The sequence below is a fragment of the Bombus vancouverensis genome, chromosome 17 (genome assembly GCF_051014615.1).
Source record: "Bombus vancouverensis nearcticus chromosome 17, iyBomVanc1_principal, whole genome shotgun sequence".
NCBI classification, from domain to species: domain Eukaryota; kingdom Metazoa; phylum Arthropoda; class Insecta; order Hymenoptera; family Apidae; genus Bombus; species Bombus vancouverensis.
In genome coordinates, this window is record NC_134927.1 from 1,342,584 (window position 1) to 1,414,672 (window position 72,089).

General features: G+C 35.7%; 2 protein-coding genes across 9 annotated transcripts; both read right to left on the reverse strand.

The window, feature by feature from the left end:
- Window positions 1-2,858: 2,858 nt before the first annotated feature.
- On the reverse strand, window positions 2,859-30,492 carry LOC117165526 (GDP-D-glucose phosphorylase 1-like). 7 transcript variants are annotated; one of them, XM_076625936.1, is made up of 5 exons: window positions 29,524-30,492; window positions 28,310-28,463; window positions 27,421-27,518; window positions 9,180-9,495; window positions 2,859-3,571 (listed from the first exon to the last, which is right to left on the reverse strand). In XM_076625936.1, the coding sequence occupies exons 3-5, from the start codon at window positions 27,508-27,510 to the stop codon at window positions 3,453-3,455; spliced, it is 525 nt and encodes a 174-aa protein (XP_076482051.1). In that variant the 5' UTR covers window positions 27,511-27,518; window positions 28,310-28,463; window positions 29,524-30,492; the 3' UTR covers window positions 2,859-3,452. The 7 variants fall into 7 exon arrangements, with proteins under 7 accessions (XP_076482051.1, XP_076482048.1, XP_076482049.1 ...); XM_076625933.1 differs by lacking the exon at window positions 29,524-30,492 and adding an exon at window positions 28,851-29,517; XM_076625934.1 differs by lacking the exon at window positions 28,310-28,463.
- A 946-nt stretch (window positions 30,493-31,438) lies between these two features.
- LOC143303888 (uncharacterized) lies at window positions 31,439-56,086 on the reverse strand. 2 transcript variants are annotated; one of them, XM_076625995.1, is made up of 5 exons: window positions 55,934-56,086; window positions 44,934-45,286; window positions 37,860-37,960; window positions 32,048-32,200; window positions 31,439-31,787 (listed from the first exon to the last, which is right to left on the reverse strand). In XM_076625995.1, exons 1-4 carry the CDS (start codon window positions 55,960-55,962, stop codon window positions 32,057-32,059), a joined length of 627 nt encoding a protein of 208 aa, XP_076482110.1. In that variant the 5' UTR covers window positions 55,963-56,086; the 3' UTR covers window positions 31,439-31,787; window positions 32,048-32,056. The 2 variants fall into 2 exon arrangements, with proteins under 2 accessions (XP_076482110.1, XP_076482109.1); XM_076625994.1 differs by lacking the exon at window positions 31,439-31,787 and having other exon boundaries at window positions 31,831-32,200.
- Between the last annotated feature and the right edge of the window lie 16,003 nt (window positions 56,087-72,089).

The following is a 72,089-nucleotide window of genomic DNA, read 5'->3' on the forward strand; positions in this document are numbered from 1 at the left end:
GCCTTGCACCTAGCTCTTGCTTTGCGGACCGATAAGATGAAATCTTCAACGCCTACGTCATCTTGACCACGTAGTGTCTCGACAGTTCGTATGGCCTTATCTGCCTCGAGCCCTCGATCTTCGTTGTAGTTGTTTATTGGTTTAATCGCGGCGCGGCTAGATGCGGCTCGTGGTCTTTGTGACGTGTTCGGTCCGTCAGTTTCGTCATCCGTTACGTTATCAGCAGCGGTTTCTAAATGGGCGTTTATTTGCGACTGGTCAGTCTCGTTGTCGTATTTTATTTCCATGGTTTTTGCAAGATCGCGTATTTCTTTAGAGCGATTTCTATCGCTAGTTTCCGCAAATTCTTTTATGTTTTTAATGTTTTGATCGGTGCTGTTTCTAAAGCTTCTAAACTCGTGAGTTAGGCTTTCAAATTGTTCAATCAGGGTAGCGATTAGTTCGTTTTGTTTAGCGGTACTCTTGTCAGTTGGGTTCATGCTGAGAAATATGACACTTTCGGCGGAAGAAGAGTCACTATCTTCAGAACGTATTTCAGGCTTACGGTTTCGATAATGTACGAAAGCCAGCTTACCGAGATTCTTTGCAGATCCTTCTTTTGATCAAGGAGGTGACCGTGGTCCTTCGCTGTAGAATCCGTAGAGTTCCCGTTGAAGTTTCCTCTTGATGCGATGAATGGATCCTGGCGGGATCGCCAATTTTGTCACGTCGATTCGGGGTAATTTCACGTTCCGCACGCAAGGTGAGAAATTCGTACTTAAATTTTGATTGTTATTAGAAAATTTATTGAACACTGACAGAGTAACAATACAGAATGGTCAAACAGCACAGAAAAGAATGTTCTTACAACGACTCGAGAGGTACTTTTTTATATCAAGGACCCGGCTCCTGTGGAGGGGCTATCGCTGGATGCCGGTCACATAGGGTTTCTATTACTGCTTAGCCATCATTTTGCTGACCAAGGTATGTGAGGCATAACCATCCTTTCGTTGCGTTCTCATGACCACCGTGACAATGACGATCTTACACTCATAAACCAAAACATGGACAAACTATTCGATGACAACAATAAAATCAAGACTGCAATAGCTAATCAAACAGCACTTATTAGGAAAATTGTAAACTCGGAAAACCTAAACCACCTGGAGAAATCATATAACGATGTATTAAAACAACAACAGCAGGCAAATATCGATAGATTTATGCTTAAAATGATTGTGAAACTCGATGCCGCGATGCAAACTTTAAACTTTCAGTTAGACAAGATACTTAACGTCATAATATTAGGCAACACGGAATAATTAGCCCACAAATACTCGACCCCGATGAATTTATAGAAAACTACACCAAAGCGATAGACAACCAGATGTGCAACACCGCTATCTCTGCCAAAACCGAACAGTTTCAGTTTATACTCGACATCAGTGATATTAAAATCATAGTACCTTTAGTCTCTAACACGGAATGGAATATATTACAGGTATATCCTATTCCGAGTAAGAGAAATGGAGTATTTTTGGCTCCAGTAGTCCAGCATCAAATATATTTAACTTCTGGACTTTCATTTATGAACACTGATATCGAATATATCGACAAACTTTGTAAGAATCGAGCCGGAACCACTATATGCAAACAAACACCACCAATCCATGACAGCGAAATAATAAACTTCAAACCTCCTATCGAACATTGTCAAATAACTGTGTTTAAGATTGAAGACATTAGCTTTATATCGCTCAGAACTGGCAACAGCTACATCGCAATACCGGCAAACCCGATAGAAATGGGCACAATTTGCCAAACGAAACACACCTTGCAAAAACTTGACAAGCCCTCGATCATAAGATCCAACACTTCCTGCGATATATTGTACAAAGATGAACACATGGGTATACTCGAGACAAAAAACGAAGTCAAATGCGAAATCAAAACTAAAACCCTAGCGCTCAAAACAAACGATAGCTTCACTAATCTGTTAGACAAACTCGAGCGAGCATCAAAGGTAATAGATAATTTACAAGACTATAAGACCACGATCTATAAAATAGGCGACGAGATAAAAACTCTTAATTTCGAACATAGAATCAAAAGTATACAGTATTGGGTGCTAACCACGCTCCAGATATTGGGGTACATAGCATCAGGCATGCTAGATATATACGGATTAAACAAGATAGGAGTATTCAAATGTATACCGAATAGTTTATGTATCAATTTATTTTGCTGCAGAAATGAAACCGTAATCAACAGCCATAATGGGACATCCGCACCAGCACCAAGCGCCCCGGTCGCAACATCCGACATCTATATCCCGACCAACTCATACCACCTCGAAGAAGAAGAGGAATCAGCTGTGATTTTCAAGCCACGCCGAGTCCGATTCCACAAAAATCTTCTGAAGAAAACTTGAGGGACCAAGTTCAATCTAAGAAGGGGGGAATGTCACAGATGAAATCCGACTAAACAAAACGATAGGATAGCGAAATTCCAAGCGCCTTAGCATGAGTGACTACCGGGGTAGCATCCGGTCACTCTACCCGTTCTCAGAAATATATGATCGAAGCCTTTTCCCACTCCCACGAATAAAAGAATTTAAATACTCCCCCTAAAATCATCCAAGTCAGTCTTGAACAGTCACGCCTAGAGCTCGGAAGTGTATTGTAAACCAGAAAAAGATAAAGTTCCTTTCTTTCTTAAGTTTCTTTCTATTTTACGTGACAACCACCATGGCATTCAACGTGTTAATATAAACAGACATTTTATTATTGTTTTTTACAGTCTACAGCATATTACTTAATTTGTTATATTATTTGTTATTAAATAGGTTTTGGAGTTTGATATTTATTGATTCACACAGATTCAGCTTTTACGTTCTGTATTTCACCACCATGTACAGCCATATAAACACACCAGATACACTCAGATGATTAACACGTGGCGGACGCCAAAACAAAAGAGCGTCGTTAGAAGTCGTACCAACTTTGCATGTAGGAACTAGTAATCACACCAACCTAATATTTTCTTCAACATTATTATAGTAATAGTTGTTTATACTAATGAAAAAATGTACACAGTAAAGTTGTAATATTACATCAATTTTGTTTTAATTTGCCTATACCAGAACACGAGTGGTCTGAATTGACACCGTGCGAATCGCGGTTGCTACGTTCAATAGGAATGTTATGTTACTATGACAGAGATATGTATATGTATATGTATATGTATATGAATGTGCATCTCTCAAACGGCGAAATTGGATTTGGAAACAATTTCTCTTTGCTAATTTAAAGATAACCGAATATAGTTCGCAAATATAAAATGGTTTAAGCATAATGTTACTGGGGACACTACTTTAGCTCCGCGTTGTTTTCTCCATTTCCAAATTTATATGCTTTTGCTTAGTTATAGATTTCGAAAGTATTACACTGTCTGTTTTTGTATTGCAGCTGCATTTATTGGGACTCTACTAACGCTTTAATTTCAGCAGCGACGGAAGAGAAAGTTTCTTCAGTTGCCTCTCGCAAAGCGCGTGTTACATATTCCTCCGTAACGTTCTCGTATGCCTCCTTGGCTGTAACATACATAAAGAGAAATGATAATTATTTATCCTGGTTTAAAGTTACAAAGAGATATTCCAATTAATAACCAATATTCAATTAATAAACATGTCTAATCATCCACTTGCACATTAATAACAAAAGCGTCAAAAATAAACAAATACGGCGCTTCATTTTTTCATGCGATAATTATGTAATTAATGATATAGACAGTTTGCTTTTTCATCATACTGAATATTAAAAAAGTTAAACAATACTTTTACAGATGATTACAAACCTTCGTATTTCTAATGGGGATAAAATGTATCGATATCATCATACGTTATAACCCAATCATTCTCTCAAAAACTAGTATAAAAGTTCCATCGTAATCTACAGAACGTTTACGTTTCAAAGAAAAATGTAAAGTAAGTGATTATTGTCTGACTGTTTATTAACGCACATTAGAACCATAAATGTGGCGAATCAAATTTTTCAGCAATCAAATAACAGCAAATTATTCTTCCACTTGTGAAATATACCGCTGTGCAGTAATAACTAACTATAACTACTACATTCACTTACTATGTAAGTTAAGAACTAATATTACATCATGTTTCTTGACATTGATCTTGACAGTGATCTGTTGATTTCGTGATTTCCTGTTCTTCCACGTGACAACGGCAGCAAATATCACGATGTTGACTTAAATATCGGAGAGATCTCTACAAAAATTAATAAGTCCACTGCATCTATTTACAATTCCCTGGAAATGCCTAAGAAGTACGGTAAAAACCACAATACTGGTGACAATACTAAATTAACAAGAGAAGATCGTTTACGAATATTCAAAGAAATTGTTATTGGGAATAAAAGAGCCAGCGAAGTGACAAGAATTTTGGACTTTCCGGTGATCGCACAACGTGCCTAAAAAATATTGTGGCAAAATAGAAGATTAAAGTAGACCAAAAAATCATTGAAACCACCTTTTGAGCAGGAGCATAAAAGAGTAAGAATGGAATTCGTTCAAAATCACATGTCATAGCGTGAGAAGTGAAAAGATATTACATTTTCTGATGAAAAAAAATTTAATTTAGTCAGTCCAGGCAGATTTAAACATTATTGACACTCTTTGGTTAAATTTCGGTGAAGGAAGTTTGATGGTGTGTGGATTACATTCAGTTATTTCCAAAAAGCACCAATTTGTATGATCTCTATAAGAATAAATTCAGAACAATACATAGAGTTAGTAGATGATTGTTTGATTACGATCCTTTAAGAAAGTCACGAAGAAAATGTTATCTTTCAACATTCGACAAAAGGATTGGAGACTAAAGTGGTATTCACGCTGCCCGGACTTCCAAAAACTTAGTCGGAATGCTATCAAGAGCCGTATATAAGAGAGGCAAACAATATAATAATGTTACTATACTACAATATTTCAAAAATTAATTTGTAATATGGACTATCGAATATTGGAAATGATTAAGCGTACTAGTGGAAGTACATGTCATTAATATCATAATTTTTATGTTCTTTGTAATAATTTGGTACATTGTACTTTACACATTACGTATTGCATATGCGTTATTTTGTTTTTATTCTTTTTGTCCTGGTTTGCGGTATATAATAGGTAAGAAAATGACAGCGTAGGACAATGATTGTAGCGCTTTTCCGATGATTTCATATGTAGTTCCTTAATATTTTCATTAAAAAACGACACTACAAAAAATGTTTCCTACATTTGGCTCATCTCTCGAAATCACTTGAATTTCGTGAAAGTAATTCTCATATCATCGCAGATCGAGAAAATATTTACGTGGCCTGTTTTAGGTGAAGCACCTTGTATATTGGGAATTACATCAGAAATATTGTTTAATAACCGTTTAGGCCTAGCTCGTTTTCAGAAAGTCTGGTGAGTGGCTAAAATAAAACCGCTTTTGAAGAAGAATAAGGATCAATCGGACCCAGTTAGTTATAGGTCCGTATCACTTTTTCCTAATATTAGCAAAATTTTTGAAAAAATCGTAAACAGAAATGTTATCAATTTTTGTCATAATAATGGTCTTATGTCAAACAAATAGTGAGAATTTCGCAACCACAACTCCTAAGAGGTCACCACCACTTCTAAGAAAACTCTACATTTGGTCTAACATAACTGAAAATAACACCCAGCCTCGAGTTTAGCTCCGATCATACACCCATAATAATTACATACAGAAACAAACCAATACTTTACAACAATCCAGAGACACTACGCAACAAAACCACCAAATGGCAAACTTTTAAAGAAATAATCGAGAGCAAAACCAACTGCAACATCCCATTGAAAACACCCGAACACATCGAACAGGCGGTAACAGCACTCACAGAAACTATCCAAGAAGCAGCATGGACGACTACTATATCTGAACCAACCAACAGACAAACGAAAATAATTCCACCAGACATACTTGAACAATTTAGAGAAAAAAGAAAAGCAAAAGCAAAATGGCAAAAACATAGAACACGAGAAAACAAAATACACCTAGACAGACTTGCAAAGGAAATAAAAAAACAAAATAAAAGTGCACAACAATACCGAATTCACAAAATTCATAGAGTCACTCTCTGCACACGAGAACTCCAACTACTCCCTGTGGGAAGTTACGAAAAAAATAAAGAAACCAACAAAACTAGTCCCACTAATCAGAAAAGCAGACAACACATGGGCAAAAAGCAGCGAAGATCAAGCTGAAGAATTTTCCATCCACCTTTACAACACATTTACACCACATAATATCAACAAAAGCAACCATAATAGTCATACGGACGAGGATGCGCAAACCACTAGTACCTCAACTGACAAACACTACACCATACCCAAAACAATAGCACGAAAAATTAGAAACATAATCGAGAAGACAAAAAATAATAAAGCACCAGGAATCGACCTAATCAATGGCAAAATCTTGAAAAACCGTCCGCCAAAAGCGATAAGACAAATTACAATAATAGTTAACGTAATACTAAGAACACAATGCTTTCCTAAAATTTGCAAACTGGCACAGATCATAGTGTTACCTAAACCAGGCAAAGACCCACATCAAACTACATCATACAGACCAATATCACTACTTCCTGTGTTTTCTAAAATACTAGAGAAAATAATATACGATCGCATAAAACCAATAATAGAGAAGGAAAAATTAATACCGGATCACCAATTCGGATTCAGAAACAAATACTCCACTATAGAGCAAATGCACAGACTGGTCAACGAAATAATACTAGCACTAGAAAACAAGCAATACTGTACAGCCGTCTTTATGGACATAGAGAAAGCATTCGACAAAATAAACCACAATAGCCTTCTACAAACAATCAGGAAACAATTCCCGGAGCAAATATACCAATTAATAAAATCTTACTTAGGTAGCAGAACCTTCGTAATAAAAATCAAGGACTCCGAAGTACTCCGAAGTCAAAGACATCAAGGCAGGGGTTACGCAAGGAAGCGTTTTAGGACCAATACTATACACGCTATACACGGCCAACATATCAACAACTACCAATAGCAAAATACTGACATTTGCGGACGACACAGCCGTACTAGTCAGGCACACTAACCCAGAAACAGCAGTCAAATTACTACAAGAACATATCACAAAAATAGAAAAGTGGCTGCAAGTTAAACAAATTAAAGCAAACCCCGAAAAATGCAACCACGTTACATTCACACTGCGAAAACAGATACCACCAAACATTATACTGAACGGCACGCACATAATACAAACAAGGCAAGTCAAATTGCTAGGACTCCACCTAGAAACACAACTCGCATGAAAACAGCATACTAAATCAATAACAGACAGAATACAGATAACAAGGATACAAATGCATTGGCTAACAAGTCGAAAATCGAAATTAAGCATGGAAAATAAATTAAAAATATACAAAACGATCATAAAACCAATCTGGACGTACGGAATACCACTATGGGGAGACAGCAGCAATGAGCCATATAAACAAAATAGAGACAGTACAAGCTAAAATTCTTAGAACAATAGTAAACACCCCATTGTACCTTAGAAACAAAGATATATAGAAGGACCTGGGAATACCAACGGTCATAGAGGAAATTAGCAGACACGCAGGAAAATATAAAGAAAGAATAGGAACACACCCAAACCGGCTAGCTGTGGAAACAATCAACACCTCAAACATGGATAGAAGACTTAAAAGGAAACACCCAACAGACCTCACAAAGGACACAACCTAACCAACACGAAATGGTATCCCACTGGGGGCAGCCACCCACATGATAATCTAACAGCTAAAAAAACTCTACCAAATATCCAAACTGGACAAATTGTGAATGTAAACAATTAAATAAAAAAAAAAGAAAAGAAAAAAAAATTTGGTCTTTTTAGTTTTCTCAAGCACTGAAGCTGAGATGTAGTTGTTGTCCGTGATACTTTTAGCGCTCGCTGTAGATGTGGCTACTGAGGTACTGCTATTTTTCTTCTAATTTAGATGCGTGGAAGAAAAATAGGACACGGGCGCTGGGATTCGAACCCGGGTCCCGAACTTTCGTAACCTAAGGCGCTAACCACTGCCCTACCGTGGTCCGGTTGTAGTTACTGTCGAGTGACGGTATTTGTTGTCGAGTGCCGCCACAAAGCCATAGACAAAAGACTGCGACGAAGTCAGACCATAAACAGTATACAGGCGACGTTGGCTTCGGGATTTTTAGTTATTGGGTAACACAGCTAGCGTGCGGATCTGGACCAACTCAAATTGTATTCTTACTTATAATTACACTTCTGCATTAAAATATATTTCTACCTTACAATTCATCCACGAGTTTCTCTGTTTATACATCAAATAACCTCAACAATAATAAACATTTTTTACAGCCCATCGATACTAACGCGCAATACGCTGCCATGGACACACAGCTATGGATTGAGTTCATTGTACCGATCATTTTTTGCGAATATCTCGGAAACTAAGCGAGACCGTCGATTACGTATGTAGGAAAAATCGGAGGTGAAGTAGCTTTTTTGCAGTTTGACAATTCAGTCTTTTCTTTGAGGTATATTATAATTTACGACCGACCTATTTCAATATTGCCAAGTGAATGTTTCAAGTGAAATTTCCATAGGAAATGAATTTCTACCACATTTTCGAGATTTTCTACAACTGCGGAACATCAGCGTGTGAGCAGCACGTTTCCTCTGACAGCGGTCTCCTGTAATGGTTGCAGATCCTGCAACTGGATCCGCATACAGGTAGCTGTGGTCACAACGGAATAACTATAGCGCGTTGTTTGAACGTACCTCAACTTTGTGCTTATGAAAACCGCACCTGGTAAGGCTTCGCGCCAGGTACAGATACGTGAAGAAAATAATAACGTATTTGCTATCGTAATCTAAAATCTCCGAAAAGTTTTCTATCTTATTCGGGATACCATTTTGTTAATTTATTTTCATCTCGACACAAGTTATAGATTAACTTAGGTATCATTTTTAAAAAATTATAGATTGTGGCTACTAAGTATAAAATATAATATGAATGAACAATAATTTTTTATGAATATACTAGGAAACTGATAAGAATATGATTAGGAATATATACGTATATATACTAACAATTACTCACATTTCATTGACAAGTGTCCAAAAAGTTCGCAAGCTGCCAGATTAAACGCATGAATATCTTTTGCACCTTGAGTAGATTTTCTGGCCCAAATATAAATTCTTACGTCTCTGTACTCCTCTTTATTTTCTTTAATATTTGATTTACCTCTCGTAATATATATATTGTGTGCTATTTGTTTATTTTGCAAATAGTCTATTATCAAAAATGCCCAATTAACAAAGTCATCCATATTCTGGACATTGGAATACTTTATACAAAATCCTTTTGCTGGGTAGTTTCTTAATATTTGTATAGGCCCTGCATGTTCTTCAAGATCCTGAAAAATAGTACTAGTGTAGATAATAATGTTATACAATAACAAATATCAGTGTTAACGAAATTATATTGAAAAGAAAATTACAAAAGTTGCAATAAATAAGCAAAGAATTTAGCCTTTTATCCATCAGTAACATATGATAATTGTTATTTAAATTTTCCGGCATCTATTTCAAGAAGGTTTAATATCTGATAGACATTACAATTAGTTAGACTAACACGTGACGTTATATATCAATAACGTAACGATATATCAATTGTTAATCATCTTCACCATTAAAATGTAATTAAGAAAAGTGAAAGATAAAATGATTGTTTTATATTGTTCTCGTTAATGATATTAATTAGATTAAGTTGCATTTTTCTGTTAATACTCTCCACATATGTCAAAAAATATACTGGATGAGTAATAAAAATGATTGTAGTAAGAAAGTTTAAAAGAAGATTGTAACGAAACAAATTATGAAATAGTATTGTTAAAATTATTACAATTGAAAATCAGTTTACTCTCTGAGAGACTTTCCTAATTACATGTTAGCATGTTTCTATACATCCAAAATAAATACTTGAGCAGATGTCTATCTTCTTCTACACCATTTACAATAGGAGGTGCAGCTACAAATTTCTTTTACTTGGGATGATAAATTTAGTCCCACAAATAATTTTTATATCATTAATAACCATATATTTATTACATATTTTCTATTTTTCACAGAGAATGCTGCAAATAGCGAGTCAGAAGCTTTTAAACAATTTATATATGTCGGGTTATCATTAGAATTTAAGGCGCGTAACGATTCTTCGTTTGAATTAGCCATTGTTTTACGAAACAGAAATTATATTTACGCGAATATACAAGATTTTACAAAATATTATGAATAATGAGTTTAATGAATGATAAGATTAACAAACGATAAGTTTAACTAATGATTAGATTAAAGAATAATAAGTTAAACGAATAATAAGAGGAACGAATAATATGTCTTACGAATAATGAATTTAACGAATAATGAGATTGATATGTTTTACGAATAATGAATTTAATTTACGCTATTAACAATGTTCCGGAGTTCAAACGAATCCACGGTCAACGGGATAACTCTTTACTATGCGTAGAATAATTTTAAACACAAAAATACGATTGCTGAGACACTCGGTAAATTGCTCGATGTATCACTTTCCAAGGCGATCACACGAATGAATATCTGATGAAAATCTTTTTCGCTATACAACTGCATTTGTTTGTTATATGCTCGCTGGAGGCATCGAGAAGGTTCCAATCGACGTTGCTAGGCAGTTTCTGTCAAAAGTTTGTTGTATACTCTTTGGAAGCATCGAGAAAGATCCAAGCGCCGTTGCTAGGCAGTTTCTGTCTGGAGTTTGATTCGTAACACAACGTGTGTCCCATTATATCGACATCTCCAAAGTACAATTCTATGTGATTTCTAGGGAGAACAATACAACCGATCCACACCTTGATCAGGCAAAACGTTTATCCCGTGACCGTGGCTACGTTCGGCGACCAGTTGTCACCTCGAACCCACTTTCGCTATCACAAATATCAAACAATTACAAATGACAATTGCTTAATTACAGCTATGATAAAATCTAGGCTAAAGCATTAGAAGACTTTCTCAAAATTGCAAAGGGAAGGCTCCGGTTTTCCTTTCATCTCCGACATATATATTCAGGGGCTCAGCTCCCTTATCGCGATAGTTAAACAAACGTAATAAAGCTGTTGTCAAACTTTAACTAAAGTCTTATTTAAACCAAAGTCTTCCATTGCTGAAGAATCATGATATTACTTCAACATCTCTTGTATTTTCTCTCCTGGTATAACCAGCAACCACGAAGAAGTCAGCCGATTTCCGTTTTCAAAATATTGGAACCAAACTTCCAGAATTTCAAGTCTACCAATAATATTTCAGCGACGCGGAAGACTGGCGAAAGCAACAATTTGACTTTAAATTACGCAAAAGCTATTATATTTGCAACAAAATCTTTCATACCACAAACTTACATAGCTACATGACATTATCGAGTGACAGCAATTTCGCTTTATGAGAAGTAATATCCAAGCTATTAACCCCTTAACCTACGATTTACGTTCGAGAATTTTGGACCGAAAACGTAAACAAGCTATTATATATTACATTATATATTATATTTGGCCCGATCATCATACATCATACCACTGCCCGTTTACATTTGACCCGATTATCGTACTACGGGCTATGCCCGCAGTTGTAGGTTAAGGGGTTAATAAAAAGATGGAAATCGAAGAGAATGTTACAATCGTCCTATACCCCGCGGCGTACTTTTTATTTGCTTTGCTGAAATTATACGAATTATTGTATACAAGGCAATAATACTCCTTATTTTCTTCATTATTACGTTATTCATTTGTATTCTTCCTCTTGATGTTTTTGATGCGAAGTCTCAAATAACTGGCGATCAGTCAGGTTGCAACTGATCGCTTGATATCACAAACCGTGAACGATATTAACGCTCAAGGTGGAGGTAAATTAAAGATACCGAGTAGTAGTACGTTTAGTTGATTTATTTGCACTCTGTACATGAAGAGAAGCTAGCAAGTTAAGATGCAGAGTAATGTTGTGTTTAGTTGATTTATTTCCAGTGTTTAGTATACACGGAAAGAGTCACTAGCAAGTTACGATGTTGACCGATTGAAGATTGGAAAACTATCATCCTTCGGTGATGATGGTGCTGTCGCTGAGGAAAATTAGTGATAGTTGTATCTAATTTGTATTAGTGATAGTTGTTTGACAATTTGTTTTTAACCTCATCGATTTTCCTTTAACTTTTCCCCACATATCAATAAGTCATCTACGAATAGAACTAAGTATACATCATTGATCTCATACTTTACATAGAGATAAGAATCACTCTCGCTTCTTTGAAATTCTAATTTTTTCATATAATCGTCGAAACACTCATACCAAGCTCTTGAACTTTCACGCAATCCATATAATGCCTTTGATAACTTAGATACTTCTCCGCTTTTGTCGTCGTAACCCATAGATTGTTTTACAAGTATTTCCGACTTTACAGCTCCGTTTAGGAATGCTGTCTCTACATCCATTTGCATAATTATTGAACCATATTGACAGCAATAAAATAATAGTAATTTCAACGCCTGCATTTTTTTTACTGGAGAGTATAAATCTTCCTGTACTTATTTTTGTTGGAAGCCTCGAACAACTAGTCTCGCTCTCTGACGATTATCAGATTTATTCGTATATGTCCATTTCAAATATAATATTTTCTTGTGTTTTAGTTTCTCTACTAATTGTCAAGTTTTATCTTTAATTAAACAATTCATTTCTCGATCCATTGCTTCTTTCTGTGAATCTCTGCCATCTCACTTAAAGTCTCTTCATGGATTTTAGGACTATCTGCGCTAACTACATTCACGTAAATGAGATATGAGCTCGTTTGGCCGTATCTTTGAGGTTTCTTTCTTTCCCGTTCTGACTGTCTCAAACCATTTCCTTTATCATCAAGTTTCCCTTCTGATTTGTTACTTAAGTTCCTGTCCTTTTTTGCTTTAACTTTTTCCGCAGAGGTCTCCGTCCGCGTGTTACCCTCGCTCCGAACCGAACCGAAAACCCAACTTTATTTATATAATCAAGAAACAATTATAAACCTCACTCTTTGATTTCAATGTATAGATCTATGCGCCTTTACTGTAGTGGCCTATAAATGTCAAAAAATATTTTGATCCATCATATCCGGTATTAGTGTGAGACCCATTTAATCCTTTCGCCACTGGAGGTTTCTCCGGCGAGGCGCTCCCGCTGAACGAGCCGCCGTGCCAAAACTGTTGAAATGTTATTGTTATTTCCTTGTATATAATGACTTAAAAGTTGGTGAATTAATTCCAGGTGAAATTTTGCCATTGATATTTGTTTGTCAGTTTTTAATTCATATAAACAATGAGAGTTCCAAACACACATATCTATTAAATAATAAAAATATTTTTATACAACTTCATACTTTTTCGTTCTGAATGCATGGTGTTTATAACCATGTTTGCTTTGTCCACAGTTCCCATCAACCGACTATAATCGACAATACGCTCTGCTTTTTTAATCATTTCTTGCGTGCGATAATGACGTTTCGTGTGAACAAATTTTTCATTGTGGAAAGAACGCAACATATACACTTCCCTCTTGTCACACCATTTCATTGCTAATAAAAGACTTGAGGAGCGGAAACTCGCTTCACCCATTTTTAATTTTTTCTGGGTAATTGGGGTGCCCTTTCGCTTTTCCTTTACAGTTCTATAGGTATTAGTTCCATTTTTATATAAAAAGATAAAAAGTGCTGGGCTTCTGCACCAATTATCCAGATAATTTGCCTAAATAAGGTTTCAATAGTTACACGACTATAGTCTTTGATTCGCAGATAATTTCATTTTCACTGCTTACAGTACTCAATGATCCACTATAAATAATAAGACCCTGTACATACCCAGATTGGGTATCACATAAAATAAAAAATTTTATCCTAAATCTGTTTTTTTTTTAGAGGGAATGTATTGTTTAAACGATAACCTTCCTGTACAAAGGAGTAAATCCTCATCAAGGTACAAGTTTTCGAAAGGGTAAAATGCCTTCTGAAAACTTTGTCTGGGCGTATCGCAAATTTGCCGTATTTTATTGCTGTATTCATAACTCCTCCAAAAATTTTGCTCTTGAACAATTCATCGTTAGACCAATATTCACAATATGACACTTTTTTATTTCGTGGCATTAATAATTTGATGGCGAAAAAGCAACAAATTTCTGGAAGAGAAGTGTTTCGGGAATTTATCGCATTAGCATCCTGATCAATTCTGCTCCGATAATCGTTTGTCGTGCCAACAATGAAATTTATAAAATTTTCAGAAGAGAACAATTGAAAAAAATCTAAAACTGGTGCCGAATAACTAATTGATATTTTTATTCCCGAATGCTCACAATTAAATTTATGAATATTTGGCCGGAATAATTCGTTAGTCCATGTAATTTCTCTGGTATCTTTTCCAGATTCAGTTGAAGTGTTTGAGGTATTTCGTCCGCGAGAAAGAAATGAGGCAAAACAAAATACTAACGCTACGTGTCCAGAGTAAGATACTTGATGTGTAATAACTTCAATCACTCGTCGTATGTACAGTACACGGCATTTTACAAAGAGCAATTATTTCGCCCATAGTACGTCAGTGACATTTTATGCAGAGCGACTGTAGTCGCCCGTAGCAGCGAAAGGGTTAAATCGGTATGTACCAATTCTAAAATTTCGTGTGCTTTACTGCGGTTATTTTGGAAAGGCAAAATGTGCATTTTATTCTGGATGCAGGTTCCACATTTCAATTCTATTCTGTTCACAATTTTCTGGCATTCCCTCAACTAAGTTTTTCTTACATGTCGTATCTAAATAATTAAAACTATTACATGTCCCAAGATTCTGTGAAATTTATCTTTTAGTGTCATCTTTTACATTTTTTGCATGAGACTCTTGCCTTTCAATATAACTATTTATTTTGTATAAACCATGTTCTTTGAATGCAATTCCTATCAAGTTATTGTATTTGTTATAAATTTTTGACGTATTTCTTACTGAAGTAATCTTATTTTCACCCATTACTCTCGCATAGCTAATTAAGTATTTGTCTATTTCTTCTAAGTAAAATACATTGGCTATTGTGATTTTAATTTTCATTTTGTTTACTACAAAGTCAAAAGTTTTCTAACTTTTGCTCCTTTTAAAATTCGTCCGTCTCCAATTTCCACATTTTTTATTCTGCTACGGCTGATATGCACGTCCTTGTCACTGCGCTCCACTACTGGTTCCATCTTTCCACGTGTTTGCGCAAATTCTTACTATGTAACCGTATTTTCCACAGCCACGGCACTTTATGTCCTATTTTTCAACGTTAAATACACTCGACCTTTTCTTGTCACTTTCAATCTGCCCTCGCGTTTCCCACATAGTAATTTTATTTTTTAGAAATTTACAAATGCGATCACTTTTTTCAATAAGTCGATTAAATCACCGATATAACTCAATGGGTCTCGTAGCGTTTTCCGCATGTAGTCTAGCTTTTCACGCTCACTTACATTTGCACCAGCACTTTTTAACTCGTTAATCGTTTTTTCAAACTCCGTGAAAAATGAATTTGAATCTTCAAAGCCTCTCAATTTCTTTCTGTCGAGTCTATTTCTTATGTAAATCTGCAATGCTGTTGTTTCCTTCAAATACATTTCATCAAATTTTCTCATTATTCTTAAAGCAGGGTCACCAACAAATTCCAATTGTTCATTTGTTATACTACAATAGATGGAGTTCATCGCTTTTAGGTTCAATAGGCTCGCGTATCTGTGTCCACTTTCTCTCGTATAGTCAGTTTATCACACTTTTTCCATTTTAAACACAATAACATCTTTTCTTCCATATCTTGTAATCACGTCCGTCGAATATTTGAAGTTTGATTTCATCGTCCTTTCACATCTTGATTCGTTTTGTATTTTCACCCCTTTTTCTCTTTTTTCACAAATAATTTTCTATAATACCCAGATTTCTTTTATTTGTTCTGCCAATAGCCTTTTTATCTTTTCAGGACTTATTTTCAAGCTTTTTAAATCAAGTTCTATGTATTCATTCCCGATTACACGTAGTTCCATAACCTTAATTTCCGGCAACCAGGAACTTTTGTTACCATGTTGAGAATGGTGAATCTTAGTCGACGAAATAAATGTATAGGAACACACAAATTACACGTAGAAGTGATATTAAAATAGTTTGATATTTATTTAATATGTGATTTACAAGATATTCGTAGATACACATTGCACGCATCTCAGCATTCTTATTTGTCGTACCATCCTTTTTACCGCCATGCGTACGAAACAGTTGCATTCTTCTGTTTTACAAGACGCTGCGCACGCACATACCCCACACTACTCATACTCATATGTGTGTAACTGCGTCCAGAGTGTTATAACAGAGAGCCGATGAGGAATCTGGCTCTTTCGCTGTTTCTTCGTTACAATACGATTGACGATAATCTTCCGGTAGTGATGCAGTTGACTCTAGATCGTTTTTTCTGTTTTCTTCGTTGTTTGGTTTACTTGAGGTGGGACCTTTCCTTGGTTGGTGAATAGAAAATTTTGGGAGCAGCAAATCTCGGCTGCGTGTCCGATTCGTTAATACTTGAAACATTTATTTTCATGCGGTCACCTGATGGTTGGTTAGATGACTGAGTAAAAGTTCGTGGTCTTGGATCGGTAGTATTTCGTTTCGATACTGGCGTAGTGTTGTCAGATTAGCTCTTTGGGCGGTTGGTAACACGGTTTACTTCTCGTAACCATTGTCCTCTGTCGACTAGTAGTCGTTGGGCGAGATTCAGGTTCCTCAGATCGCTGGCTATTACCATCTGTGCTATTTCGTATCGTAAATTAGCAAATATGTCTTAAGTGTTTCGCATTCTTCAATATCCATAGCTACGCGTCGTTCAGTTGACGTGAGGTTTTCGTTTTGAACTGCTTAATTTAATTCATTGAGCTGTTGTCGGAACCTGGAGTTGAAAGATTATACGCTTTCTGCTGCTCCTTGTTTTAAATTTTTCAATTTGTTCCAGCAATTACTAATAGCGGTTAGCAATATATTTCTATATTGACCTACCTTGGTTAGACTTTTTGAGGCGTTCTTAACAATTGATGAACTGAATAATCCGGGATGATAACTTCTTGATTGATATTCCAGCGGAAAAACATAATTCACTTCATCTTTTTTTTGGTTTTCTTATAGATTCTACACATTCTATTCTTCCACCTTTTGTGTTTTCGTTTATGGTGATACGGAGAATAATCTTCAACGGCATGACGTAGAGAAAATCGATTTGTAATAACGTAAATCCTTAGAGTAAATCAGACGATCGATTCTGGAAAATCAATAATCGATTTCCCAAGTCCTGAATTACCATTCTTCTCTCCTGATCTAATCTATTCATCAGAATGACTGCCAATAAAACAAAGCAAAAGTAAAAATGTCAGTAGGCGTGTTACGTCGCGTAACACTCTACCTAGCCCAGGCCACACACCGCGGGCAAGATGGCAACCAGATGTCTTCGGATACTCACTGCGTACCCTCAATAATCTCAAGTACCTTCCATAAATCTCAGGAATTTCCTAGTCGAGGTCCTTCAAACCAAACAAACGTCTGTTTCCGAAGCATTTCTAAAGACCATTGTCTACCACGGCTTGACAAGGGAAAGTTAGTTTTTCTCACGCATGATGCAACTTTCCTCCCACGAACCACTTTCTCTCGAGGGCGGTTAAGACCCTTCGTTTAACCAATTAACAACGAAGCCTATTTCCCTCACTCTCTTAACTAAAATCATCACCAACAAATCCGATGGTCCCGTGCGCTAGACACACCCATCCTTAGCTTTCCTCCGACACAGCATCGTCTCCCAAGGGAGTACTGATTTTACATCCTTCGAACGGTCAACATCCTTCGACCGGGTATACACACCCGTAGATCAGTCACTCACTCATCTCGTACATACGCACCAGCGTAACTGCCATCGTTACAAGTTGTTGGAATAAACGGTGAAATATAACTTACTATACTGTGTCATACTCATTCAACCACCTCTGTTATCTTAACCGAAACAGGGAAACGACTACTTCGCGGCGTCGATTAACCGAATCGTAGCGAGAATTTACGCCTCTCGCTGACGCGTTTCCCTCGCGACCGCGTCTCTCCGCGAACAATCGTAACAAGGCGAGTAACTTGAATTCTATAGAATTTACATATACATTTTAATATATATGTCGGGTTTACATTAGAATTAGGGTTAAGGGCGTGAAACGAATCTTCGTTTGGGTTACACGTTGTCGTTATGCAATAGAGAAGACATTGACTAGTGCAAATACGATTATTATAGAACCGGACAAGTAACCGCGGTAGTTAGGTACTCGAGAAACTAATGACAATGATCCTAGGCTCAATAACGAATCCGCGGTCGACGGGATGATAGATGAACGTACTCACAAAATCTAAGTCGGACGCGTAATACTCACTGGTCGCAAAGAGCTACTCCTTTCATCAATGAGATCGCGAGCGAGAATGTCTTTCCCGTCCCGATGATGCCACAGAGGAAAACTATAATGGGGTGTGTCTAAGGACACGAGATCATCGGATTCGTCGAGAAAAGCCTTCGTTCAGAAAGTAAGGGAAATTGGCGTTGCTGCTAATTGGTCAATCTCCATATCGGTGGTTAGAAAAAGATGCTAGCCGCCCTCGAGGGAAAGTTGCTAGTGGGAGACGCCGCTCGTTGAAAAATATGTCTCCCCTATCTTCCCGTAGTTGGGACAAAGACTGTTTGTCTGTTTGAAGGACTTTAGTTAACTAAACCTTAAGATTTATAACGGGCCCTCGGGCTAGCCGAACATGTACTGCGGAGACGCATCGACATCTGGCAATCATCTTACTCGAAGAATAGGGTCTGCGTGTGGCGAGCCACGGGACAGAAACCGTTGGAATGTTTACTGTCGCGTGTCGCCACGAATATTTCTTTTAAGGAGAGCAATAGAATTACTCCATACCTTTGTTAGGCAAAGCGTTCATCCCGTGACCGCGGCTACGTTCGGCGACTGACTGTCGCCTCGAGCCCAAGCTCATTATCACAACTCTCGAACAATTACAATCGGGTTGAATAACTACAATTGTTCAGTTACAGCTATAGTAGACTTTAGGTTACAATGTTGCGGGATTATCCAAAATTCCAAAGGCTCCGGTGTTCTTTCATCTCCGACATATACATATGTTATCTATCGTGCATCGACCTATTCTGAATCTTGGTTGTGTTTCTGAGAGTATTTTCTTCCTCTCTACTTTTTTCATTGGTTGTTCTTTTAACATCATTGCGTAAACCTTATATGCAGTATTCAATGGTAATAGCCCTCTGTAGTTGTCTACTTCATGTTTACTACCATTTTTATTTATGGTTGTTATTTCTCCCTTTCTCCAATCTGTCGAGAGGTCTTCTTCATTCCAGATTCTTCTTACTATTTCCTTTAGTTTCCTTCTGGCTTCTCCTGCACCATATATTCATGCTTTATTTTGTATCTTGTCTCTGCTTACTGCTTTTCTCTTGTTTATTCTTCCTATTTAATCCTCTATTTCCCTTTCTTCTACTTCTCCTGCATATCCCTTGTTTATCTTGTAATAGGTCACTGAAATGTTATTTCCACTCTTCCATCTTTATATGAGCAATTGTCTTGCTTTTCTTCTTTCTCTTCCCATTAACATATGCCCATATTTCTGCCTTCGTTTTACAACCCCTTACCTCTTTCATCTTTTCGTATATTTTTTGTTCTTCTTTTTCTTTACATAATATTTTATACTCTTCTTTTTCTGCTCTTTATACTTTTATATTCTTCTTATGTCATACTTGTTTTACTTTTTTGGTCTTTCCAAGGTCAGTGCCTTTTTCGTTTCCCAGTATTCTGCATCCTACAACTTTAGTCTTCTTGTTCTTCCTCAGATCAGAATTTCACAACTGGATTCCATTGAACAATAAAATCACAAACTTAACCGTTTGAGTGCCAAGCAGCGCGATCGCGCTGTTTAGATTTTGTGTCGAAAGGTCCCAGTACATTTGAACTGTATTCTGTATTTCATTATTACCTTCTCAATAATTTTTATTGAACAAAACTTGAAATATTTATAAACTATGTCATAAAAATAACAAATATGACGAGTGCTATTGCGCCGCTTGTTTCTCTTCGCAATCGATTAAGACAAGCGTTAGCACGCTGTTCGCGATTTTTCGACACCTGAGACTCAAACGGTTAAGACATTTATTATTGCATGTTGCACAAATCCAAGATAGTTAATCCATTGCCTTATGATTTAAGTTCCAACATCGCGTGCTGTAACCAACGGCAGGGTCGAGCCATTTCACAGTCTGGCTGAGCGTTCAAAGTTGTGTAAATCGCACCATTCTTCTGATCAGTAAGGTACAACTGTAGAGGACAGGTATATATGGATGTTTGACCGTGAGATTTATTGGAGGTTATCGTTTGTTGTCGTAACCGTCGAATTTATTTAAAATAATAAATTAATGTACAGCCTATATTCGCTGAGGCTTTAGCACAAAGTATAAATCGCAAAATAAAATCGCGGATAAACACTCGATAAATGCTCGTCGCGTAACTTGGTAGATAACTCGTAATAACACTTGAATCGCTCGTTACATACAGAAAGATGCTCGTAATACTCGTAGATACTAAACTCTTTTTGGTTGCGTCGGTTTATTTATACTGGTCGATGGGGGGGAGGAGAGTCGGAAGATTAAATCGTCTTTGTTCGACGGTTATGCGTAGCGGTAACATTGTTTTTCCCGGAGTCTATTTGTTCTTACATTACTTGTGTCCTAACGATCTTGATAATCCGAAACAACAACATGATATGAATTGTCCTCTGACTCATGTGCCGCTACACAACTAACTTTATGTTGCAAGATGTTTGATAAATAGCTACTACCAATTGATCATTGAACAAGAAAGATTTATGGGACTTTCGGTTCGATTCGGAGCGAGGGTAACACGTGGACGGAGACCTCTGCGGAAAAAGTGAAGTGTGAAGGGAAAAAGGAAAAGGACGCACAAACTGGCATGAAGAAGGGAAAATAAAGAGTGAGCATACGAGGAGCAAGCAAAAGAAAAGCGAAAAAAAAGACTAGAACAAGAGAGAGCTATAAATAAAAAAAACTAGAAAAGAAGAGGTTAGGAGGTCAGAAGCGCGGCAAAACAAAGTAAGGTAGGGAAACGGCAGATGGCGACAAACAAGGGAAGACCAAGGAAAATGGGAAATATGGCAGTCTTCAAAAATACACTGGACAAATACAGCTCGACAGAAAAAGAGACACCAGCCAGGGAGAAAGGAATGGAAGTAATGATGGAAAAAGCAGAGAAAATGGAAAGAGGATTTAAGGCAATGATAAAAGAAATAAAAGGGATATTCGAAAAAAAGTGGAGGAGATGAAGAGGGAAATGAAAGAGGAAGAGGAAAGAAGTGAGAGAGAAGAGTGGGAAAGGGAAAAGAAGGAACCATTGGGCAGAATTAGAAGAATCGCGGAGGAGAAAGACAGAGCAGAGAGAGAGAGAGAGAGAGAGAAAAGAAGAAGGAACATAGTAATTAAAGGACTGGAACGAAGGAAGCAATGAAGAGAAGTAAAGGAGTTCATAAACGAAAAAATGAAGATAGGGGCAGAAGTAGAAAGAGCACATATGATAAAGGGGGGGGGGCAAGAACACAATAATAGTGGCGACGATGAAATCGATGGAGGAAAAGATACGGATAACGAAGGAGAAAAGCAAATTGGAAAAGGGTGTATACATAGACGAAGATCTGACGAGAAAAGAAAGGGAAGTACAGTTACACATAAGAAGGGTAGCCAGAGAAAGAAGGGAAAAGAGCGAATATGTAAAGATAGGATACAAGAAACTAAAAATAGAAAACAAATGGTACAGATGGAACGAAAATGAAGAGAGGCTGGAAGAAGAAAGATAGAGAGGGGGAGAAAAATGAAAAAAGGGGGAAAGGGGGGTTACAAAGGGGACGAAAACGTACTTCTGGAATGTATCAGGGCTAATAAGCAACAACAGGGAGGTGTGGGAATATCTGAAGACATTCGACGTGATCGGACTCACGGAAACATGGATAAAGGAAGGCAAATGGGGAAAAATTAAAATATAGACTGCCCAAAGAATTCGACTGGAAATGCAGGACAGCAATGAGAGTAAGGAAAAAAGGAAGTGCAAAGGGGGGGGGGATAATAACGGGTATAAATAAAGAACTAAGAGAAATAGAATATAAAGAAATAAGTGATAATATAGTTGAAAGAAAAATAATATACAATGACAAGACATATAGAATAATGATGGTTTATAATCAAGATACAAAAGGGACATGGAAAAAATAGAGGAAAGAGTAGACGGAAGAGAAGAGGAAGTGATGATCATCAGCGTAGACTGGAACGCAAGAACGGGAAAAGAGGGAGACAAAAGACAAGACAGTAAACATGGAAGGAAGAACACTGCTAAAGTATCTGGAAGAGAGAGGCTGGACGATAATCAATGGCAGAGATAAAGAAGGAGAGGAGTGGACCTATATTGGGGAGAGAGGAAACTCAGTAATAGACTATGCGATTGGCAATCAGGAGGCGACAGAAGAAATAATTGACATGAAGTAGGAAAAAGAACAGAGTCGGACCACATGCCGTTAGAAATAGAAATAGGGGGCTGGAATTACAAAAAAATGAGGAAAAGAAAGAAGAAGAGAAGGAGAAAAGAGAATGAACAAACGGAAGTGTGGAAAAATACTTGGAGGAATGTAAAGACTGGACCTACAATGGAAGAACAGTAGACAAAATGTGGACAGAAATCAAAAAGAAGATAAACGAAGCAATGCCAAAGAAGAAAGTGAAGATGAGGAAATGGGGCATGGGAGAGAAAGTGTGGTACGACAAGAAGTGGAAAGAGAGGAAAAGAGAGATAAGAAGGAAAGTGAGAAAGTTTATGAAAGGAAAATGCAGTAGAGAAGCGCTCATAGAGGGGAAAAAGGCATTCAAACAGTGGTGCAAACAAAGAAAGAAAAGACACGAAGAAGAAGAAATGGAGAAAATCAAGCAGATCAAAACAGAACAAACAGCGTGGAAATACATAAATAAATGATACAATACTTCTTAATGATACAATAAGGTTAATTGAAAATACTTATAAACTATAAACAACAATGTGATATTAGTAGTGTAAATAGTTATAATGTAAATATTTTTAAATGTCAGAAAATGTTAATAAATCATGCCAAAATTTCAAAATTTTTATTTTTCCTATTAAATTGGGATTGCATCACTGATTAAGTTTTATGTTATAACAATTAGAGTTTCAAAAATAAAATAGAATCATAAAATAATTACTTCTTTATTCATAAAGCATTACTACAATAATCTTATTTTATTAACTGAATAATGCTTAATAAATATTATTAAGAAAAATGAAATTTATGAGAGTACTGTGTATGTTTTATTAACTTTCCTTTGACATTGCATTTTTTAACAATCAACATATGTATTTATAAATTAATTAAAGATTTAATTTCTGTACTTTTGCTTCAAAGGTGGAATATACTTACGAAGACAAACTCAAGGAAAACAACTCAATAGCTTTCAATAAGCTATGCTTTGTTACAAGTTGAGGTAATTGTTTACATCTTTGTGGCAACAGCAGAGAATGACAGTATTCAATCGGACTAGCATTAATTGCAATTATATCATCTTTGTCTGTATTATTTAAATTCATTATTTGTTCTTCTGACACAAGTTTTGTAAAGTTAAAGTCTTTCTCATTGAAAGGTTGGTTCATCGAAATAATATTTTCTGGAGATCTTCTTTTATAATCGCGATCAATATTTAGCTAAAATTAATAAAAATTGTCAGTATTAAATATTAAGAAAAATAAATATTATTTATTATAAGATTATTAATAATAAAGAAAATTTTTATATGATTAAAACAAGTTTGTATATGTTTTGTCAGAGGACAATATATAATTGGATTGTTCATATAAAACCTTTATAAAAATTTGAATCATTAAATATTTTAAACATTTAATGCCTGTGTCTAATGAATAGAAAATATCAGTACATATAAGAATTAATCTTATATAAAGTACTATTTATCTTCATCTTCTCCTTATAATGTATTTTTTCTTTTGTGAATCTGTTTTTTGATTTTTGGATTTAATGTCTAGATTTACATAAAATATTGTCCAATTTTTTTAACACCTTGTATATAACACCTTAAACAATTTACTGGCTTAGCAGTTTCTGGAAGTATGTATATCTCTCTAAATAACAGATGAATTTCAGTGTATTTATAATTCAAAGGGGTTTATTTACATGGTTAAGGAGATTCCCAAACCGCATTTCTCTGGTGATGAACTATTCAATAGGTTAACAAAGAGAAACATCATACAAAAAATTTCTGTAGAAAATTGTGGCATATTACAAACATTACGAACTTTTTGACAATTTTCTTTTCGTAAAAGATGACAAATTTATAGAATTACAGATTATATATATATGTAATAATGTAAATGCTTAGAATAAATCGGACGATCGATTCTGGAAAATCGAGTTTATTTTGAGAATAATTAAATTCAATACAAGAACAGTTAATAACAAATCCACTACAAATTTTACCTGGAAAATCGATTTTCTAAGTCCTAAATTACATTTCTTCTCTCGTGATCTATTCTATTCATACAGTTACATATATATATTAGGTTGTCCGAAAAGTTTCATTCGTTTTATAAGGCAATAATAGATGCACAATGTTTTTTGTTTTATATTATTTTATTGAATTATGCACGAACATAATAATAGAAATATAATGGAATGTGTCATACCTAATTCAATAAAATAATATAAAACAGAAATTGTTGTTCATGTATTATCACCTTATGAAACGAAAGAAACTTTTCGAATAACCTAATATATATAGAACTATATAATTTATAAATTTATAGATTTTTAGGCTTTTTAATAAGATATTCCAGTGGTGAATGTGTCAAAAATCGATTTCCTCAAAAATTTCACGCAAAAAAGTAGCTTTTATGTTTTGGATATTTTAATACCTTCTATATATAATAAATATAGTATGAAATTTTAGAATTTGTGTTAATTTGAAGTATCGTTCAATAATGTGACTTACAAAGTAGTTGAGTGAATTCGAGCTCAATATAAGATCAATTATTTTTTAGATGAGAAAAAAGTTGAAATTTGATATAAGATGTTTTTTTGGTACTATCATATGGCACATCATTACATAAATTTGGTTGGAGGACTCTTTTGACCCCGTTCACTCGCTATACCTATTAGATAAAAGTAGCTTTAGATAAAAGCTACCATTTTACTAATTTTCAATTTCTTATGATGTTTAGATATTTTGCAAATTTTTAACCACAATTTTTATGGATTAAATTACTGGAAGTCATATTCACAAGGCACAAGTATTCCAAGATCTGGTTAATGACTAAATGTACAAAAGAAGGTGCAACATCCCATTGGGAGATAAAGTATATTATTGGCAAACAAATACAGGTACAGGTACAAGCTTATGAGTACAGAAGTCTTCCAACAAAGTCTCAGCCACCATAAATGTCCGATGCTGAGAAGATAGACAAAACTGTGTAGGTTCGGCATGCCATAGGTAACCACATCATTGTTCAAATCAATACCAACTCATTTTGCCAACTAACACTCTGGCAACGCACACATGTTAATCTTTTTTGCAAAAAGATGTTAACGAGATGCTAGTCACAACAATTCAGTAATAGGTGACATTTATAGCAGCGATGCATGTTTAACCATTTATGACGGATATACTCATCACGTCAAAAAAAGGCAATATTTCATGTTATAACAATTCATGTCAGCAATAAAATTAAAAAATAAAACAGTCATTTCATTATAACTTAATTCTATATTATAACAGCCACACATACTCTGTATTTGGCCATTATACTTCATCGCTTACTTTCTGTGACACATTTTAGGTATACAATTTTCAAAGTTTTCAAAGAAGGCGCAACAGCTAACTGGTTAATCAGCAATTGTATACTCCAATGAATGTACCATGGCGCGCAATATGATTTTTTTCAAATATTAAATTTTCTAACAATGCACCCTATGGGCATTAAAGTACTGAATACTACAGTATTGCAAATTTATTTACTATGCAAAAAAAGACAATGTTATATTTATGATTGTATATATCTTTGATTATATATATTGTATATATCTTGTATATTTGACCTTTGCTCTTATAATGGAATACTTTTGCAGAGTGAGGATCTTCCCATATGCAGAATTTTAACTAAATCAGTAATACAAATGTCTTGCAGTTCCCATGTTATTTGTTGATGAATTTACATATATATGAATCAATAGAATTGTTTTTTTCCTTTCATTGTGTTACAGTTATATTAACTAAGTCATACTAGAGTAACTTAACACATTAGCACCGTGACTCACATATATGTCATTTGAATTCCTTTGCTAGAATCTAAATGATATATATATATATATATTAGTTTCTAAATGCTCTGATGCCAATGTGTTAAAAGATTATAAGTTCTTTGAAATACAATAGGGGCGAGAGACATTATGATTCTCATAATTATAAATCATAAAACATTAAATAATTTTAGTTCATCAATAGATATATATTCCTAAAAGTATAATACATTGATTAATAAATAAACAATCCTGATATTGTATTGACAATAACAAATATATATTCATTGCTACTTCTTTAACTGTTATTTTATATATGATTTTGCACTATAAAATTAATTTATATAATTTTACTCTTATAAATATTCCTAGAATAAACAATATTATCTATATTATATTATTAGATATAATTACAGTTACATAATATTTATTTCATTTTTATTTTTGTAAATTATCACTGATTTTGTAAATATTTTTGTTTTATCTGCTTATTTTTATTTTATAAGTTATCAACAAAATGTACTTGAGAGTATTAAAACAAAGAGATAAGCATATGTAACCAGATTTACATGTACTTTTGTATTAATGACATTAATACACAAAACATATTTGTAATTATTAAAATTTGAACTAGAAAATTATCTCATGAATATTTATGCAAGAGATGGTAAAATTAAAGCATACATTTACACATATGACAAGTGAACAATAAAAACATGTAAAATATTTTATCCTGTAAATTACTATATTACTTAAACAAAATTGTAACAATTAAAAAATATTTGAAAATAAATTAAACAAATATTTATTATAATTAATTATTTAATAACATTACCTGGACTAAAAAGTGATATTTGCCTTCCAATATTTTTGAATCTTGAATGTTTAATATATAACGAAACACTCCATTTTTCTGGGCTTCCATCCACTTTTCTTTTAAAACCAAATCAAAATTAGATTCCTCATCTTTTTTAATATCTTTACTACAAGCACAATTCGTTTCAGTAGAAGAATTGCAGGACATGATTGTGTCGGATTTTGTTATGTAGATTTAAATAATATGAAATCATTTAGCACAACTAACCACAGCCTATTTTAGGTATAAACCATGTGGTGATCTAAACATAACCTAGTTAATATTCTATGTAATATATATATATATATATATATATATATATATACATATGTATGTATGTACTTCACCATAGATTTCCTGCGAAATTAAAAGATACTGACACGATAAAAAAATTATAATGCAGTGAGTTAGAATATGCAATAGTGAATACAATACATGTAAAATGAATTTATACCATATTTAGATTAACTAGTTATATTTATTGTTTTCTTGTGTATCATAATTACTTAGATGAAGTGAGAAGTGTTGTATAATATTAAATATTTATTTTGTATCTTTTATCTTAGGTATTTTACTCTACAATATGATAGTATTACATAATTTTTTTTACATTAAGATCTTATTAATAATATCATTGTATTACTGTAACACTAGTTACAAGAAAGTTATGATACAACTTTTTTTAAGAATTAAGGCATGATATCTTTATTATATTAGAAAATATGTTTAACCCTTTGCACTCCAAATTTTATTTCAATTTTGTTATCAGCAGCTCCTAACGCTTCTAAGTGTTTTATTTGAAATTTACTTTAACCAAAAAATAAGGCAATTTAAATAAATAAAGGAAGAAACAAATTCACTTAAATACCAGTTTTATTCACACTATTGTTGTATTTTGTAATTTTTAGGCGTATGATATATCTTGAAACAATTTCCAGGATGCAATCCTTGTTTTCTTTCGCACATTTCACAAAAAAAGGTGGAACTGAAAGAATGTCGAGTGGGACTCAACAAAGTAGCTCCTGAAATAAAAACTGATGTTGAGTCACACTCGACATAGGAGTGCAAAGGGTTAATACATTAATAAAAAATTAATAATACAAAATTTAACAAAGAAGAAATTAAAAGAAGACATTAAATTATATTTAAAATTTGTATTTCATATTGAATTTTTTGATCTCTGTTAAAAGTTTCTCATGGTAGTATTAAAGCTAGTAAGTATAAGTAAATAAAGATAATTAGTTTAAAAATTGTTATTTTAATGTTTGATCTCTGAATTAATTTTTTCATTTTGATGCTAATTTGAAATTTTATTAATTTTAAATGAAATCTTGTATTAGATTTAACTTTTGTTGAAAAATATAAGAGAACATTTTTTTCTATTGTAACTTTGGGAATATTTTGATTACAATTTTTTTCTATTTTCTTTTCAATATTATTTTTACTATCTGATATTAGTTATGAAAATCATTGTTAAAGCTTGGAAACGCGCACGTCGATTATATTAACTATTCGTTACAAACACGCACAAGGGCCGACTTCCGAAAATATGCATGCCTAACCGAATAGAATAGTGGAAAACCATAAATAAGGGAAGAGAATAAGAAGCGTATCAACGCTATGTTACAAACAGCACGCCAGCGACATCCATATACCCATTCATCAAACACGCACAAATGTCGAAGGACACTTGAATTCCTTTCTTTCTTTTTTTTTTATTTATTAAAATTTACAATCAATTCTCGCATTGAGAATTTTCAGTAATTTTTTCTGGCGTGGCGCAGTGACATGGCTAATTATTTATAATAAGTTAATACTTATTATAGATAAGTATAATTTATAAGTAAGTATTATAAATAAGTAAATATTACTTAATTTAAATAACTAATTGAATCTAGCGTTTAGGTCTAGCGGGTAGTGTCTCTTCAGCCTGCGGATCTGATCCGACGTATCAAATAGTCTAGTGATTAGGGGTTTCGGTGTTTGTTGACTCTTTTGCTATATCTGTCGCTATATTTTTCTATTTCCTCTTTGACTGTTGGTATCTTGAGATCGTCATGTATTAGTTCGTTGGTGACATACCTGTTAATTGATGTAGGTTTGGGGTTGATAATTAATCGATTCACACAGATTCGATTTTCTCTATATATTTCTCCGCCTCGTACAACACGTCTTAACTCACAGGATACACTTGGTCAATTAACACGTGGTCGACTTCTAAGACAAAAGAGCGTCGCTAGAAGTCGTACCAACTTAGCTTGTAGTAACTAGCGATCATACCAACCTAACTTTTCTCAACAATACCAGGGTGCATTTATAATGGATCTTAGCGTTTTCCATTGGAAGCGTTGAAGTATTTCAATGTTGGAATTATTTCTTGTTCCCTATAGTTGGATTCCGTAGGTCCAGACAGGTTTTATTATGGCCTTATAGAGGGTAATTTTATTCTGTGTGCTTAGTTTGGAGGATCGGCTAGTAAGCCAATAGAATTTTTTGAGTTTGTCCTTTAATTGCTTCGTTTTGTCTGTGATGTGATTTTTCCAGGTCAACCTCCTGTCCAGGATCATGCCCAGGTATCTGACTGTGTCCTTGCTAGGAATTGTTGTATTGTTGATGGTGACCTGGGGGCAGGTTTGCTTTGGGAGCGTGAACGTTACATGTATGGGTTTTTTTTCATTAATTTTGAAGCCCTATTTATGAAACCACTTTTCCATAGAGTCGAGATATCGTTGGAGAGTGGATAAAGCAATTATCGGGTTTGCGTCTATTGTCTAGAGCGTCAAGGAAGTTATCAAACTTTTCTTTGGCGATGGAGTGTCTGGGAGGGCAGTATACCGCTGAAGTGGTGATTGTACCATGGCAGTCTTCTATTGCTACGTTTGTTGCTTGAAGGTAGTCTTTCTGGAATGTTGGAAGTTCGTAGTGCTTAATGCTGGCTTTGATAATGACTCCGGTGCCGCCGAGGGCCTTTCCACAAAGACTGTTTGTCTGTTTGAAGGACTTTAGGTAATTAGATCGTAATGTTTATAACGGCCCTTAGGCTAGCTGAACATGTACTGTGGAGATGCATCGACATCTGGTAATTATCTCGCCTGAAGAATAGGGTCTGTGTGTGGCGAGCCACGGGACAGAAACCGTTGGAATATTTACTGTCGCGTACCGCTGCAAATATTTCTTTTAAGGAGAGCTATAGAATAATCCATGCCTTTGTTAGACAAAGCGTTCATCCCGTGACCGCGGCTACGTTCGGTGACTGGTTGCCGCCTCGAGCCCAAGCTCATTATCACAAATCTCGAACAAATACGTCTCCCACTAACAACTTTTCCTCGAGAGCGGCTAGCATCCTTTTCTAACCACCGATATGGAGATTGACCAATTAGCAGCAACGCCAAATTCCCTCACCTTCTGAACGAAGGCTATCCTCGACGAATCCAATGATCTCGTGTCCTCAGACACACCCCATCATAGCTTTCCTCTGCAGCATCATCGCGACGGAGAGTCATTCTCCGTGAGGTCGTATTAGCGAGTTACTTTGTGTCTGTACGCTCGGTGGATATTCCACGTTTTCGCAAAGAGTCCGACTTAGATTTTTGTGAGCACGTATATCTATCATCCCATTGACCGCGGCTTCGTTATTGAACCTAAGACCAACATCACTAGTATCGCGAGTGTCCAACCGCCGCGGTTGATTGTCGAGTCGGTAGTATCCATACTTGTATTAACAGACCGTACCTTCATTATAACCCAACGATGGCCAATTCCAATGAAGATTTATCAAACGCCCACAACCCTATTCCTGACGTTTCTCCGACATGTATATTATTTTACTATTTCATTAATAGTATTAGTAAATTATTAATAAATAATAAATTAAATATGAATTATATAAATTGTACACAAAATAGTAAATTATTATTTTATAATAATGATATTGTTGAATTTATTTATTTATTGAAATTACTTTTGAATTTACCAGAAACAATGATAGAAAGAACGAATTATTAATTAGATAAATAAATATTAGTCAAATTGTATCATGTTCGATCTCGCTTTCGTCGGAAAAGGTTCGTCAGTATCAAAATCTTTTTTCGCAGGGAACCGAAAAGAAAGAAGGTTTGCCGTTGCAACGGTGATATTCCCTGATACGTAAACTTTTAATCTTTTTCTATTGTTCCCGCCCTGTACTGTATTGTACCCCTACTGTATCCCTCTCTGTTGTACATTCGGTATTTTTTCAGTATTTTTCGCTACCGGCAAAACACAAAGCGTATGGAGAATTTATTCTATCGCCGTATCCCTTCCAGAAGAAGTAAGATTGGTGATTCGTTAGAAGTTTTTAAAATCACCTACCAAATTAAGAGAACAGGAATATAAATTATATCATTGATTCCATGTGTTAATTTTTCTAACATGCGCTAAAAATGAACCCCTCAATCAAAGAATGCTAATACATGATAACTACCGCTTGTAATTGTACTTATTAAAATTTTTTTAACAAATTTATTTCAATATGTTTGTTTGCTTACGAAGGCTATGTATATGTACAGTTTTGTTTTTCGTTTAATATTTACTCCCAAACGTAGAACTTACTGAGCAAACTACGTACTGATAAAGTTTATGTTACAGTGAATCGTTTTAAGAGCTTATTTATTTCGTGGAAATTTTGTTCTGCATGTTGAGCTATTTTTCCTTCCGGTAGAATTTTTGGTTCATACTTCAGCAATTGATAGCCATCAACTAAATACTTCTTTGACTCCTGCTGCAAAAAAAAAACAAACCGTCAAATATTTGTTAATGTAAAGTGCAAATAAATGATGGCAGAAATTTTTGTTCACAGTTTATATAATTGTCTGTTAATATTGTATAATTATCGTATTATGTAAAAAATGCTTCAGCCCCTTACCGCTCGCGTTAGAACTATAATTACCATTAGAACACGCGTATATTATCGAAAGGAATAGAAACAAGGGCGACCGAAGACAATACAAAAAATGTGTTTTGTAGATTAAATATGTTGAATATATGGTATATTTGTATTGTACGTGTAGAGTGAGGAAACGTAGAGAGAAACGATACACAAATATAATATGTATCCCCTCCATAGTATGTATGATAGTGTTGCATGATGGCCTAGGACTCCGTTGAGAAAAAAGAGAGAAGTGCAATGTGAAATCTCGTGCCATAGGCCTCTGGCGAGTAGCCCACGCGGCGAGCAGAGTTATGTGAATATTCTAATATTCTAGTATTCTAATACTAGGGAGGGGATACATACTTGTTTGTGTTTTCGCTCTACGTTCTCTCTCCCTCGCACGTACAATACAAATATACTATATATTTAACAAAGACTAATGGTGTTGAATCTACTGATTAGTAATATTATAAAAAATTCCTTATTGACTATTTTTGACTAGTAGTTTTCAGAATCCACGAGTCAACAACTTATCGCAGATAACGTAATTTTTCACGTGCGGATCCATGATCTTAAAAATGATCAATTATTTATCAGTTATTTTGTTTATAAAAATAGTACTTACAAGTTGTTATACTCCAAATTTTTATAGAAAATTGCTCTGCGACGACAGTATCTTCAAAATGATTAATAAGTACAATATTCTACACTTATTACATTCGTTACGAAATAGTCGAATAAGTAGACAAATATCTTCGAACAATTGAATACTATACAACTTTTTGTAATGAACTTTGCAACGTACGGCAGTCAACTTGGATAAAATTTTAAGTATTTGAGGTCGTATTAACGTGTTAGTTTATTAAAGAGATGAGTGGTAAAAATGTAATAGTTAATTATATTAAAATCATTTTAGGTACAAGTACAGAGATAGTGTATGTCGGTTGTAACCGTCGCTCACTTGATTCTATCGTATGACTCGCTATGCTGCTCGCTATATTCTTCGCTATACTGATTCGCTCTAAAGACTCCTTTTCCTAGAGAGGATGTCCGTCTATTTATATTGTCCGGTGGATTTACAGAAGATCATATGTGGTTTCAGTTGACAATTATTCATAACGGCGATAATGTTTTTGCCCGGAGTTTGTTTATTCTTAAATCTCGCAAATTAAAACAGCGTTGATACTATAAGGCACAACAATATGAGTCACTCCCGATTCGAATCGTCCTATGACTCATGTGCCGCTACATATTCATGTTTATAAGAGCAGTAATAGGCCACATACTTAGCCTTATCAGAAATTATTTTAGCTTCTTTTCAAATTACAGACGATGAAATCAAGGTTTTCGAAAACTTTACATGATCTTTGAAACGGTATTTGAGATTTTGAGTGGCCGTCCGTTTATGGCTCGGATAGCACCTATCCCTTCTTTGGGAAATTTCGAACTACCTGTCCTCCCCGAGCTCTAAGTCTGATGATTCAGAGGTCAGGAAGAAACTCCAGGGAAAACCCCCGGTCGGGAAGGCATGATGGATGGAGGAGACCCAACGGCTGATGGGGGGAATCAGCGACATACTAGGACAGTCAACAGAGCGTCGTACCGTGTGGGTGAAATACTTCACTCTCAACAAAACATTACAACCGTCGTGTTCGGAACATCAAACTTTACTTTAATACAACAAGTGCAAATAAAGTGCCAAATTACACTAACACTCGATTTATTAAACCTCCTCCACCTTGAGCGTTAGTCGCTCTTTAGTTGATAACTTGCAACAAGCGGTCCGCAAGATAACATCACAGATACAGATTTTCAGAATGTTGTCTCAAAATTTTCATGTTATCTTAAAACTTGAAAATGAAATGACAACTAAATTATGGATACAATATTTCGATATGATTACAATAATAAAGCACTTCAATGAGGCTGAAAGAAGCGGTAACTGGAAATTACATTTCGGCGCTTTAAGAAGAATGAGCCCGCATTTTCATGTCAGTGGTTACTACCTTTATATAAAGCCTTGCCAATTATATTTGCAAGACATGCAGTAGCAAGAAACACAGACATACTCCATGTTGAAAAGTTTTCAAGCAAAAGATTTTTCACGGCTCGGCGGTTAAATAAATTTTGGTCGGGGATTACGTTTGATGTAACTATAGAATAAATCTTAATACGATCCGGAATGAAATGTGACATTCAGAAATGAGAGAAATGAAAAGTATGCCGAAAAAAGGGGAATAAGAATGAAGCGACATAGACGATGAAGAATTTTAAGAAAAACCGAGATTATTGTAATCGAAATCAAATTTTAATTGATTTTTTTTGTGAATATCTCTAAACTTAAGACCGAGCGACGGTAATATATACGGAAAAGTTGTTTAGAACGACAACATATCTCAAGGTCACCGAAATCGATAAGGTGTAACCTTCTGTAAATAATTACCATAGTTTTTTCTGTACTTTTCTGCGACTATACTCCTCTTTTCTTAATATCCTTTCTTTTCTCAGACATTGATTTGTCGTCGATGATGACATCATGGGTAGTTATAAACGCTCCAGTCCCTTACCGCTCGCGTTAAAACTATAATTACTTAATTATAGGATATTACCGAAAAGAATAGAAACAAGAACGACCAAAGTTAAGACAAGAAAAGTGTTACGATTACCGAAGTCCCTTTCTACCATTTGTATCTTCCCGTGATCGGTAATTGCGTTCTTTATGCAAAGAATTTAGCGTTCCGCAACGTGTGCATTTATTATAAGTTATGCGAACAATATCATTATATCATATGTAAATAGTCACACCCATCACATCGTGTTACCAATGGCGTTGTGTTCCGAATAAAATTCATTCGATTCGACCAGGATCGTGAATCATTTTGCTCTTCTCGCACAAACCTATGTGTTCTTCTCAGCATAGACTCCAACCTTTATACAGTCCGCTATAAAACTAAACATGTTTCAATGGAGATTTTTTTCCATATATTTCGCACATTTGTTCTCGGACGGAAATTCTTCGTGTTCTTCTTCGGACATTTCTTTATGAATTTTTGTATATTTAGAGTGAGTTCTACCGACCACTTTCCACACTTTAAGAAAGGATTTACCTTCTGAATATAATTTTGTAACAAGATCTCGTACTGGAATGTCACTTTACTTTCTCTCATTAGCCATGTTGGTGGTATGATCGCCAGGTTACGGACAAGAGTTAGTGTTTTATTTTTCGTTGCTTAACAATTGTTTTACGAATTATTTGAACACAATTTCGTCGGACTTCCTCCTCGATAACACCAATATTCAACAAATACATACTTGTATTATTTAAGTAAGTGTACTTTTACGTTTCTGTCAAAATACCCATAAATATTTATTTTATTAAAAAAATGTTTACAAATTACTTATTAAAATATATATGAAATATATGTAGAATGAGAGGACACGAATATGCCGAAAATTAACGTGAAGTAAAGAATATGAAAACATTAACTTAAATTTTATAAATGTTATTTTCTCAAATGTAGTAATTTTAGATGGTGTGACAACGTAATTTGGAAGTAAAGATATAAAGATTATCCTATTGTACATAGCACTATATATAAACGGATGTTCTATATAATATTATATATTTAAAAAGGGTGTTTGGCTACAGTTGTAACAAAATTTAAAGTGATTCTTGAAGCTAAAGTAAGATGAAAATCAAGAATAAAAAATTGCGTTTTCTTTGTTTTTTAGTTATTGTCAGTTAGAAACTAGCTGAAACATCCCTGTGCGCGAACAAACCTCTTTACATGAACGAAAGTAGTGTTATTAAATATAGTTTTGGGGTTGATATTTAATAGATTCACACAGATTGAATTTTACTTTCTATATTTCACCACCTCGTACAAAACGTCTGAACACACCGGATACACTCAGATAATTAACACATGGTCGACTCCTAAGACAAAAGAGCGTCGTTAGGAGTCGTACCAACTTAGCTTGTAGGAACTAACGATTATACCAACTTAACGTTTCTCAACAAGTAGGTCAATCTAAGTAGCGGACTGTACAGGAATTTTCGAATCGAACGATACATGGGCAGCAGCTTATCTTGTACAAGTTGTAGGGAAGAAAATTGTATATACGTATACAGAATGTTTTGTTTAACTGAAATTATTGTTCCAGTAGCGGGATAGGTTTTAAGGTCAACCATATATCTTTTAATACATTAATCGATCTATCTTATTATTTCCCATAAAAAGATATTAACTTATTTATGTCGAAAAACTCTTACATAATTTAGTAGGTAGTTTAGCTTTAATTTGTAAAATTTAATGTATGAAAGACAAGGAAGGATGTATAGCGGTATTTTTGTGTTTATAAAGTCATATCTTGTGTGAATCATTTCTACAAAGAATTTTTAAAATTAGAGAAATTTATTTTACCAAGAACATAGTTCCATAACATTTCTAATCTTGAGAGTTTATTAAGACTGTTTTGCCTTATCTTTAGCGATTTTGCTAATTCCTCGGTAATGAAATTCATACTAGATCCGATGTCCAGCAACGCTCGACAACGGATTGGTTGCTGTTTATCATTCAAAACGTTAATCTACGCTGTGATGACTAGATCATTGGATAATAATTCGGATGCTATTGGTCTGATATGTTCGGTCATCAACGGAGTCGTCGATCGTCGGCGTCATTGGTTATGTGTTCGTCTGTCACTGGGAGGTGGACTTGGAGACGCGGCTGTTCGTGGTGTTTCCGATCTGTGGTCTGTTGTGTGCTAAGCAGCACATGTCCTAGGCCCGGAAACAGTGTAAAGTCTTTAAATTTTGACGATAGACTCCGATTTTGCAGAAGCTAATCGTAATCGTGACTACATTTCCATCGAAATCGATTAATGTTGCTACGAGTTAGAAACAATGAAAAAAATTGTGAAAAATTGTCACAATTTTTGACCTGTAATTGTAACAAATCTAATGATTCTTACATTTTTCTAATGCCTATCACTTTTTTCTGTATCAATCGATTTTAGCGAAATATTCAGCATGCACGTGGCAGTAAACGTATTATTTAAATTTTCACTACAGACCCAGATAAAACTGTTGTAAAAAGGGAGTTTTACGACTTTTTTCGCAATTACACCTCATCGGCGTAAGAGTACAATTTGCATGCTTTTCATCGAAATCAATATTTCATAAACTACACATACCATATCATAATGCACATATCATAATAAAGAAGTTACATTTAAATTACAATACGTCCTCATAAATTATTAACTTTTTAAAGCTCTTGACTTTTGTCCCCTTTTTCTAGATGGTCTTTATCTCTTTCAAGCTCATTGTGTTTTTCCATTGTTCATATTAATGAAGAAATTAAAAATACCCCATTAAAATTTCTAACCAGGCATCTGTATTGTAATTTTATCAAAGATGGTAATTTTTTGTGTTTGTGTTATACATATTATTATTTAAATATGTAGTATTATTTAAGTACGTGTTAAATTTGATATTTCATCTTACCAATAATGGCACTAAAATCTCCATTTCTGTATGCCTCCTACTAAGGTCTGCGTGGGCTGCATGTAATTCGAAAAGAATCAGACCTCGAATTCGATTTTCAGCTGAAACAAAGACCTCAAATTATGCGTACTATTATTATCCGTACCACGTGGATGAGATACAATGAAATCACAAAGTAAAGCATGACGTAAATAAGCGTACTAATTGATTTGATTGCAGATAGGATCGTGCTTATTTCGCACATACATACCTAGGCAACTGTATCAATTTTTGAAATTGCCGATTTTTATTGTTTTATGCAATTGACGATTTTTAAGAAAGCATACTACAGTTATATTTGAAATAAAAATAGAATTAAAATTAAAGATAATGTTTTTTCGTTACAGCTTTGCTTTCTGATAAATTTGTAAAAGTTTATCAATTGCATGTTTATTGTTTTCGCTTATATACACCTATCATGTATCCCTATAAGTGATATGCAGTGATATTTGTACCTATCATATCAAATTGCAAAGGAAGAAATATTAGTAGTAATATCATAATATCAACATATCTTCTATACAAGGATTATTGGTAATTATTTACAACGCGGACAAACTTGTCGATTTCACTGACCTTGAAATATGTCATCAAGGTCAACGTTCTGAGCAATTTTTCCCTATATACATGTCGAGTTATCATAAGGATTAGGGATGTGTAACGAATCTTCAGTTGGATTACACATTGTTGTTATGCAATAGAGAAGACATTGACTAGTGCAAATATGATTATTACAGAATTTGACAAGTAACCCTGATAATTATATACTCGAGATGCCAATAGCAATGATCTTAGGCTCAATAACAAATTCACGGTCAACGGGTTAGACAATGTGCTTTCTTCCAAAGTCCAAGTCGAACTGAACTCACTGGCCCACAATTCAAGTGTAATTCCACTTACTCGTCCACAAGTAGAACTCCACTAACTTCTTCAGTCCAAATCGAACTACATCTATATACTCCTCTCCGTACCTCTCTGTACCCCTCGGGTCAATTATATTTTTAAGGAGAGCTATACAATTACTCCATACCTCTGTTAGATAAAAACGTCCATCCCGTGACCGTGGCTACGTTCAGCGACCCGTTGTATCACTTCGAGCCCAAGCCTATTGTCATAATTTTCGGGCACACATGATCGGATTAAATCATAAACAACTACTTCTAAGTTTTATTATTCAAGTACCGCTATAATGAAAGGTCTAAACTACAGTATTGGCAATCTTCCCAAAAATTCCAAAAGATAGGTCCTGATGTCCTTTTATCTCCGACATACATATATATCTGCAGTACGGCTTTAGTTTTCAAGTTATTCGTAAAAACGTATTCGATACTATATGTGATATTTTGCTGTTTACACATGTATGTTATTGGTCTGTGACACTCTACATTTCAGATAGTAATCAAAACAGTAATGCACATACAGAAAATATACAATGTATGTGGCAGGAAATCATAGCGATTATTCCACGGTATGGAACTTGCAAATTATATTGGCTACTTAGTTGAGTTTCTGTTTAGACGCCAGTATAATTTTGATAATCGAATATTCGCTTATTGTCAATATTGTGGCTGAAATATTCTCAATATTAACGGCAGTACCTAAAGCTTAATACGAATCTAAACTTATTTTACTCTTGCGTTACAGGCATATCTAATAGTTGTAACTGTTAAAGTAATAATCTGTGACGTTTTATTAAATATAAAAATTATATGTAACATAATAACAATTTTGTATGTAACAAAATAGCTAGAAGTATTAATGTACACCGCTCTTTTCTCTTATACATCTGAAACAGGAATGAATTTGTTTTATTGCACATTCATTCATTTAACACACACGCGATGCGTTCGTTTCATGGCGTTTTCCTTTTGTCTTCCTTTCCGTCATTCCTCGCAAAGTAACAAGTTATTAGATTTCTTTATTTGATTCTGCCATAGACGGCCTAGAATAAATCTTCCTGTTTCAACTCTCCATGAAATAATTTAATAAGGTTACATAAAAATGCGACCAATTAAACCATAAACAAACAACAAATTTAATAACTTGTTATAATATAGATACGAAAACATGCAAGTAAACAATACTAGAACTGTGTGTGTAGTGCGAAACACATCCTGTCAGAAGCAGTATATGACATAATATCTTGGAAACTAAAGCCGAGTGACGGTTGTACATATGTATAATGAAATAGTCTAAAATGTCGACCTTGAAAAACATTTCATGGTCATGGAAATCGGTTATTACTGGTTCGAAATTGGTGATGATCGAAAATTTCTAAATTATTTGTCGTTAATGCAAACTTTTGCAAGTAATCACCATTTTTAAATATAATTGCATTCTGTACAAGATACGGCATTTAAATGAGAGCACTTGGATATCTCCGCTATTAAAGATCCTATGAAAAAGATTCTTAGGACAATGTTATTCAATGTTTCGACCATTCGCGGGGAGACGCGATCGCGAGAAAGCACGTCAACGGGAGTCGTAAATTCCCGTTAAGATTGGATAATCGACGCCACGAAATGATCGATCTCCTGATTTCTGTTGCGATAATAGGGGTGGTTGAATTGACTTTACACTGAATTAATAGATATAATTAATGTTTATTCCAACAACTTCTTAACTAGAAATGTACAATTAATTCGATTGATAGCTAGAATAACAAGGTGTTGTACGCGACGCACGCTTAGATGTTGAAGGTTCAAAAAATGTATGAAGACTGACTTTCGGTAACGATGATGCAGCGGAGGACACTTGCGATGGGTGGGTCTAATGATGCGAGAAAAGCTGATTTGTTAAGACCAAGTTCTTGTTGGGAGAGTGAGGGAAGGACTTCTCTGGTAATTGGTTAATTTTCTGAATTGGTGTGGAAGGGTGGAGGAAGGGTGTTAACAGCCCCGGAGACAAAGTTGCTAGTGTGAAACATCGTACATGAGAAAAACGAACTTCTTCTATCTTTCCGTAATAAACATTCCATAAAACATTCCATAATAAACATTAGAAATTCCTAAGATTTATGATCGGTTCTTAAGACTATTGAAGATACGCAGTGAAGGCGTGCGGACATCTGGTTGCCATCCTGTCAGCGGTGTGTGGCCTGGTCTAGGTAGAATGTCGCACGACGTAACAAGCTAAATGAACATTTTTATGAAATTTCCAAGTCAGCGCAATTTTTTAATGATGGAACTATATATATGTCGGAGATGAAAGGACACCGGATCCTTCCCTTTGGAATTTTGGGAAAGTCCCTTAACACTTTAATCTAGATTCTACCATAGCCGTAATTAAGCAATTGTCGTCATTCAATCCGATTGTATTTGTTCGAGATTTATGATAGTGAGCTTGGGCTCGAGGTGACAACCAGTCACCGAACGTAGCCGCGGTCAAAGGATGAACGTTTTTACCTAACAGAGGTATGGAGTAGTTCTATAGCTCTCTTTAAAAGAAATAGTTGTAGCAGCACGCGACAGTAAACATTCCAACGGTTTCTGTCCCGTGGCTTACCACACACAGACCCTATTTTTCGGGCGAGATGATTACTAGATGTCGATGCATCTCCACAGTACATGTTCAGCTAGCCTGAGGGCCGTTATAAACATAACGATCTAATTACCTAAAATCCTTCAAACAGACAAACAGTCTTTGTCCCAACTACGGGAAGATAGGGGAAATCTTCTTTAACTACCAACATTGAAATTGACCAATTAACAACAACGTCACTTTCCCTCACTTTCTGAACGAAGGCTATCCTCGACGAATCCGATGATCTCGTGTCCTTGGACACACCCCATCATAGTTTTCCTCTGCAGCATTATCGTGGCGGAAAGTCATCTTCGTGATGTCGTATTAGCGAGTTACTTAGCGGCTTTAGGTTCGATGGACATTCCACGTTTTAACAAAGAGTTAGTTTAGTAATACTTGTACCATAGCCAAGCAAGTCGAGTACGACTTGGGCTTTGGAAGAAAGCGCATTCTGTTATCCCGTTGACCGCGGATTCGTTATTGAACCTAGGATCATTGTCATTAGCTTCTCGAGTATCTAATTACCACGGTCACATTACTTGTCAAATTCTGTAATAATCGTATTTGCACTAGTCAATGTCTTCTCTATTGCATAACGACAATGTGTAATCCAAATGAAGATTCGTTGCACGCCCCTAACCCTAATCATAATGTGAACCCGACATATATATATATATATATATATATATATATATATATATATATATATATTTCATTTTTATATATCTTTTTCCTGTATAAAACAGGATTAAAGCATTTTAGGCCCAAAATTACTTGGTGTACAACGTAGTATACAAATGTAGTTTACGTATGACAGACAAGGTAGGGTATAAAATAGCACCGTGTTTATATTTTCTTCATTTTTCACACTGAATTTGATGATATTAAAATTGAAATACCTCTTAAACTAAGCATTTCTAAATAAAAATACTACATTAACACTTTTGTATGGAGGAGGGAGCATCAGGTCAATTGATATATAGAGAAATATAGAGTCCCATCTAAGAAAACATTTATGATCTCAGAATCTTAAAAATAAAATAACATTACTTTGTACATAACATTATTATTTTTAATTCTTCCGAGCCGAGGCTCCGAGCAACGCGAGAGACCAGCGAGGACATTCTATGGAATGATGCTGCGGTGTGCTAGCGGATATGAGAACGTACCTGATTCTAGGTCAGGGAGCCACACGAGAAGGAAGAAAGTTACGGCTCAGGGGATTTCGGAGCCCCCAGGCTCCGTCGGTGTTGCGGATAGTGCTTCTTCAGTCTCGCTCTGACGGTCATCACACGACTGGGTGAACAACGACGAGAGGATGGTCAGTCCCAGGGCCACCTCTCACGCGGTAAAAGCGACCAGGGATCAAGCGCTATTGGAGAGTGACACGGAGAGGAGATTAGAGGAGGCTTCGATTAGACTAATCGGAATGAAGGACAGCACTAAGGAGGAAGTTGGGTCAGGATAGTGAGATGGATCAAAGTAGCTACCTGACCCCCGATACGAACAGAACCAGAAAGGGGAAGCGCATTCATAAGATCGTCTACGGCCCACAGCACTGTATCGCATGCAGCGCCGTGCGTATTGGCGGGCACAATGCCGATTTACTACAAAGCGGAACTCCGGGCCAAGATGTATGAAGTAAAGGAGAATTACCAACAAGAACATTGTGAGAGTCGGCCTAGAGCAGGAATTGCCTCAAATTTCGTGGAAAGCATGAGGGCAGTGAAAGAACGTATAGACGACAAGTGGAGGGAAGAATGGAGCTCTTATAGAAATGACAATTGGACGAAGTAACTAAGAGGAGACGCTTGTACTTTCAAGAAGTGTAAGAAAAAATATTGATCATTGGACGATACAACTATTGACCGGACACGGGATATTCAACGTGTACCGTAGGACGACCAGCAAAGAGGTTCATTCCAGATGCTGGGATTGCGACACAGAAGGGAGGACACGGAGCATGCGTTGTTACACTGCCGTAGGTGGATCTTCGGCAGGACCAAATTGGGGAGCCATGTCGGCACGCCATTAACGACGGAAAATATTATTGAAGAGGTAATCAAGATGACAACTGGACTAAGTTCCAGGCATTCTACGAAAGAATTATTATGGGGAGACGAAAGCAGAAGATGGATATAGAAAAAAGACGAACAAGAGCCAATAGAAATGGAAATAATTGAAAAGATGTAACGAATGAGGGGTACATGCTAGGGTTAATCCTGAAGAATGCTGAAAGGCGCTTCCGGGGTTGGTACCTGTACGTTAAGAAGAGCGGTCAGACGAGGGGTTTTTAGTGGGTATGGCGTTCCACCTGCTGAGTCCCCCTTAACTCAGTGACGCGGGTCACTGGGTATGCATGCATTTTGCCCTCCTCGTGAAAAAAAGGCCAGGGAGCCACAGGATTATTGATTGCGGATGAGGATGAATATATAAGTAGGGTGTCACTAGAGTGAAGTCACTTGCGGTCCTTGACGTAAAGTCCGGGAGGTTCAAACTAGGAGAACCCAATGTGAAATCCGAAAGCCACTGGGAAAAACGGCGTAGATGAACTCAATGACGTGCTATTATTTATTAATTATTTATGGAGGGAAAGGATTAAAGGAAATATTAATACTTTGTACTCGAAAATTCTATGCGGTAACCAAAAAAAGTAGCTACGGTCAAGACATGTAGCTAAACCATGGGAGAAAGAGAACAAAGCTAAAGGCTAAAACATTATATACTGGTGGACACGGGAGATTGAGATGGGTGGGAAAGAACTGATCAAGAAAAGGCATATTTTGAAAACTTTGAAATAGAGAAGTACACTACACCTAGAAGAGTTTCGTAGTGCTGAGAGAAGGAATGGCTAAAAATGAGGGGAAATGACATGATGTACTCGGTTAAACTTCGGCCTAGCTAGGAAGTTAAAAGAGTTAGTTCGAAAGTAACTCTAGGTTATGCGCGCGCTCATGATCACGCCACCCGAGGAGGAGAGAGTGGAGAACGACGAATTGGAAATTGTACAATTACCCTCATCCCCCGGGGATCCCTGACGCCTAACCAACAAGAATTTGGTACTTTCTAGGCTGTGCAGTTTCTACGAATATTTACATTTTTTGAAAAAAAGGGAAATTCTCAACTGCTTCAGGCAATGCGCAATACGCACCCAGAAGAAAAAGTAAAGAAATACGAGGGTTTCTGTGAAAATGTTGGACGGACAGGTATACGATTGTATTAAATACATTATAATTTGTTAAAAAATACCCTGATCCCTCCATCACATGCCTATAACAATAACAACGGTGGCATCAGAAAATGTTAATCGAGTAAACAAATTAAATAACAAAACGTTCCCAGGAATTCCTTGAAATCCTACCATCATGTATTTGTATTTGAGTATTTTGCGTATCTGTGGTAAAGTTAATCAGCCAGTTTTAAAACATAGGACTCGTTGAATTCGTCAGAAATGAGTAAAGGTAATATGGAATAATTGTCGTTAGTTATCATTTCTTAAATAAAATACATTACCAGGAACGAGTGTCTTGAGCAATTTATCCAGTTTTTTGCATAATTCTATTTTCTCGATGAGAAGATCTGTTTCAACTGCTGCTAATCCTCCAGTTTGTTGTCCAATCAATTGAGCCAGAGCAATCGTTACATCAATATTGTAAAAATGATTTGGGTGGAGGGTACTTTCGTAACGACTTATAAATTCTTTACATGCAATAATGTCATTTTTCTTGATAGTTGAAAGGTATATACCAATATCTTCTAACATTTTTTCAATTTCCACATAAGGAACAATTGATTCACAAATTTTGCATATATAATCCTGTTCCTGTTCAAAAAATGTTTTGGGTAATATGTATCCTGGACAATTCCTGGAAAGAAGTAAACAGATCAAATCATTCTTGCATACAAATAATTTGAAAAATAATGTTCCCCAACTTTTCGTGGTATTTTTGTGTTAAAGAGAAAGAGTTTAAGACTTTAAAAGCTCATAGTACTTTTCAAGAGAATGTGTAATTATCATGGATTCTGAAAGCAACTCTTTTGTTGTAAAATTAACTTTTCTTATTTACAAGTATCTGACATTCTATTGACATCAGCCTCTTCGCAACATATTCCAAATAAGCCACAGTTTAGAGTTAGTTTAAAAGTACTAGGTAACGGAGTGAGTAACACCCTCACTCCTGGATCATCAACGTAAAAATGACTACTTTATGTTATTTTTATTTTTATTTATAAAAAATTGTATTTTAGTTTAAATGATGTATTTTTCTTTAGGTTTAATCACGATTATTATTGATATAAGCTAGCGTTCGTTTTTTTATATTTTTTTGTAAAAAATTAGCAACAAAATATATTCGAGGCCAGACACTGCGCATCCACGTGAGTGCACCACATAATCACGACTATCAAGCATAAATAGAGGGCTGGTAGTTCGATTCAGTTCCTCGATTAATGGCTTCAAGAACCAACTTAGAGATTAGATCTTTGAGAAACCAAGAGACTCACAGTCGGTTGGTTCGCTTTAAGTTTAATGAGCTCGCGAAGAGCTTAATCACCGAAACCCTAGAATTTACCTGATCCGGTTTTATCTGTCTGTGTAGAGCTCTCAAGATCAACTTGATTAAATTAGCCAGCGAAGGAACAATTTTAGTTCAAGGACACGCTCTGAGCTAAACCTAATGTTGATTTAAAGTTCATTCTACGTCTAATGATCTAGCGAGGAGCAGAGCTTCTTTGTAACGGTGTTGCTCAATAAAACTTACTGGGTTTACTGCGTTTGAGCTTTATCTACAAAGCTCGTCGGTCTAGCCTGCACATGTGCAGTCAATTTAATTAATAAGATAGATTTTAAGCATCTTAATTATCGTACATATTGAAAACGTTTCAGAATATTATAAACTTTCGTGTTCAAACTTTCAATATTATATCATAATCATTCAAATACTTGTCATTTTAGTTTATTATATTAGTACTATTGTATTTATTGTTTCACTATTATTGTTGATATTATTTTCATTGAATAAATCTCTGTTTAAAGATCTTAACTTTTGGATTTCTATTGTTAACAGTGCGCCACATGTACATTATTTCCACTCTTACGCCACTGATGCTAATAGTTCTTTTTATCAATAACAGATGCCATAACCTCTGGGAGCGTTTCTCCAAGATTATCGTTATAATATTTATTAATACCAACAAAAATTATTTCATAACAATCTAAATGAAGAAGCTAGAATTACAAGCTCTTTTGGACAGTAGAATTTCCATTATCCGAATTTATGGAGGAAATTAATGGAGTGATGGCTGCTTGAATGAGGGAATTTGTGGATGGTGGAACACGCGTGTTTTATTATCATTATCGGTCCATTTTTCAAAAAGTATAATTCAAGAACAATTACAAAAAATACAATATAATATAAACGTAATATTTTTTTAATTCATTTATGGATTCCATATCTTTTTTACTGCTATATCAAATAAATTTGTTAATAGCTTGAGCTGCGTTAAATCATCCTATTTGTATCTGAAGACAGTGGTTTCCAACGTGGGAGGCGCGGAGTATTGCTACGGGAGGCAACAACATTTCTTAATAAAATATTAATTTTCATACCATAATATTTACAAATAAATAGAACTTCATATCGTAAAACACGTATATGTTATAGCAAAATCTTGTTATTATTCTGTTAATTGTAGTTTTCAGCTTTTTCTATTATTTAAAACGTGTTTATATTATTATATCTATAAAAAAGTAAAAGGTAGGGAGGCGCGGAAAGAAATTTTTTTCAGGGGAGGCGTAGTAGCATAAAGGTTGGAAACCGCTGTCTCGAAACACTTAGGTCCATTAATGTCATAAACGTTTCCAAATAAGAAGACTTTCTTATGTCTGAAGATTATTTTCTTGTGGACTTCCTTTTTCAGCATGCGAACTTAAAATGTGGGAAACAATATTTATCCAAATTTGAAAACTTCTTCGCATAATAACGTAGCTAGAATGAAAAACTGGCGTTTCCTTATTGCTGATTTATAGAAACAATTATTATACAGCAGAGTTTAGATACCTATTTCTCAATTCCTTTATAGTTTTTCTATACCTTGAAACACCTCAGTAGTTTTCAATTACATGTATCTGCTTTTTGACGTTATGAACTGTAGATCTAATCTAGACTGTAGTTTAATACTTAATACGACATGATTCCTGCTTGATATCATTATACGCGAAATACTAACGCGTTCTACCTCAAACATAATGTAATAGAAAGATATGAAATTATAGAAGGACATAAGTAGAAATATTGTGTAATTAATGACACGTTTGGGTAGTGGAACGTCTGAATAATAAAATATTCAGATAATAGGTCTTCAAATACTGGGAGTTTCACTATATTGACTTTTACCCAGAAAAGATACAAAAGTTGCGCACAGCTCGAACTTAGCTTACTATTTGGCTTTTTGTGTTTTATATTTAAACCAAAATTCGTCTGTGACTCCTGAATTAGATAGAATGGAGGTTATTAATCCGTTAGGAAGATACTTTCGTTTAGGTAAGAATCTGATGGAAGAATAAAAGATTTGTTGAATCCTCATGTCGGAAGTTGGCGAAAATACGGAAGAATTCTATAGAACAGTCGTCACAGGACCAGAAAAAAATATTAAGTCATCTAGTACATCGATGGAAGACATTTACAGGTAGATGGGAATAACCGATTTTTCTACTAAATACCATTCCGAAAATTCCTAATTTATAAATTTATTGGAAAAGCATAGGGAGAATTTAAATTACGGAATATGTATGTTATAAATACTATCTTGTGTTGGTAACCTTAAATGAATGTACAGATATACATTGAATGTAGTACTGTGTTACATGATGGCACAATAATGAAATTCATTTAAAATCGAACGAGTAAAAAGATTTGACTTTACATCAGGATTTTGATGTAAAGCATATATTATATAGGTAATACAAATATATTTATAGGTATACTATTTATATATTTATATATTTATATATATTTAAATATTTATATATTTATAGGTATAGGCATATATTATATAGGTGATACAAATAAATAAGGAATTGCATATATATATGTCGGAGATGAAAGGACATCGGAGCCTTCCCTTTGGAACTTCGGGAAAAATCCCTTAATACCGAAATATAGATTCTATCATAGGCGTAATTAAACAATTGTCGTTATTCGACCCAATTATAATTGTTCGAGATTTGTGATAATGAGCTTGGGCTCGAGGCGACAACCAGTCGCCGAATGTAGCTGCGGTCAGGAGACGAACGTTTTTACCTAACAGGGGTTTGGAGTAATTCTATAGCTCTCCTTAAAAGAAATATTTGTAGTGGCACGCGACAGTAAACATTCCAACGGTTTCTGTGCCGTGGCTCGCCACACGCAGATCCTATTCTTCGGGTATGATGGTTACTAGATGCCGACGCATCTCCACAGTACATGTTCAGCTAGCCTGAGGATCCGTTATAAATCTCAAGATCTAATTAACTAAGGTCCTACAAACAGACAAACGTTTGTTTGTATTTTATATATGGGCAATGTCACGATTTGCTTTCTGTTGTCATTGTTATCTTGTGAACTGACGTTCACTGTAGCTAAAGCCGCTGGAGTACTTTCTGTGGGGTACATTAAAATAACATAACATGTTGTGAAAAACACCAGGGGATATGAACGAATAAATTCGCGAAGCATGCATTGGGTTCGATGCAGAGGCAATTCAGAGTGTAGCTCTCATGATTATTTATAAATCTCAAACGTCTATGATACTATGACAGTGAATACGATGCGAGTACTATGAGGTAAAATCTGTAGTATCGATAAACCGGTCTCTTACGAAAATCTTTGATGATGTTGAATTTCCAACCTGATATTACAAAAAGTATATTTTCAGGAAACAAAGCGAAATTATTCGTCGACTCGTATTTATGACTCATAAAGGTTAATTCCTCTTTACTCAGGATTCAATACTCTTTTGTATGTTCATATAAAAAATATAGCATTCCCTTTAAAATATATAAATTGTCCTTGAAATCTTCAAAATGTCTTCACGTATTAAAAAAACAATACATGCACAATATAATGAGCCCCTCCAAACCCTGCAATTTTTGTATGTAAAATTATTTCATACGACGCATAGTGTTCGGAATTCGCCCAGCCGAATTTTTATAGAATGCACAGTGTGCTGTGTTGTCAATTAAACAGTAGAACTATTTCTGGAAATCTTGTTTACTTTTCAAGATATCTATGCGTAATTCATTCCTTTTGCCCTTAAATATAGGTTCCAAAGCAGTCACATCCTGGATTCTTTTCTTTTCGAGTCCTATGAACCCAACGTCTCGCGCTATTCGTTTCTTTTCTAAAGGTAGCAATTTCGTCACTTCACCAGTAATTCGCCCAGTTTACTCTTTTGAGAGTAATGTCACATAAATCCTGTATTGCTATGTTGTATCTAACAAAATGATCCAATTTTTGTTCTTCATGGGTGCTCCACTCTGAGATCGTATTGTCGTAAAGAACAAGTAGAGCCTCGCTGTCGAGATTATTCAGATTATAACCATATTTCGAATTAAAATCCTCCGAAACAATTAATCGAAAATCGGATCTTCTAGCTTCGATAATGTCGACCTCCGATATGTACAAATATAATTGAAATATTGCCACAATCAAATGTTCGGTGAAGTGTAACAACTAAAAAATCTAGCGTTATCCGAAATTTCGAAGACAAACCCATTGTTACTTTTGGCAGAGCCCGCACCATAGTAAACATTATTATGTCTTGTTGCCTAAATTGCCATATTGCCGCCTTAGTCAGTGTGCCAGCCGTTACTTATGGAATGCGGTTTTATGGAAAGCTCAATTGCTGTCTTATACAGCAACTTGTGGGCTAACTTGTATCTATTACAGTTTACTTGGAAAAATTTTATTTTTGTATCATCAACGATGTTGTCTGATTAATTAATTCCCTATAAATAAGACAAGGCAGAGAGGCCGTTACATGATTTATTTTATCTTCATCCATGTTTCTCTTTTTACATATAACGCACCTTTGAGGCGTGGGCAGTTTTTCTGGTGTATCCCTCGGCGCTACTTCTTCCACGTAACTCTTCTCCATTTAATATTTAATTAAATTTAAATTCAGCGCTCGTACGATCAAATCTGTAGCGACAGGAGCATCAAACGACTGGCGGTACAATCTGAATAGGAAAATTTATAAGGCCCATTTCAATCCTTTCACCTTCTTTTATTTTATCCCTAAATTCGCCTGAAATCTCGGCCAGAGCAGTTCGCGTACCATTGAAGCTTCTTCTTAACCCTTAGAGTGCTGAATACTCGAGGCCTATGCGGTCCGTACGGACGGCGCTCGGCCAGCGCTGACGATCGCTGTGGACGGAGTACTTTTCCGCTAGACTGAACTTTGTTGATTGACTATTCAAAGAGCAAATCGTAATAAGTTATAGTCATTCTTTTGCACGAGATTAAATGATTCGAGAGCGTTATTTTGTAGTATTAATTATTTATTATAAACATTGAAATTTACAATAAACTAGAATTTGGGTAATAAACTAGAAAACAATAAACTAGAAAACTAAATTTAGTAAATATAATACAAGTTAATAATTCAGTTGTCTGTGAAAAATTTTAAACAATTATCGATACATAATCCGACATCGCATTTTCTGCATTCGTATCGCGTGTCGCTCCTTCTCTTATTTTTCAAACAAACAACACATTTTCTTCTTGATAATTGTGTTGTGCCGGCACGATTAGGGCATTTTGATGGAAAATGTCTATCAATTAAACAAAATGGTAAATCCTCAGACTTTCCCTTTCCTCCTCCTACCATGTTCCTACGTTGGAAATATTTTCGTAAAATGTGTCTTATCAACACTAAATGAAATTCACTAAATTTTTGTTTCGAAGCAGTAGATTTTTGATATAAAATATTTATCTCACACAAACGTAATAGTATTACTTCTGTATAGGTGTACGGAAAAATTGACTAACGCATATATGTGTTCTTCTTCCACACCGATAGCTTTCGCTAAACGCATATATGCGTCCATAGCACTCTAAGGGTTAAGGCCCCCAATTCAACGTCTTCCTCTTTGTCGGTACGTAGAGCGACCGTGGTATTATTGACTATTTCTCCTTTCTCAATGATAGAATCAAGATCTCTACACTGAAATGTAATCGTCTGATTCATTGCTTTAACCACAGTGTCTTCGCCCAGTACTCTTCTTATATCCTCATTCAAGGCAGCTATTCTTCTTCATCTCGATGAGAAGTGTTCCTATCCTTTTTCTATATTTTCCAGTATTTTCACCAATCTTTAAGGTGATAGCTCATTGTGAAGCTCAGTAAAATCTTTACCTTTATCGATTATAACAAGAATTGCATCGTTTTTCGTTCAAAGTCTTCTTCTGAACTGAGGTTCTCTTAGAGATCCCGTCGTAAGTCTATCAGAGTTGACTTTATCTCCCTTTTGGACGCTACTGTGTATTGTGAATTCGACTTTTTATGCAATTTCAATGCATAAAGAGAATGAATGAACGAAAAGAATATATGTACAGCGCCACTTAAAAGATTTAAATTCAGTGATAGAAAAATGCACTTTTGAAAGTTTCTGTTTACAGAAATATAATAAATCAATATAATAGATTCTCTGCTTATTACCAATGAAATTTAATTTAAAATATTTGTTTACTGACGAATAACAATTTATTGATATTATATACTACGTATTGAAGAATAAAATTGAACTATTTATTTTGTTTTGACTCCTCTTAAAAGGGAAACAATGATCTGACCCAAATCTCTGATCTTCGCATTCTCTTGACTCATATGTTGAATTTTGATTAGTTATATTGAAGCGATCTTCCTCGTTTGTTAGTGATATTTGTTCTGTTGGCAGATAGAATAAGATATCATAGTAATAAAAATATTAACTGGGATATAACAAATTGAAATAGCAAAACACAGACGTCGGTCAAGAAGTGTGTGATGTAAAATATTTTCCGAATATATCTGACATACATCGGATACATCTCACAAATACAAACATTTGTTCTTACGTCAAATAAGGATAAAGTACTGATATATGCATCACAAGTTAAACGTCGAGATAAATAATTCTGTAAGCATTTCCCGTAACCATGAAATTGTATTATACAAGCTTTTCAACACTTAGGCAACCGAATAGGGAGATCTCCCTTTTTGACTTTAGCAACGCGTTTTATTTTTTTTTTTTTTTTTTTTTTAGTCCGTTACGACTAAATAAAGTTATAATCGAACGATACGACACTGTAAAAAAATATTGAAATGCATCATGAATTTTTAATTTCATGTTCAAGTTGTGTTATTTATCTTTAGTCGTCTTGAACGTTTTTAATATTACCTATATTTTTTTATACTTTTAAACACAATGTTTTGTATAAACATTGAAATCGTTAAATAAAATCATTACCACAAAATATAATTAACTACTTAGAGAATTTTTAGACTTTTTTGTTTTTTAAGTACTGAAAATTGGTCCTCGATACTTGAAGAAATGCGCAATGGAAACGTATAGCTCGCTGTGACGCGCGCTGGTTGGCTAAATGTTGAAAGATTTATATTCGAAATATAATGTAATAGTTTGAAACATCCTCTATATCTCCGCGAATACAGGAACAATTACGAAATTGTGCTTTCTTTCCTAAATTCTATTACAGTAGAGCCTTCTTTATCTGAACATCCATTATCCGAATACAGTATTATTCGAACGTTCTGCTATCCCAACATAGTACTTCTCAGTAATAAATATCTTTTTCCATTTCAGGTATGTACATATTAAATTGGTGTTCGTATACAATGTATTCTTTCCTTAATTCAATTGAGTGATTGCTAATTGTAAGAATTTGGTACAGAACTTGTTGCGATTTATCAACTAGACGGCGATGAGCCCGGTGCAAACTGTTATCTTGAGGTCGCGGTCCGTGAACGATATTACCGCTCAAGGTGGAGGTAGACTAACGATGCAGAGTAATCTTGTGTTTAGTTGGTTTATTTGCAGTTTAGTATACATTGCGATGGTCGGAGTTCGCGTGAGACCTCTACTTTGTGAGAAAAATTGAAAACAGTACTCCAAAATTAGGGTCAAAGCTGGCCCCGTCAGCTTTACTTAATATTTACAAATATCTGCAAATTGATATTGCCAAACTATTGTATATCAATGTATTAGTTGAAGCCCACGGAATTCATTGAACCTAACGGGAATCGTATAGTTCTTGTAATTTTGCTATAAATTGAGGTCAAAGTTAAAAAATTGCAATCGTGTTGAACAGTTTAATCTAACGCTGCGTCTCCCCACGAAGCAGACGGTGCATTCGGGCGCTGCCTTACAGAAAAAACCCTGAATATCGGCGCCAGTGTCAACGTGTTAATTTGCCTTGTTTGTGTTATGTGCGTGCCATTCAATTGGATATTTGGTGTTTTCAGTTTTCTTAGTGTAAATCTAATATGGTGGCATTTACTGGGGTTTGCTTTTATTTGTTTATCTTGTAGCCACTTTTCTATTTTTGTGATGTGTTCTTGTAGTAATTTGACTGCTGTTTCTGGGTTAGTGTGCCTGACTAGTACAACTGTGTCGTCCGCGAATGTCAGTATTTTGCTATTAGTAGTTGTTGGTATGTTGGCCGTGTATAGTGTATATAATGTTGGGCCCAAGATACTTCCTTGCGGTAGCCCTGCCTTCATGTTTTTACTTCAGAATATACATCCTTTATTTTTACTACAAAGGTTGGGGTTAGGTTGGGTATGATTTGAGTAAGTAATGGATTTATTCCGGGAAGTGTTTTTTGATTGTTTGTAAGAGGCTTTCATGGTCCACTTTGTCAAATGCTTTCTCAATGTACATGAAAAGGGATGTACAGCATTGTTTCTTTTCTATTGCTAGTAAAATTTCGTTGACGAGCCTGTGCATTTGCTCTATAGTGGAGTGTTTGTTACTGAATCCAAATTGGTAATCTGGTACTAATTTTTTTTCTCTATTGTTGGTTTTAGGCGATCGCATATTATTTTCTCTAGTATTTTGGAAAGCACAGGAAGTAGTGATATTGGTCTGTAAAATGCAGTTTGGTGTGTGTCTTTGCCTGGCTTAGCTAACATTATGATCTGTGCTAGCTTCTAGAATTCTTAAAATTGCATTGAATATTATTGTGATTAAACGTATTGCTTTTGAAGGAAGGTTTTTAAAAATTTTACCATTGATTAGGTCGATTCCTGGTGTTTTATTGTATTTTGTTTTCTCGATTATGATTCTAACTTGTTGTGCTGTTGTATTAAATATGTCTTCGTCTCAGTGACATTTGGTTTTACTGTTGTTAGTATTATATGGAGTAAATGTGTTACAAAGGTGGTTGAAGAATTCTGCAGCTTGCTCTTCGTTGCTTCTGGCCTATGTGTTGTCTGCTTTTCTGATTGCTGGGATTAGTTTTATTGGCTTCCTTATTTTATTCGTCGCTTTTCATAGAGAATAGTTGGCATTCGCGTGCACAGAGAGTGTTTCTATGAATTTTGAGAATTCGTTACTATTATGATCTTTTATTTTACTTTTTACTTTCTTTGCGAGTTTGTTTAGATGTTTTTTGTTTTCACGTGTTCTATGTTTTTGCCATTTTGCTTTCGCTTTCCTTTTTTCTCTGATTTTGTCAAGGATATTTGATTTTGTTTGGTTTATAAATAATAGTTAGCCATGCTGCTTCTTGCATGATTTCTGTCAATGTTGTTACTGCCTGTTCGATGCGTTTGGGTGTTTTTAATGGAATATTGCAGTTGATTTCGCTCTTGATTAGTTCTTTAAATGTTTGCCATTTGGTACTCTTATTGCAAAGCGACTCTGATTTGTTATTAAATATTGGTTTGCTTGTATATTCTATTATTATCGGTGTATGATGGGAGCTAAGCTCCAGACTGGGTGTTACTTTTAATTTGTTTGCGTTTGCTCCTTTTATACCTGCAAAATTAAGGAAGTCAGCAATTTTGTTTAGATCTGTCTGCCAGTGTGTTGGTCTTCCTGTGGATAATATGTTGAGATTATTAGTTCTAATAAATTTTTCTAGTGTTCTACCTCGGGGCGTGTTAATTCTTGAGCCCTATAGCGTGTGCTTTGCATTGAAGTCTCCCGCTGCGATGTAATTACTTACGTTGAAAGAATTACGTGTCTTAGCAGCCAAAAAGATATGGATATTCAATATTTAGAGAAGCTATCGATTAATCTTAATTTGTATTTGAAATAAATGAAATTTCACACAAGAATAGTGATTGTTGTATTATGAGAAAATTCCATTATCCGAACAGTATGCCTGCTTATAAATTCTCATAAAGAAGACTCTACTGTACTTGCATCAGTTCTATACAATATTGTAAAGTGGGAAAATATTTTTATTTATAGTAATCCATTCTTCGTGTTCATAATAATTTGTATAAGACTTGATTTTTAATTTAACTTACATTCGATTGCACCTTAAAGCGTTAAACATTGTTCCAAATTCTGTGGGATCCTTGCATCGATCACAAGTACATTCAAAAAATTTTGTTTTAAGAAGATGGTGTCTTCTGTTTGCAGTACCCCACAATGGATCCGTATAACATATAGAAATGTGGTCTCCTAAAATATTTCATACAAATTTATACAGTTATCTACAAGATTTAGGCTAAGAACAGACAATTTATTCGACGCGATTTTTGAAGAATTGGTCACATCGCCTTATACTCGATAGCTGAATTGCTTACAGAAAAAGACACAGAATTTCTTAATTACGCACAAAGATTTTCAATTCTACCATCGCAAGCGCTTTTATTCTTTACACCGTTGATTTATTTTCATCCATGGAAGGTACAAGTACACACAAGAAACAGTTCTTTAGCATAAATGTATGTATATATGTCCGGTTTACATTAGAATTAGGGTTAGGGGCGTGAAACGAATCTTCGTTTGGGTTACACGTTGTCGTTATGCAATAGAGAAGACATTGACTAGTGCAAATACGATAATTATAGAACCGGACAAGTAACCGCGGTAGTTAGGTACTCGAGAAACTAATGACAATGATCCTAGGCTCAATAACGAATCCGCGGTCGACGGGATGATAGATGAACGTACTCACAAAATCTAAGTCGGACGCGTAATACTCACTGGTCGCAAAGAGCTACTCCTTTCATCAATGAGATCGCGAGCGAGAATGTCTTTCCCGTCCCGATGATGCCACAGAGGAAAACTATAATGGGGTGTGTCTAAGGACACGAGATCATCGGATTCGTCGAGAAAAGCCTTCGTTCAGAAAGTAAGGGAAATTGGCGTTGCTGCTAATTGGTCAATCTCCATATCGGTGGTTAGAAAAAGATGCTAGCCGCCCTCGAGGGAAAGTTGCTAGTGGGAGACGCCGCTCGTTGAAAAATATGTCTCCCCTATCTTCCCGTAGTTGGGACAAAGACTGTTTGTCTGTTTGAAGGACTTTAGTTAACTAAACCTTAAGATTTATAACGGGCCCTCGGGCTAGCCGAACATGTACTGCGGAGACGCATCGACATCTGGCAATCATCTTACTCGAAGAATAGGGTCTGCGTGTGGCGAGCCACGGGACAGAAACCGTTGGAATGTTTACTGTCGCGTGTCGCCACGAATATTTCTTTTAAGGAGAGCTATAGAATTACTCCATACCTTTGTTAGGCAAAGCGTTCATCCCGTGACCGCGGCTACGTTCGGCGACTGACTGTCGCCTCGAGCCCAGGCTCATTATCACAACTCTCGAACAATTACAATCGGGTTGAATAACTACAATTGTTCAGTTACAGCTATAGTAGACTCTAGGTTACAATGTTGCGGGATTATCCAAAATTCCAAAGACTCCGGTGTTCTTTCATCTCCGACATATATATATACACGAACAGAGCATACAGCTGGAACCACTCCGATCACTGCATCTTCACTATTTCAGTGAAAAGTATTTCAGATAAAAGTTGAATGGTTTCAAGGAGGACAGAATTTTACGCGATTAGTGTCTTTGTAGGAGAATGCGTAAAATACATATGAAGGCCAGATCTGTCTTCTTAAATGAAATCATATACCTTTTATTATGTTAGTCTATCCAACTCATAATTCTATATAAAAAAGAATTAACCTATTAATATTAAAAACCATTAGTTTATAAGTGGCATAACTGAAGCCACTGCAATAACTCTAAAAATAGTAACTTGAATTCAAGCAGTTGACAAAAATCAAAACTTGACCTTCTGCGCATCTTGAAACCATTCAACTTATATCTGAAAAATTTGTCACGAAAATCATGACATACACAGTGATCGAAGTGGTTCCGGTTACCTTCATTCCGTATATTAAATATTGTCAGTAGATGTCCATATTACGTATTCATAGGAAATTTTAAAGTGTAAAATTACACAAAGTGCGTATAATGTGATAAAAGAATTTTCTACCGAGATTCCTCCCTACCTATATTCTCAAGAAGATGAATTTGCATAAAAACACTCAATCCAATTATTAGCAAATTTCTATCGTAACATATAAAGATGTCCACATAGTTGATGATTCGTTTATGTTTTGAAGAATGGCTGTAACAAAAGCTAATATTTTAAATTACTTATTGTCTTACTTAGAAAGAGAGGAAGAGATAAGCATGGATATTTACATAAATATTGGAAAATTATTTTGCTGTAATTTTCTTCAATCGACATTGTAATATTTTCAATCAACATGAACTTCACTACTCGTATATGTAATCAACAGTTTGTAATTGAAATCTATTTTGTAATAGTACTGTGACTAATTTCTATAAAATTTATTTGGTATTCTCAACGTCTTTTTGTCGACTCTCGTCGCCGACTTTCGTGAAAACTACCCTGTGTGTACAGTTAAGAAACAATTAAAAGAGCCTATTACTTCTTTAAAAATTGCTTTGCGTGTTCTTAGTCATAATGATGCTTCTATATGTATATATACAGGTCATTTATATGTCGGCGATGAAAGGACACCAGAGCCCACCCTTTGGAACTTTGGGAAAAACCCTTAAAATTATAATCTAGATTCTTTAGTCAATCCGATTGCATTTGTTCAATATTTGTAATAGTGAGCTTGGGTTCGAGGCGACAACCAGTCGCCGAACGTACCTGCGGTCAGGGGGATAAACGTTTTGTCTAACAAAGATATAGGGTAATAGTATAGCTTTCCTTAAAAGAAATACTTGTAGCAGCACTCGGCATTAAACATTCCAACGGTTTCTATTCCGTGGCTCGCCACACGCAGGCCCTATTCTTCGGGCAAGACGATCATCATATGTCAACGCATCTCCACGGTACATGTTCAGCTAGCCCGAGGACCCGTTATAAATCTTAAGTCCTTCAAACAGACAAACAGTCTTTGTTCCAACTACGGGAAGATAGAAGAACTTTATTTTTTTCTCACGAACGACGCTTTCCGCTAGCAACTTTCCCTCAAGGGCGGCTAGCATCCTTCTCTAACTACCAACATGGAAATTGACCAATTAACAGCAACATCAATTTCCAACACTTTCCGAACGAAGGCCTCTCTCCACGAATCTGGTGATCTCATGCCCTTAGACACACCCCATTATAGTTTTCCTCTGCAACATCACCGTGACGGAGAGACACTCTCTCTCGCGCACTCTCAGCAACTAATTACACAGCGTTTTGATCTACGCTCTAACATAGAGTCCAACTTAGACTTTGACGAAACAATAAATTCGTTATCCCGTTGACCGCGGATATCGAACCCGAGGTTATTGTCATTAGAGTCGCGAGTGCCCAGTCGCCGTCGTTAATTGTCAAGTCTGTAGTATCCATACTTGTGTTAATAAACTGTATCTTTGTTATACCACAACGATGGCTAATTTTAATGAAGATTCATAAAAACAGCCACAACCCTACCCACAACGCCAACCCGACATATAAATATGTGATATCAAATTATTTGTAAATATCAAAACGGTAAAATAGGTTAATATGTAGAAATACTGGATAAATGATAAACAATTTAACTTTACACTACAAAATGTTTATGTAGACGTCAGCCGTTTTGCCTCAGCGTACACATTTGCCGGAATGACAGACAAAACGTTCAATAACATCATTTGTTAAGCAGAGTCGAAATGTTCAACACACATATGCACACGTGTAATATAGAGTATTCTAGTCACTCATCGTAAAACATTTCCAGCGTATTCTATAATTAAGAATAAAAGAACCATATAAACATAGGCTTATAAACTTTTTATTAAAAAGTTGTAATGATGATACGAAATTAGCGAAATTTTCGTTTAAATATAATAGGCAACGAGTACCAACAATGTCGCACCTCAACAACGTCGAGTAATTCTTTGGTTCAACCAGATTTTTAATTGCGGGCAATTGTAAACGACGAAATTCATGTAACAAGATTTAATGCACGCCAGGAATCAATATAAAGAAATCAATGAGAAGTTTGTAATATAACGAGTTTACGTTTTTTGCATTTCGACTGGAACAAATAAAACTGATATAAATATCGTCAATCTGTATCTTTTATCGAACGAAAAATTAGTCGGTTGTTTCGCCTTTGTGTTCTAATTTTTTAGAAATGCATTAGCACAACATTTTTCCCCTTATTTTTAGTCATAGCATATGCCAACACCGTTTTGCACAAAAGACTGGAATATGCCGTACTATTTGTTGCTCAGAAAATGATATTTGAGACTGCAGAGTAGCAAGAGCATTACTCTGCTACTTCGCTCACCATCACACGATGCCGTATGGTCTTACTTGTAGATGCAAAGTTTTTAACCGACACGCATATCTATTTTTGTGATTGGGGCTATCCAAAACAACAAAAATGAAAGCTACATTCTTTCCAAGTGCCTTCTTCTGAACAACGAGTTATATACAGGGTGTTCGACTACAGATGTAGAAAAATTTAGGGGGTGATTATTAAAGCTAAAATAAGATGAAAATCAAGAATAAAAAGGTCGTTTTATGGAGTAATGTGTAATAATACAAATTGTTGAACTGAATCTCACTTCTAGGAAAACTCTACATCTTCTCTAGTGTTTAGTTTTTGGCACAACGATCCTCTTTACAGCGGCTTTTCTGGTTTCTATTATAGTGCCGCGGAAAGATCGCCGACATACGGATAATGTCGATGATAAAGCGCAAATGCCGACAAGTCGAAAAGGTCGGAAAACTTCAATAGGTCTAACGGCCATCGATATATTTTAGCACCGCAGCCATTGATGTTCAGTTCACCGGAAAGTCCAGAGTCAAGAGTCGTTAATCGAGAGTTGTCATATCATACTACTGCATTAAGTGCACGTTAAGTAATCATCGTTTGCGGTTTAATCCACTGTAATAAATCCATCTATCAATACATTATCATATCGAATAGAAACCATTGGAAATTCTAATTTCTAACATTTCTGAATAAAGCATTTCTATAATACATTAATTCACACGTTTGCTCTCTCTATTCCGATATATATACGTCGAATCATGACCGTAACACGGGTCCGGGTCGCTATCATAGTAAGGATTTGGGGTATGTAACGAATCTTCACTGGAGCTATCCATCTTCTTACACCACTGAAGTGACGTTTATTGACACAAATAAAGATATTACAGAATTGGCGAAGAATCACGATGGTTAGACACTTGTGACATTGGTCTAAGACTCGATAACGAATCCGCAGTCAACGGGTTAGTAGGCTTATTTCTTCGTGAAAGTCTAAGTTGGAATTGACACCAAGCGTGGAGTAATCACAGATAACAAGGCGTAGTTAACTCGCCCAAGAGCTCGTACACCAGCAAGAGTGACTTTCCGTCACGGTGACGCTGTCGAGGAAAACTATGATGGGGCGTGTCTAAGAGCACGAGATCATCGGATTCGTGGAGAGACGTCTTCGTTCGGAAAGTGAGAGAAATTGATGTTGCTGTTAATTGGTCAATTTCCATGTTGGTGGTTAGAGATGGATGCTAGCCGCCCTTGAGGGAAAGTTGCTAGCGGGAAGCGTCGTTCGTGAGAAAAATAGATTTCCCCTATTTTCCCGTAGTTGGGACAAAGACTGTTTGTTTGTTTGAAGGACTTTAGTTAATTAAATCCTAAGATTTACAGCGGCTCCTCAGGCTAGCTAAACATGTACTGTGAAGATGCATTGACATCTGGTAATCATCTTGCTCGAAGAATAGGGTCTGCGTGTGGCGAGCCACAGGACAGAAACCGTTGGAATGTTTACTGTGGCGTGCCGCTACAGCTATTTCTTTTAAGGAGAGCTATAGAATTACTCCATCCCTATGTTACGTAAAAACGTTCATCCCGTAACCACGGCTACGTTCAGCGACTTGTTGTCGCCTCGAGCCCAAGCTCATTATCACAAATCTCGAACAATTATAATCGAGTTAAGTTATAGAGGCTAAAATATTGGGGGTTTTCCGAAGAATTCCGAAGAAAGGCTCCGGTGTCCTTTCATCTCCGACATATATAAAAACCTCAACACAAATTAATGTGCAGCAAAATAAAAAATTATACTTATAGTATTGAATAACTCTTTTAAGTTTCTGGTAAGTAGGTATACCCAACAATACTTTTGAAAGAAGCACCTCAGCTATCGTGCCTGACCCTGGTTAATTTCGAGAAAACTATACAAAGAAAATGAAAGCGTTGGTAAAGAATATCGTAAACTTTTTTCTGAACGAACTCTCCACTGCTACCTTGTTATGTAACATGTTGTAGTCAGGAGAATTGTATAAACATAAAGCTGGAGTTAATTGTAGATTCAATATAGGTTTAAGTTATTCCGCTGTAGATTTTTTCGGGCTTCTTCACTTTTAATTTTTTGAATATTTTTATTTCCTTTATTTTTTTATTCTTTTTATTTTTTGAATTTCTTTTGTTAGTTCCAACGCGAGTGATTTGGGTGTGTGATGAGTATGTAGTGTATACAGTGCGTGTTATATGTACCGTGCTTATTGTGTATTTCGTTTCCAAGAAAATGGAGCATATATTGAACACGTACTGTAACATAAAACGATTGCTATTTTCGTTACAATTTTTCTATGTACAGGCTGAACACTTGTGGCGCGTGTGTGGTTTTTCTGTGTAACATGTAACAACAACAATAAACATTGTTTATATGTGTTACTATTTATTAATTTGAGGTGGTGTGTCGCGATAGGTGCGTAAGAAATACTCAGATGTTTTAACGAACAATTGCTTATTAAGAACGAATTAACAGTCAGAGTCAACAAATAACAATTAACAGATACGATTAACAAATAATTGGTAACAATTAACAAGTAACAATAGACACCAAGAGATCATTCGACGCGTTGCTATGCAATGGTACTGAGGAGTTATACATTTAACGGCGTAAGACAGACTGACTGCCCTTTTGTTCTGGATCGAACGGATTCTTCCCTTTGTTGCCCATCGATATCCCCCACTAACATGCATCCATTAGCTGTGCCGCCGCGGCTGGCATGTGTATGCTCCTTCGAGAATTCGGCGGAAAGAGCGTGAAGATATCGATGGTACATTGGGCATGTCGGTGTTGCGTTTTGACGGCGTCGCGCTTTGTATCCAGAGCCGTTGGAAAGTTCCGTGGCCCATGCCGCTACAAATTATTTATAAACACAAAAGATTAGAGAAGACGTTAATCTTTCTACTTGAAAATTTCATGAGTTTTATGTTGTTATGGATTTTAATTAGTAGACTGGTATAATACTTTTAATCTACGATTTTTCTCATAAAATGTTGCGCGGGATAGTTTACGTCTTCGAATGTCATGATCTTCCTCTCTACGACTTGTACCGGGTAAGCTGTTGCACACATATCGTTCGATTTGAGAATCGCTGTGCAGCCTGATGGCTGACCGGGCAGCTGACCTATTCTCGTCCATGTGAGGAGATTTGCATGCGTATAGGGGCATTTTAGGTAATTTTAACTAACAATAACTAAAAAACAAAGCCGAAAACGCAATTTCTTTATTCTTGATTTCCATCTTTACTGTTCTTCAAAAATCACCCCTTAAATTCTTTTACACCTGTAGCCGAACACCCTCTATATTACTATACTTTATAGAATATATATATATAATATAGTCACCTTTTGCAATAGGTACTGCAGCATGAATAATCAGCCCTCCAGTATCAGTGAAACTTTTCGAGCAATTTGCTTTACAGTTATGCTCAAGTAACGATGTCAGTTCGTAAACTGCTACGTATGGTGGATCAGTAAGCGGAACTTCATGTCCATTAACCTGCAATTTAAGTGTTTGTCATTCACTTATTCAGATATATTTCTAAACCGATAGAATATATGATATGTTTGTATTTGATCAAGATAATTAAAAGAATGCTAATTGAAAATAATATACGGTCGGATCCCGTATGAGACGATGCTTCTCTAACGTGGACTAAAAATTACGCCAATGCTTCCATATAACGCGATTAAGAAGCTGCAGGAAATGACTCTTTTCTAATATGAAAATATGTAAGTCTTTGAATTGACTCGATGCACGGTTTTGCATTAACTCTTGTGCGATAATGAGTTGGTATTGTGAACAGTTATTATTGTGGGTCGCATATTATTTTGTCATATTAAGAAAAGACTGCATATTTATTTAATTATATTCTTTTGCGCTCTTGAATTCTTGCGTTATAATTCTAGCGTTATAGGAGGTGCTATTGTACTACATTGTTCAGTTATATACACAGATTCATTGATCAATATCCGAAACAGGTCTTTACGTCTGAAAGTTTAAGCTTTCAAGCATTAACTCAAGGATCTGTCAGGTTAAACACGATGCGTAGACGAGAAGTCAAGCCACATTTTGTACTTTTGCTGCGAATTCGCCTCAAACCGAGGAGTAACGGGCACAAACCCGGCCATGATACTGAGACGCGATCTAATGCGGTGCAAATATCCATCGAGTATATATATTTAGAAATTAAATTCATGTTGTTTTTAACCCTGCTGCGGTCTCCGGGTCTCTTTGTTCTTACTGCTCTCCTTTCTTTCTCTAAGAACTTCTGTATTCTTTTGAACGTATAGAGCAAAATTTTATCTGACTCTTGAAACCGACATATTCGAGAAAACAAAAAACGCGCGATCATAGCAAAAATTTAGGGAACGCACTGATACAAAATTATATTATAAGACGGTAATATGACCCGCGTAGGAAAGCTGCAAAAGAAATAGCAGAGAGTGTTATAAATACATTGGAACATTTCAAAGAGAAAATACGAGTTTGTAAAAATTTCACTAATGCCAAAATTTTCTTTGCGATAATAGAATGTACCGGTTCTTTGCAATGAAAGTTATTATGAAGGATATAGTAACGTACCGCTACATTTCCCCGGTCCTTAGTTAGAAGATAAAATAAAGAAAAACGAATCTTTGTATGCAAAGGTAACTTTCTTCTTCAAACTCTTACCGAATAATTTAGTTAAATGGAAGACCGCAGCAGGGTTAAGTGTGGGTATTCGCAAGTAACAAGCATTATAAAAAGTTTTCATCACTTTGATTACTCCTTTATGGGCAAACATGCTATCCGTTTCTTCTTTTTTTTTTTTTTTTTTTTTGTTTTTTTTCATTTATTTAATTTGTACTTTACAATTTGGCTTGGACGCGTTGCCGTTCTTTCCTTGTATTTTTTCTTTTTTTTTTTTTCCTTTTTTTGAGTACTTGCCGATTTCTTCTTTGACCATTGGTATTTTTAGGTTTTGCGTATATCCTCGTTTCTGATATTCCATGGGGCGTTGACTACTGTTCTGAGTATTTTCTAGAAGCGATTCTGGTTTAGTTACCTTATTATCCTGGTTTTGGATATTTTCAATTTACTTTCTATGCTGAGTTTACAGTTTCGACTAGTTAGCCAGTACGTCTGTCTCCTTTTTATCCGTATTTTGTCTATAATTGATTTGGTATGTTGCTTTCATGTAAGTTATGAGTCTAAGTGGAGTCTTAGTATTTAACTTGCTTTGTTTGTGTTATGTGCGTGCCATTCAATCGGATATTAGGTGGTTTCCGCTTATTGTAAATGTAAATGTAATGTGGTTAAATTGACTGGGGTTTGCTTTTATCTTGCAGTCATTTTTCTATTTTTCTGATAAGTTCTGGTAGTAATATGTTAAGTTTATGTTGCCTATATGTTAAGTCTATATGTTTAAGTTTATAGTTGGCGAGACTTAAGTTTTGCATGTCCTAGCAACGTGCACGTCTTAAATCTTACAGATGTCCTTGAAACTGAAATTTTGGATGTTCTCGGAACATCTCTCCCGAAAGTCCTACGAATATTCTTAAAGTTTATATTTCGAATATTTTACTAATATCCATTTCGTAAATCTAAAGAATTAAATATCAGATGTTCCAAGAACAACCGTTTTGTAGGTTTTACAGATAGAAATATCACTTTACAAATTAAATTAAACATTTACAGATTGAACCACAGATATTGCAAGAACAACCGTTTTCTAGGTTTCACAGTTAAGTTTTGAGTGCTGAAATGTTTTTAGAACATTCATTATAAAAGTACAAGGTTTCCAATTCCACGAATTTTTCCAATTTCCGCAAAGTTTCCATGTTTAGGCTATACACGCACTAGAAATTCTAATTTCAGGAAGTAGTAATGCAATAAATTGTGGCGAAATTGTGGCGAAATTGACGCGAAATTGACGCGAAATTGACGCGAAATTGACGCGAAATTGACGCGAAATTGACGCGAAATTGACGCGAAGAATCGGTGTCTAACCATTCATAGTTAGAACAAGATGTTCTGGAAAGATATGCTGCCAGACGAAAGTAAATGATTCCCTATTCAAAAGTAAGTCCAAAATGTGCAATGACAATTTTTGATACAAAGTTTTGTTTTCGGAAAAATTGACGCTGAAGTTTCGTCGAGTACGCATGCACTTGAAATTTAACGATATCAATCTGTTATCATAAAATTTCTGCATATCAAGAAACAACGTGACTTCTTTTAGCTTTAAAACATGCAACAATTTATTTGTACGTCTATGAGAGAGTGATACAATGTATGATAATGGTCGCGCAATGCTAAAACATTGCATTTTCTCGATTATTCGATTATAGATTATTAAAAATAGATTGTCAAGAAAAGTAAAAAATATTGGAAAAATAAAAAAAAGCCCACACCACAAGGAGTTCCCAGGCGGTCACCCATCCAGCGCTCCTTAACTTTCGTGATCGGACGAGAACGAGTGCTTTTTTTTTTTTGTTTTTTTTTTTTTAAGATGTTGAGGTGATATGTCGTGATAGGGTCGGAAGGAAAACTCAGATTTACTCAACGATAAATGTTTATTCACCGTAATGTGAATGAGTACACTTGGCGCAGGACTCGCGATTATATTCGGTTCGCGAATGCGCGGTTATAAGTTCGAGCTTGGATAGCTATGATTCGAGATGCGCTACGAGTGCGGACAATGATTGCACGAGATGTCGAGAGCTTAGGTAATTATTCGACTCGAACCGTGTAAGTATAACGATCGTGGTATGTTGACTCGCTGTAATAGACTGACTTTTTTGTCGCGATGCTGCTGCGGAGGAAGACTGCGTTGGGATGTGTCTAAGGATGCGAAGGCATCGGATTCCTTGAGAAAAGCTTTGGTTCGGAAAGTGAGGGAAATGAAATGTACGTTAATGTTTATTGGCTAATTCGTGTTGGTCGTTGGAAAAGGATGCTAGCTGCCCTTGAGAGGGTGTCGCTAGCGGGAAGCATCGTACGTGAGAGATAGCAGATTTCTCGCGTGTCCCCGTGGTAGGTGGTCGACTTCGAGACTGATAAACAAAGACTGTTTGTCTCTTTGGAGGACCTTAGCTGAAATAAATCCTAAGATTTATAGCGGTCCTTAGGCTAGCTGGAAATATTCCGTAGGAATGTATCGACATCTGGCAATCATCTTGTCCGCAGGTATAGGGTCTTTGTGTCGTGCGTCACGCGACGTGAACTGTTGGGAAGTTTACTGTCAAGTGCCGCCACAATGTTTATTGAACCCAAGATACAATTTTAAATACATTTTGGTATTCACAATAAACGGTGAATTTATGTAATGATATCTTAGGCAAAGGTACCGATACGCAACGGTACGACGTAGCCATGCTATAATATGTGTCGGCGCTTTACATTTTTCCTGATTAATATAATTTTTTGGTTTAAGCCGCTGGAGGGAGCGAAGCTTCTATATGATTCTGTTTTCATTTGTTTTTACTGTCCTGAAAACTGGGTCGCAAAACAGGACGCTTCGGTAGTATATTTTTGGGTGCTGTGAAATTTTGGGGAGGGGCGGGATGAGCGGAAGGGGGAGGGGGATGTCTTTAGTGTCTTTCAGAGGGAGGGCCATGTTGTATCTGGTGTTGTGCCTAGTGTCTGCGGTCTGTCCATTTAGGTTTTCTTCGTAAAGTATAGTTTTGATCCCTATTTTTCTTTTTATGTGATAAATTATTGGAATATTATTTATTATGGTCCTGGAGGTAGTTTTTTTCGTCAAGGTATGGGAAAGCTTCTGGCGGGATGTAGCCTGTTGTCAGAGTGTTTTTGTAATATGCGTCATTTGGAAATAAGCAACTGAAGATTAAACTATTTTCTTTTATCTTTGCCGCTTGCGCGAAGTGGTTTCTTATTAGCTTTAGGATGTGACAGTCTATGCGGTGAACGTTGGGCTAGGTCGTATATTATTTTGTTTTTTTACATGTTTTTTGAATCCGCTGTGTTCGGATCTGTAAGTACTCAAGCAAGCCCTGATGCATTTTCTTTCGAATATGCGAATTTTTTCCATTTGGGAGGCTGATATGTTGTACCAGATTGGGCAGCCGTAGGTTATGATCGGTCTGATTAGTGCTTGATAGCATAGAATTTTTACTTTGCTGTCGAGATGTTTGGAGTAGAATAGTTTTTTTTATTTTCCAGAATGCTTTATTGGCCTTAGTAAGTTGAATTTCGGTGTGCTGCTTGTAGTTTAATTTATAGTCTATGTTTACTCCTAGGTATTTTACGCAATTTTTGTGTGGTGTGAGAGAGAGCCCCTTTGTCTGTTTTTTCTCTTAGTTGAAATTTTTTGCAGTGTTCTCTTTCTATTGGGCCGATTTCACTTGACTTGGGTCTAAACAGTATGGTTTCGCATTTACTTATGTTGATTTTTAGTTTCCATGCGTGGTAATAGTCGTTTATTTTCTCAAAGAGTTCTCGGAGTTCCGTTTTTATAGTTTTGGTTTCGCGGCCTGTTACGTATATGATTAGGTCGTCTGCGAAGGCTATGGAGCGTTTATGGGTGGATGTATTGAGATCAAAGAGGTTTAGTAAGTCGCTGTTGTAAATACTGAAAAGTAACGGGGAATTTACTGTACCTTGTTGTAGACCGTTTTTTATGGAGAATTCTTTGCTTGATGAGTGTGAACCTTCAGTCATTACGAATGTTCTGCTTGTGATCATGTCCCAGACTATTTCAATCAGGCATTTAGGAAAATTTCTCTTGATCAATTTGTATATGAGACCTGGGATCCAGACTGTGTCGAAGGCTTTTTCGAGGTCTATTAAGCAGGCGGCTACTCGATCTTTTGCGTTTAGAGCCCAGCAGATGTCCGACGTGAGTTCGTTTATTGCGTGGATTGTGGAGTGTTTGTGTCGGAAGCCGAATTGATTCTCTGGGATTATGTTATTTTTTGTGCAGAAGGAGGTTAGGGGGTTGTTTATGATTATTTCAAATACTTTGCTTATGTTGGGGAGGAGACTTATGGGTCGTAGGTTTGCGGGCGATGAGCCGTCTTTATCCTTTTTTGTTATAGCTATCAGTTTGGCTTTTTTCCATTTTCTGGGGAAGTATGTGTTGTTTAGAGCATCGTTGAAGAGTACCGTGTAGTACCATTTTATTTTGTTCGGTAGGCGCTTGAGTAAGATGTTTGGGATGCCGTCGAAGCCGGAGGATTTTTTGTTGTTTAGTTTGGAGAGGATTGTGTTTAGTTGATTGTAATTTGTGAAGTAGTTTATTTCTGGATCTGGTTGTTTGGGGTTGTCTGCGGTGTTTTCGTTTGAGAATGTGCAGACTGTTTTGTCTTGTTCCATTTCATTTTTGAGTTTGTTTGTTTCGGCGATGATAATTCTGTTTAGTTGTTCTCGGCCCATGTGTTCGTTTTGCGTATGTATTTTGGAAAAGTGGGTGCCGATGATGTCTAGTTTTTCTATTGTTTTAGGTATTATGAAGTTACCCGCGGTGTCTTTGATGGTGTTGTGTATCGTTATACCTGCTTCTTGGGTGAGGGAGGCATTTTCTGGGGGCAATTTGAGAGGTGGGATGGGGTTTTGTTCTTTTGGTCTAAAGATTTGATTTATTTGTGGGAACACGTTGGCTGAGTCGTTTTTGGAGATGTTTTTTATTTTGTTTGTCCAGTAATGGTTTATAGAAATTGCGTATTCTTGTTTCAGTTGCGCTTTTATTCTGTGTAGTAGGAACTGTAGGAATTCTAATTCCTCTCTTTTGTCGTAAGAATAGTTAAGTTTTATATTGTTTATTTTGGAGAGTATGTAGCTTTTATCTCGATGTAGATCTTTTATTTTATTGTTTATATAGGGCTCGCATGAATTTTTTTGTTTTATGATTGGCACGGATTTTTGGAGAGCGATTTGTGTGTGTTTTTCTATTTCGTCTAAGAATGAGTCGATTTGTCTGTTTGTTAGGTTGACGTTGTTGCAGATCTTTAGGTCGCAGTTTTGTTCGAGCGTGTTTTGGAACTTTTTCCAGTCTGTCTTTTTGTAGTTGTACCTGGGTGTCTCGGTCTGGGTTTCGAGTGTTAGGAAGTCAGATGTGTTTTTGTTAATTTGAAATACTAGGGCACTTATGGTCACTGTCATAGGCTAAGGTTTTTAGGGTGCTATTTGGACGTAGGTTTTGGAATTTTAGTCGCGCATCTGCTAGGCATATGTCCAGGTATGAGCCTGCCTTTTGGGTAAGAGGGTAGCTCGGAGCTGTACAAGTTTGTTTTGTAGTGGATGCTTTTATTGTCTAGCCAGTTTCTAATGAAGTTGCCTCTCGTGTTGTTTATTTCGTTTTCCCGGCTTGTATGTTTTGCGTTAAGGTCTCCTGCTATTATACAGTAGTTTTCCGGTTTGTTGAGCTGCAAGAGTTCGAAAAGATTATTGAATTCGTAGATAAATTCTTTCTGGTTTCCGTAGGTTGCGTAGGCTGCAGTGATGAATAAATTTTCCTTATTGCTTATTTTTATTTTTATGATCGTTGTTTCTAAGGTTCTGAAACTTGTTATTTCATCAATTAGGATCGTTTTGTATTTTATAGGGTTTTTTTATGAGGATCGCTGTTCCTCCTCCTTGACTGGCGTTCGGTCTGTCGTGTCTTATCATGGTGTAGTTTTTGAAGTGTACATTGTGTCTTTTGTTTAGTTTTGTTTCTGAGGTGAGTACCATATCGGGGGCTTCTTTATTTATTAGGGTTAGCATACTGTATCCTTTTTGGTTTGAAATTAAAGAGTTAGCATTTATTGCAATTATTTTCAGATGTTTTAGGTTGAATTTATGTGTTTTTTGCTGTGATTGTTGGTTTGGCGTGTTTTGGTTATTCGTCATCTGTACTATTGAAAGTGCTGAAGATGGCGTCGAGCCTTTCTTCGTGCGTTGATAGTGTATTTTTTATTTCGTTTAATTGCATTTGTTGTTCTTTTAACGCTTGGAGAATACCTTTTTTAAAGTCTTCGGTAACGTTTATAATGTTTGCATGGGGGGAGTTATCGATTGTGATTGGGCTTTGGCTTGAGCGCGGATCTAAGTTTGCTGATTGTGATGTGTTTTTGGTTGTTAGATTTGGTTTTGTTTGCTGCTTCACTACGTCAGAGAACTTTAGTTCTGGGACGTATTTGCGGCTTATTTGGGCAATTCGTTGTGTCTTTGCTTTTTTGTCTTTTTTGACTAGTCTTTATCGGCTAGCTTTTTACGAAGCTCTACGAGTTTGGTGCAACCTTTGTATGACGCGGGGTGTCCGTAGTTTTTACAGTTGACGCAGAATGTTTTGTCTTTGGTTACTGCGTTTTCCCTTTTTATTTTGCAGTCGCCTGGGCCATGGGGCTCACTGCATTTAACACAGCGGTAGTTTAGGTTGCAGTTTTGCGCTGTGTGGCCTAATCGCTGGCATTTGTGGCATTGAGTTATGTCATCCTTTTTTTTTTTTTTTTTTTTTTTCATTATTTTTTCCCATTTTATCTTGTAGTAGTTAAAATGGTTTATTTTTAGTTAGGTTGCTTATATTGCTGTCGGGGGATAGCTGTATTATGTAAATTGATCTTTTGATCAGTCGTGAATCGTGTGACTTTTATGAATTTTACGTCGTCAATGTGCAAGGCTTGTAGGTCTGTAAGTATTTCTGTTTCGGTGTAGCTATTGTCTAAACCTTTTAACAAGTATGTATGGTGTTTCTCTGTTTTGGGTGTATACGTGTAGAAGGTTGTGTTAGCTGAGAGGAGAGTTTGTTCTGCTTTATGGAAATCGGCGGGTAGGTTTTGGAGGTAGAGCGCGTGTTTACCTGCGTGTATTCTTTCGATGTGAAATTGTTTAATGTCCGCTACTTTCTCTATGAGCGTTACGGTGCC

What these genes read in the sequence shown, in the direction of transcription:
- LOC117165526 (XM_076625931.1), bottom strand. Translation starts at nt 27,609, where the DNA reads ATGTCCTGCAATTCTTCTACTGAAACGAATTGTGCTTGTAGTAAAGAT. An exon ending in AATATCACTTTTTAGTCCAG is followed by an intron (nt 9,496 to 27,420) that starts GTAATGTTATTA and finishes ACTATTTTTCAG; the next exon opens with GATCTTGAAGAACATGCAGG. An exon ending in TGGACACTTGTCAATGAAAT is followed by an intron (nt 3,572 to 9,179) that starts GTGAGTAATTGT and finishes TGTATGTTACAG; the next exon opens with CCAAGGAGGCATACGAGAAC.
- LOC143303888 (XM_076625995.1), bottom strand. Translation starts at nt 55,962, where the DNA reads ATGTTTAACGCTTTAAGGTGCAATCGAAT. An exon ending in GCTCAAGACACTCGTTCCTG is followed by an intron (nt 37,961 to 44,933) that starts GTAATGTATTTT and finishes TCTTTGTTTCAG; the next exon opens with CTGAAAATCGAATTCGAGGT. An exon ending in AGATTTTAGTGCCATTATTG is followed by an intron (nt 32,201 to 37,859) that starts GTAAGATGAAAT and finishes TTTTTTTTGCAG; the next exon opens with CAGGAGTCAAAGAAGTATTT.